Source organism: Opisthocomus hoazin, chromosome 36 (genome assembly GCF_030867145.1).
Source record: "Opisthocomus hoazin isolate bOpiHoa1 chromosome 36, bOpiHoa1.hap1, whole genome shotgun sequence".
Classification (NCBI taxonomy): domain Eukaryota; kingdom Metazoa; phylum Chordata; class Aves; order Opisthocomiformes; family Opisthocomidae; genus Opisthocomus; species Opisthocomus hoazin.
The window spans coordinates 702,263-768,940 of record NC_134449.1 but is presented as its reverse complement, the minus strand read 5'-3'; the positions used below and the strand labels follow the sequence as shown (position 1 = coordinate 768,940).

Sequence of the window (66,678 nt, the reverse complement as noted above, 5' to 3'; positions counted from 1 at the left end):
ATGTCTAAAATAGATGATTGCTAATCTGATGAATTTGTTTGTTTCCAAAACACTGTTCATGCTCCTTTAATAGGAACAGAAACACATCGGTTTTTTGGCTGCAATGAAATTTGAGAGAGGGAATGTAACAGCTTATGTTGTGGAAGGGTATAACGTATGTTATTAAAATAATCAGCTAGAGCGGCTTGCAGCGATAAGGATTCACTGTTTAAAGCCACAAAGTCATCTTTAGCCAGCAGCGGGCAAATAGTATCAACTTGCTGACAGTGATTCCAACCTTGTGCTATTAAGGACACTATGATGTGTACCTTTGAAGTCAATGTTTTCATGGGCGTATGAGACAAGAAGATTCATTCCAGAGTCTTCAACTTCTGTGTGTTAACACACCACTGATCGAAAAGAGGGTAAGGCTGTAAAACAAAACCTTCATAAATGATATACAAATTTGTTGGCAATTCGACATTAATTCTGAAGGTAAAGGCAATTGCAATTGTATCTGAAATCTTTTGTAAAACAGGTTTTGCTTTTGGCATTGATCTTCGGGAAAATAATAAATCTGAGTCCTTTTTGACAAAGTAAATAGAGGGGACAAATCTTCAGCTGTAAAGTCAATATTTTCACCTTTCAGCAGAGTGAATAACATCATCTAGGTAGACCATCTGAACCTTGGAAAGATAATACAGTCCAGCTGTTTGTTCACAAGGAATTCTACTGCAGTAATTGAATTATATACATATTTTGTAACCAAGTCCTTGAATGTCAGAAAAGATGGTTCTCGCCCCGCCGCTTCTGGGCTTGCCGGAACGGGCCGGCGCGCTGGGATCGAGGGAAGGGGGGGGGGAGGGGGAAAAGGGGTGTGGGGGGGAGAGAACTGTGCCGCCGGTTGCCTGGGGGAAGCCATATGCCCCACCAGGTGTAAGGTTTGCTGACCCGTTCGATGCGGTGACTGCTGGCGCGGCGGCTGTACAGCGTCTGAGGGACTGTGCAGTTTTATGTTGGAATTCACCTCGTTTTGATCTCAGGTCGGGTACGCCAATTGCTGTCGAGAGACCCTGTCGTGCACTTTCGGGATGCCGGATTTTTACACCCCACTTCCCATTTCTCTGGATTCAAAGGATCGTCACATTCTGGCAGATTTACTTCCCGCATTTCTCATGTTCGGTAGGAATTTTGTCGTATGTAGGGTTAAATTTCAACAGACTGCTGCTCTGTCCTTGCTTTTGAGATAAGGACAGAGGTATAGCAGCTGCTTCTAAGATAGTCTCTGTAAGTTTTAGAGCATTTAAAGCTGTATGCACTGATTTCCAAGTAATGATTTCCTCAGGTATTTTAAACTGCAAGACTTTGTTCTTTCAAACTTCACTGTAAAAAATTCTTTAATGGAGCCTTCGCTCCTTTTCTCAGTGACTGTCCCATTCTCCAGCGAGCCGGGGGGGGGCGGGGAAACAGACCTGATTCCTGCTCAGGGTCTGTTAGACCCAGCCCCTGCTCATGGCTTTCTTCAGGTGGTAACTTAGTGGCCACTCCTCCGGCCAAACACCTGTACTTACGATTGTCATCCATTAACCTGTTCCACAGGACAGGCTGAGGCTTGTGTACCTCTGATAATGGTGGCAACGTTCCACTGTCCATCTAGGATGGCATCTCTTGTAACACCGCTCCAGCGGGTAGGTGTGATCCGTGCCAGAGGCCCAGCTAAACATCTCGGAGAGGAAGCCTCATTTTCCCAGTGGGGGGATTGGTAATGATTGACATATGCTGGAACTGCGAGCTCTTGTCTTGAAGATGCTGCAAAACTGACTGCAACAGATCGCACGGTTTTTGGTTTTTGTTTGTTTGTTTGTTTGTTTGTTTGTTTGTTTTTGTTTTTTGTTTTTGTGAGTAATTCGTTCTGGCCGGCATCAGAGGGCGTCAGGAGTGGAGACGCCTCGCTGGAATGTGGCAGGGGTGGATAGAGAGGAGGGGCCGATGTTGCAGGCCGCGCCCCAGGAAGGGCCGATGTCGTAAGCCGCACCCCTTCCCCCTCCCCCTCTGGGGGTGGTACTAGCTGCTCCTCCCCTCTTCCGAAAGACAGTCGCACTTCTGCGCCCGACTCCTCCCCGCTCCCCGGGGGCGGTCGTACTACCGCGTCCGGCTCGCATTTCGAGTTGATGTCTCTGGCAACAACTTCCGGTGGGCCCCCCAGCTCTGTGCCGAGACCGGAACCGCACTCTGCACTCGCTCGAATCTCGGCAATTGTGTTACAAGTGATCCCAGTCATCCCTCTAACAGCAGGTAGCCCGAAAACCCGTGATAATGTCCCAGGTTTAGGCGCGTGATCTTTCCCGGGCTCCGGAGCCAGCATCTGAGCTGCAGCACACGCCACCTCTCGTTCAGCTTTCATGGCTTTTAAAGTGTGTAATACTGTTCGCCAGAGCTCGCGGACGGCTTTTATCTCCTTTTCCTCCTTGTCCTCCCCCGTTATTGTCCTTTCCCACATCATCTCTCCTAACTCTTGCCATTCCGAGATGGAAAACAGTAGCGGAGTATCCGCAAAGTGACCCCATCGTTGCCCCAGTTTAATCAACTTCATGAGTTGGTTTGCCATTGCGTCTATTCCTCTCTTAGAGAGAATACCGACTAGCAACGTTGCCGCAGTCCCTATCTCCGTGCTTGCGACCACGGCCTCCACGTTAAAATTTAGCTGCACCAGGCAGCCCCAGTGTGGCTCGAAAATTCCTGGGAGTCGGCCGTCCGTGTCTGCCCTGCGCGTTCGCACCCAGGCAGGACCCTCCCAGCCGTTACTCCCACGCCCCCTCTCTAGCTGCTCACCGCAGACTGAGGGACTCCTGCAGGGAAACCGTCCATCCTCTGCTACCAAATGTTGGCGTGGGTTACGGATCCGTTGTAACGATGTGACTCCAATATGAGTATGATCGTTCACCTTTATGAGTCAGCAAAAACAAGGTTTATATAGCAAAACTATTACAGCATCTGAATGGTTAAACCCCCAATCCATATATAGGCAAAACTACTGCAACTCGTTGTGATTGGTGCAGAGCTGCATCTCGAAGTGAAAACAGTACTGTGGCAGGAAACAAAAACGTGGCAGGAAGGAAGTGACAGTGTGGCAGGAAACGGTGACGTTCCCCTTGCTCCAGTGTCCCGAGCTCGTCGCACTGCCTTCCCAGCAGGGTTCTGTGTCAGCCGCTCCCAAGGCTCAATTCTGGATTGGAACCTGGGTTGCTCAACGCACCAAACTATGTCCACTCTCGTCCAACCAGGACTCCACAACGTCCACGCATTTTTTGACCACCCCCGGGGGTGGTGACTCCACCACTTCCCTGGGCAGCCGGTTCCAGTGCCTTCAGAAAGAAATTTTTCCTGATAACCCTTCTAAAGCTCCCCCTGACGCAACATCCTTCTTCCTCCTAGTTCCGGTTTTTCCCGGCTTTGGACCTCAGATGGCAGGGCTGGAGCTGGGCTGCCCGCGGGCTGCTGCTGTGCTGCTGCACTGGCTTTGGGACACCCTTCTTAGACCGTTTGCCTGTCCCAGGCAAAGCAGCTGCAACTTGGAGGACTGCATGGATCTAGATTTTGGGCCTGCTGCTCTCACTATCCAGTTCCTGATTGGCATCTTGGGAAACACGGAGGACAAAGGAAGGGCGCAACAAACCTCTCTCCATATCTTTCCTCAGGCACGTTCAGCCACGACCCCCTCGCTGTGCCCTGCTTGGTTTCCCCTGCGCTCGTCTCTGCTCTGCGTCACCTGCAGTCCCACCTCGTGCCTAACGGGAGGTGATGGGCGGCACAGGACTTTCTGCATTGCTGTGGGATGGTTTGTGTGGGCTGCTCTGTGCCTTTCCCTCTGCCCTTCTGCTGCCGCTTGCCTCTCGCCTGTTCTTTCTGCTCCAGCAGGACTCCTGCACACGCCGCAGGCTGTGGACTGCAGAGGAACCTCGCCCGTGCTGCCATGGAGCGCCTGCGGGCCAGAGCGCGTCCCCAGCAGTGTCCCCTTCCACAGGCCTCCTCGTGTGTCTTCTTCTGTGGCCCCTCCTGCGTCTGTCTCCCCATGCGTGACCCCCTGCCGTGCATCCCCACAGGTCTCCTCCTGCCCCAGCAGCTCCACACAGGCCGGAGCAGCAGTGACATGGGCTCCTCTGCTTGGTGGCAGCTCTGGTGCCAGCAGCTCCTCTGATGGGCAGCAGCTGTGGCGCGCAGCGTCGCGTGGTGAGGGGACTGGAAGTGGCTGTGCTTGGCCCGGGGCCACAGGGGGCCCCCCAGACCCAAAGCGCCGTGTGTGCCCGGTGCGTCCCTCAGCTTCCTCTTGTTGAGGACAGGGTGGGAGGCCACTGGAGCCAATCCTGAGGGGAAAAGAGGGTAAAGGCATTTGTGGGGCACAGAGAAAGGCAGAGGGAGGGCTCTGGGTGTCAGCCGAGGGCAGACGGAGGGCTGTGGGCTGCACCAAACGGCACCTGTAGAGCTGCAAGCCACACCAGAGGGCAAACAGAGCGGCCTGGAAAGCACAAAAGGAGAAATGGAGGCCCTTGGGAGGCACCAAAATACCCTTTTGCAGCTGCTCATTTGTCCCGAAAGGCCCACGCCAGTCCTTAGGGCACATGGAAAGGCAAACAGAGATGCCTTCAGGAGACAAGAGGAGAAGAGGAACCCCCTGTGATAGATGAAAAGCTGGAGGGTGGTCCATTGGAAGAACACCGAAGGGCCCAGTGAGGGCCCTGGGTGGCAACCCAAAGGCCCATCAGGAGGCCTTCAGGGGACGAGAGAATAAAGGCGCAGGACAAGGCGCAGCCTTCAACAGCAGCTGCAGACGGGGCTCCCGTAAGGCATGCGTGTGGCTTTACAGAGCTGCACCAGCCCCTGCAAGAGCCCGGCCACAAAGCTGTCTGAGCAAGGCAGGAACGTTGGCTGCTTTTCTGCCCTTTGAAACTGGCTCTTGGCCTGACCGAGCCTGCAGGAGGGAGACAACGAGGGAAAAGGTTGCCTGGAAAATACCCAGACACAGCGTGGCCTGGCACGAATAAATGAAGGCAGAGGCGAGGCGTTGGGAGCAAAGTCTTTATTCTGTGCCGGTGTTGCTGAAAACCAGGGAATAAAACCTCGCAACACCAATGTAGCGTTAAAAGGCAGCATTCTTTATTGCAGCGCTGGATGCACGGGGGATAATTCCACCCAACGTGCATACCCCATACCCCTTCCGTGCAGTTTACATAGATCAAAATATACATATTCATCTGATTACGCAAGCTCTTCCTTTCATAGTCAAATCAGTCCATTTCCATAGACTGCTCCCAGCTGCGCTTGCGCAGTGCCTCCTAGTGGTGGTCGTCGGGGGTCTCAAGATGAAGGCTCATCCTCTTCATCACAGTGTCCGCGGGTTGACCCCTCTTTCTGCACAAGCTCAGTCCTCTTCTGGCTCTTGTCCCTGCGGCACGGGTCGTCTTGCCCAGTTGTAGGCACCTGCTAGTTTTAATGAAAACTAACTTCTTTGGGGGGAGATGTATGACTTTTTGCTTCAGTTAATTCACACAATAGACAGGTCCCAGAAATGCACCTGCAACTCTTAGGTAACGCTATTTCTATTAAAAATCCCCCTCCACCATTATTGTTTAACATTAATGGTTACCTAGGGACTAAACCCTCTGTTCCCAGCCCTAATGAGCAGATGGGCAGGGCTGTACCAGGGACATAGCAGCATTGTTCGTGCTTTATGATTAACTAATTCCATCGCCTTGGTTACACCGCGGGGAGGTGCCCGGGGTGTCTGTGGCCCTGGAGCCGCACACCTCCTCAGGACACCCTCCACGAGGCTGCCAGCGACCGCCTATTTGCAGGACTTGGGCTGCCTGGGCTTCTGCTGGGAAACCTTCAAAGGCAGTGGTCTGCGCCGGGCTCCTGGCTGGGCAGGGGGCTTCCGACCCGCCGGAGGCACGGGCTGTCTTGGAATATGCGAGCCCGTGGAGGGGAGGGTGCCTGCAGTCCATCCTGGCCTGCGTACAGGCATGAAAGAAGTTGCTGCGGCTCCGGAGGTGTAATCGCGGGACCTGTGAAGGCGTGCTGTTGGCCGGCGAGCATCTTGCTCAGCGCCTCGGGCGAGAGGCGGGAGGACGGTGCGTGAGCTCTCCTTTCTGAGTTGTCCTGCTTCTGCTGAAGGCGTGGCTGTTGCAGGGAGGCTGAGAGGTGGCAAGACCTTCGGTGGTGGAAGCTTCTGTGATTTTTTCTTGGATTGCCTTTCTACCTCTATCTTCTTCTTCACTTTCTGCACGACTGCCAGTCTCTTTTTCCCCCGGCGATGCACAGGAGAAGTGTGCAAAGGCTCTACCACTGTGGCGTTGGCAACCAAGCTGCTGCTGACCTCGTGGGAAGCCCTCCTCAGGGCGCGGGCGGACTGATAGAGCCTCTTCACCCGCTCCAGTGCTTTTTGTGCCATGCTCTGAGACACCCGCTCCAGTGGCGGCTGTGCCACACTCTGAGACTCCTCTTCCAGCTCCTGGTCTTCTGCCAGCGTAGGCTGCAGCGGTGCAGGCTGCGCGCTCTTAGGCGCTTCTTCTCCAGCACACTTGGGAGACAAAAATGACGAGAGTAGTTGATGAGTGAATGGAGCTAGTACAGCCAAGGGGCTCGTTGGCTGGAGCCGAGGCCGGTGCTGAGCAGACTGAGAGGAAGAGCCCGGGTGCCAACGCGCTGCCGCACAGCAGAGGCGGCCCCCAGCACCCACGTGGCTCCTACTCACCGGACTCCCTTCCACAGCGGACTGTTGAAAGCTGCTGCGGGTGCCTGGCTGTCTGTGCTTCGCCAGCTGCTGCTGCTGCTGCTGTTGGCCCTCGGCCTGCTGGAGGAGGCGTTGCTGCTTTCCAAGAGACTCCCGTCTTTCTGTCCGCTGCTTGGTGACAGCGAGGTGCCTGTTGAGAGAAAAGAAGGCAGCTGAGAAGGAGCCGCTCTGTCCGTCTTGCCCAGGCCATTTTCTGCTCAGCTGCTCCCGTCCTCCTACTCCGGCTTGCTTTGTTCCAGCAGTCCCCACAGCAGCTTCCAGCTGCCTGTCGAAGGCTCCAAGCAGAGACAGCACCAAGGGGTTTGCAGCCGGTGCCGGCTCCTGCCACCACTGGGCTTCCTTTGTTTCCAGGAACAGGAGTCTCCAGGACTTCTCTCAGCGAGCACGGGCCCCCTTCAAGGGCAAGCGTTACTGGGCCTTTGCTTACCTCTGCCTCCTCTTCCTCTGTCCACCTGGCAAGCGCTTTCTTTCCTGCTGCAGCCGCCGCTCTAGCAGGGGAGGCACGTCAGTCCGTCCCGGCAGTGCGCAGCCACCATTTGATTTGTCCAGTTGTTCCTGAAACTTTTTCGGAAAGGCGACAGCGGGTTGTGGCTTGCTGTTGCCCAGACAGGCGCTCAGGCCCCTGCGTGCTGAGGCATCCCGCGGGCCAAGGACAGCGCTCGGCTTCTGCAACCCGACAAGGGCAGAAGAGAAGTGCGACCCACGGGACTCGCCATGCTTGCGCGGGACTTTCCCGCCCGTGCCCACCCCTGCACCCTGCGCTAGCTCAGCTAGCAGCAGCACCCGGCCCAGCAGCACAGCCCTCAAGCTCTTCTGCACCGACCGCCTGCCCAAGATGCTGTAAGTGAAGCCCCAGCCCTCGGCCCCGTGCTGCTGACAGGTGTCTACAGACACTGCGCTTTGCCTACCTGCTCTCGCATGGACATTTTCACTGCCTCCAGCTTCAGCGTGCTCAGATAGTGCCTGTAGTCATTGAACTCCTTCAAAGTGCAAACCACCTATGGAGAGACGAGGGGAGAAGTGCCCCAAGAACCGTCAAGCCAGCTACGTAGACTGCCTTCCCCAAAACAGCCCAAAGGCAGCGGGAGGGGAGCTGGTCCTCTGCACACCCTCCCCTGGCCTCCCCTGGCCTCCCCTGGCGTGCCCTCCGCGGTGGTGGGGCCCCTGACAGCCGCCAGGCAGGGCTGAGCGGTGCTCCTGAGCCCAGCGCCAGGCCTGGCACCGGCTGCCTCCTCAAGACCCGGGCAGCGCGGGGCAGCCTGAGAAGAGCAGGAGTGGCAAGTGGCAGACGGAGGCTGGCGCTACTTCTGCTGGCAGGGAAGCCAGCCCCACAGCCCTGGGCCCTCCGGCAGGAACAGGCGGCTGCCGCAAGCACTCTGGGAAGCCCGCTTGGTGAGGGCTGTTTGCATCAGCCCGCCGTCCAAACCTACTCACTCTGCTGTCCCCGGTGACGCGACCTTCTGTCTTCAGCCTGTGCAGGTGGTTCTTCCGTTGGTGGTAGGCCCGCAGATGCGGGTCATGCAGGCTGTTGTATTCCGTGCTCAGCAGGCGGCAGCATGGGTCTCCCAGATTGAAATAGCCAGAGGGCTGGTGAAGCTGTAAAAGAGATTTTCGAGAGCATGAAGGAGGCAGGAGAGAGCAGCAAAGAGGTGCCAAGCGGTTCTTGTGAAAAGGTCAAGGTAGTTGGAAGAGCAATACGCTTGTCCTTCCTTCTGAAAGCACAGAGACCACCACAGGCAGACTGCAGGGCCAGACCGGGTTGGGCTGCAGGAGAGAAGACAAACCCCACCAGCGAGCAGGCAGCTCAGGCCAGCGGGAGGAGCTGCAGACCTTGGCCCAAGAGAAATGAGCCTTCAGAGTGACAAGTTCAAGGCCGGCGGTTGAAACGCAGCAGAGGGATAATGCACTGACAGCAGTCTCCTCGGGGTTAGGCAGGCCCCAGGGCTGTGCCCACGAACCCTGCCTCCCGGAAGCGTCTGCCTTGGGAAAAACGCACTGCAAGCTGGAGTAGCAAGACGATGCTGCGTGCGTTCCCCGAGCGAAGAAGCCTCAGCTTTTGTGAACAGGCCGACAGGGCAAGCAGGAGAAGGTTGGAGTGTCCCTCAAGAGTACCCCAGAGCCTGGCTCAGCGTTGCTAGATGAGGCAGAAGGGCACATTGCCCGGCACCGGAACACACTGCTGCCGGCCACAGGCAGGGAGGGCCCCGGTCGCACGCTTGCGCGGTGCCCGAAAGCGGTCCAGAAAAAGGGCAAGTCCTCCTGCTTGTGCGCAGGCCAGGGAGCCAGGAGCTTCCCTCTGCTGCCCAGCGGTGCCATACTGAAGGGCTGCAGGGCCCGCTGTAGGGCAGCTGGCCACAGGGACTGCTCTGGATGACAGGGACTCCACTGCCGCGATTGAGAAACGGGACACCGCTTGATGCAAGCAGGATGATCGTTTTATTGTTCTTACACACATACATTTATACAGATCAGAAGGTAGCGTGTTTTAAACTGATTGGTTAAGTTTCAAACTAGGCACCTATTGATTGGTTAACACAGTTGCTAATACAGACACATTCTTTTCCTAAGCTCATCTAAACTAAGGCCATGCAGACACATTCTTTTCTTATCTTATCCAAGGCCTTGCTTCCTCCCTCAGGATGGCTCGGCACTATCTCTCTTCTTCTCAGGGTTTATGGCCCACAAGTTCCAACACATCCTCCCTCATCAATTGCACCGCACTGGGGGCCCTGCTGAGGCCCACATCTCCCCCTTCCTGTTGTACAGTAAGAATTCCTTTTACTGAGCGTGTTATTAGTTTTTGCAAACACTGCAACAGGCATGGAAGGAGTAATAACAGAAAAATAAAAACAGCTAAAGCATACACTGCTGTCTTTATAGCATGTACACAAAACCTATGGTTCGCAAGTGTTACAGAAAAGACACGAAACTTTCGTGACTGGTGTTTCTATATGCTGGTTCATACAGTCCTTCTATGTTTATGATTCAACCGTCCTGATTGTCCTGGACCTCTGGAGGAGGTTCACCAACTTGCTGCTCTGAAGGTTGGTCCCGGGTGCGATCCGATTCGTCCTCAGACGGTTGTGGTAACTATTCACGGAAAGGCCGCACACTTTTTGCTGGAATCCATCGGGGGCCTCTTTCTGTGGAAACACAAGCATAACCTCTGCCCCACGTGATAAGGGGGTACGGTCCCATGATCTTACCTGTTTCAGGATCTCGAATCAATACTGGGGCCTTGATTGTTGCTTCAAACGAAGCGTTTGTATTAAAATGACGAACTATCGGAGGGTTGCTGTCTAACAGAGAACAATTTAAAAAATTAAAAACATATAAGGCTTTCTGTAGACGCTCCTCAGGGGTAGCAGTCCCTACTCCCCCTTTTTGTTGTTGTAATAAACGTTTCAGAGATTGATGAGAGCGTTCAATTAAGGATTGGCCTGTAGGGGAGTGAGGAATGCCAGTAACGTGAGTAATCCCCCAGGAGTTAAAAAAGGTTTTTGTTGCAGCGGACACGTAGGCAGGGCCGTTGTCCGTCTTGATCTGAGAGGGTATACCTAAAGTGGCAAAGGCACGCATTAAATGTTTTTGAACATCACGTGTCTTTTCTCCTGTGTGGCAGGAGGCAAATAGGGCACCAGAAAAGGTATCAATGGAAGAGTGAATACATTTTAGATGACCAAATTCTGAAAAGTGGGTTACATCAGTTTGCCACAGTTGTAAGCTCTGCAGTCCCCTAGGATTAACCCCTCCCGCTACCGACGGAAAGGAGTGTTTTTGACAGTCAGGACACACGGTGATAATGTTAGTTGCTTGCTGGGTAGCGAGGTCAAATTGCCGTTTAAGACCTCCAGCATTCTGGTGAAAGAAAGAATGGCTGAGTTTAGCCTGTGCTATGCGATCCGGTAATACTTGCACTGGTAATGTAAGTATATCAGCTCGTCGATTCCCTTCTGCAATAAAACCAGGTAAAGCAGTATGTGCCCTGACGTGCATGACAAAATAGGGATGAGGGCGCTAGTCCAGGAGGAAAATAAGTTCCTGCAATAAAGCAAACAATTCAGAATGTGAGACATCACGTAACACAGATGCTTCAGCCCGTTCAACAATTCCTGCAACATAAGCTGAGTCAGTAATTATGTTAAGCGGTGTGGACCACTTTCGGAAAACTCGAACAACCGCGTTCAGTTCTACTATCTGAGGAGAACCAGGCACAGTCTCTATATCCGAGTCCCATTGTCCACGTTGGTCATCCCACCATAAGATGACCGATTTATGCGACTTTCCAGAGCCGTCCGTAAACACGGTGAGGGCCTGCAAGGGTTGGTCGCTTCTTTTTGGCCTGGACAGAAGATGAAAGTCAGCATTGAGTAGCTTATGAGATGGCGGGTGAGAAGTAAGTTGTCCTGTATAGCCAGCTATTGCTATACTGAAGGCATCGGATTGTTGGTGGAGCCACTGCAAGTAAGTACTTGCCACAGGCAAACAGATGCAGGCAAAGTCCATTCCTGATAGTGTCAGCAAACGTTGCTGGGCTCTAATGATTAAAGATGCAAACATCTCGTGCTGTGTTGAAATAGTCTTTGAAGACTGATTCGGTAAGAAAACCCATTCAATAATCAGCAGTGGGTCTGATTTTTGAGAATCCCACTGAAATATTAGCGCATAAGGTTGTCGAGCGGGGTTTAAAATAATCAGAAAAAAGGGTAGCTCGGGAGCCCATCGATGTGCTTGTCAAAGACTAATTGCTGTAGCAACCTTTTGCAGGGAAGTAGTGGCTTCAGGGTCAAGACTGCGGGGGGAGCGTAAGTCAGTGTCCCCTTTTAGCAGTCTAAATAAAGGACTTAAATCTGCATTAGAAATCCCCAACAGTGGTCGGACCCAATTGATTGTTCCCAACAATTTCTGTACATCATGTAAATTCTGTATGTCTGTCTGTATCTGCAGAGGTTAGGGAATTATAGTCTGGGCCCTGATGCGCCAACCTAAGTATTTCCATGGAGATATTTTTTGAATTTTTTCCGGCGCAATACAGAGGCCTGCCGAGTTAACGGCAGCCATGACAAGAGCTACGGCTTCCTCCATGACTCCATGGAGTTGTGCAGCCACCAGGATGTCATCCATATAGTGATACAACAAGACACTAGGCATTGTAGTTCTAACAGGGGTAAGTACTTTAGCTACGTACCACTGACAAATCGTAGGACTATTCTTCATTCCCTGTGGCAGCACAGCCCACTGGTATCTTTGCAATGGGGCTTGCATGTTGACACTTGGAACTGAAAAGGCAAATTTAGGAGCATCGTCTGGATGCAGTGGGATATTAAAAAAGCAGTCTTTGAGGTCAATAACAGTCAAGTGCCAATCTCGAGGGATCATAGTAGGGGACGGGAGTCCTGGTTGAAGGGCTCCCATGTCTTCCATAGCGTCATTAATTTTTCTAAGGTCATGGAGTAAGCGCCACTTGCCAGTTTGTTTCTTGATGACAAAGACAGGTGAATTCCAAGGGCTAGTGGAGGGCACGATGTGCCCTTTTGTTAACTGCTCCGTGACTAATTCCTGGAGGGCGCGAAGCTTTTCCAGAGGGAGGGGCCATTGATCTACCCAAATAGGGTCATTGGTTTTCCAAGTTAATTTCAGGGTGTCGCGCACTTCAATGGCCCCACCTAAAAATGGGTCCGAATGGACATTCCCCACTGAGACAGTACGTCGCGCCCCCACAGAACCATAGGAACAGGTAACACAAAAGGCTTAACAGAAGCTGTATGCCCTTCCGGACCTTGGATTTGGATTAATTCCACGCTTTGGTGACTTTTACCAGTTCCCCCAATTCCAGCCAATGTCTGGGAAACATTAGCCAGAGGCCATTGTGGAGGCCACTTGGCCTGGGATATTACTGTGACATCAGCTCCAGTATCAATAATCCCATTTAATATTACTTGCTGCCCCCCACGAATAAGGGTACATTGGTACACAGGTTGTTTTTGGGAAGTAGACTGTACCCATAAAATTTGTGGGTCCCCCGTAGATTTAAACCCTCTCTGCCTTTGTTGAGGCTGGTTAGGAACTGGGGAGTCCGTCACTGTGGGAATCAATATCAATTGTGCTATACGGCTGCCTTCTGGTACCGTGCAGGGAGGAAACGGGGTCCATGCCATGATTTTAATTTCATCAGTACTGTCAGAATCAATAACCTCTGGTAGTACAAAAAGTCCTGACAAGGTGGTAGATGATCTTCCTAACAAAAGCGCTTGAGTTTTTGGGGGTAGGGGCCCCGAAACATTTGTTAACAATAAGTGAACCGAGGAATCGAGCAACGTTACTGTGTGGGAGGTTGCCAGGTCCAATCCGGCGCTACCAGCTGCTGTTGGGTGGAGACTTGAGACACTGCTCGTTCCCTCCGTAGGGGTTGAAACGTCGGCTGCGGTACTTGTGTCTGCGCGCGTCGCTGCCCCGCCCTCCGCGATTGGTTTCCCTGTATCGGTTGACCCTGGAAATCATACTTAGACCGACATTGATTAGCATAATGACGCCCTTTTCGGCATCTAGGGCAGACCCCAAGGGCCTGGGGCCTGGCACCAGCATTGGTAGCCAAACAGTTCCTTTTCAAATGACCTGGTTTGCCGCAACCATAACAATTCCTGGGCCCCCCAGAGCTGTGCATGACCGCAAAAGCAGCAGCCATGGCTTCAAATTTATGATCCATAGTGCCAATTCTATTACAAGCCTCTACCATTTCCACCAGTGTGGGGTTTGGATTTGGGAGAGATTTCAGTAACTTTTTACAATCCACATTAGCATTTTCTACAGCCAATTTTAACAACAAAATCTCCCGCGCTTCCGTGTTGTCTATCTGACGCTCCAGAGCTTGCTTCAGCCTGTCAATAAACTGCATATAAGGTTCCCGGGGGTCCTGGGTAATCGTAGTGAAGGTTTTTAGCGGTTTTTGTGAGTCAGGGACCTTAAAAAGGGCTTTTTTAGCTTTTTCACGAATCGCTTCAAGAGCTTCCCGTGGGATATCCCGGGCTTGAGCCACCGGATCAGAATACTGACCCGTGCCAGTAAGGTGCTCGATAGTCAGCGCAGCTATAGCTGCATTGCCGTGACCCACGTAAGTCGTGACAGAGTGCCTGGAGTCCCCCCCTCCAGTGTGACTCCCACAGGGAGTACTGTGTCGGAGTCAGTAACAGTTGTGCTAAAGATTTTAAATCATGCGGAGTCATAACATAAGTGTCAAAAACAGAAGACAGCAAACTTGCAAAATACGGAGACAAAAGCTCGTGCTCAGTAACAGTACGACGCAGTTCCTTAATTACCGAGAAAGATAAAGCCTCCCACTGAGCCCCCCGACCCTGATAGATCACAGGGGCTACAATTGTTTTAGCGATTTCTAACTCCCCCTCCTTCAAGGCTTGGCGTTTTATATTAGCCCACACATCGCGCGGGTTAGGGGGGTAGAGATCTGGTTTTTTTCAGGATCCACCGGACCCGGGTCAAAAGGATCCCCCCCTGGGGGGTATCCTGCAGCACACACTCTTAAGGGTTTGTTCTCCGGCAGCACCGGAGGCGCCGTGGGAGAGTTATCCTCCTCCCCTGCTTTGTCTTTATGATTTTTCTCTTGCACTTTTAAAGTCTCAAAAACACTCCTCCACCAGGGGAGCATATGCTGCGCTTCGGCGTTCCCTGTTGTTGCCGCGTCCCATAGTTTCACCCCCACATCGTCCCAAAGTTCCCGCGTAAAGATAGGAGACGCAGTTCGGTGGGCATCTTCACTTGTACCCATTTAAGCATTAGTTTAAGATCATGCCCAGAAATATTCTTTCCATGTTTTTTAAGGAGAGCTTTCATAAGCTCATATACGTCTCTCTCTGGGGAAGATGTCTGACTTCCCATGTTTCCCACAGCTCACCTCTCAGCTCCAGAGGGATTGTTTAAGCCGGCTCCTGCTTCCTTTCAGCAGCTCATTCAACGTCCTGTGGGACTCGCAGCATGCCACGCAGATAGGTGGTTTTTCTCCGAATCACGTCGGGGTCACCAATTTGCCGCGATTGAGAGACGGGACACCGCTTGATGCAAGCAGGATGATCGTTTTATTGTTCTTACACACATACATTTATACAGATCAGAAGGTAGCGTGTTTTAAACTGATTGGTTAAGTTTCAAACTAGGCACCTATTGATTGGTTAACACAGTTGCTAATACAGACACATTCTTTTCCTAAGCTCATCTAAACTAAGGCCATGCAGACACATTCTTTTCTTATCTTATCCAAGGCCTTGCTTCCTCCCTCAGGATGGCTCGGCACTATCTCTCTTCTTCTCAGGGTTTATGGCCCACAAGTTCCAACACATCCTCCCTCATCAATTGCACCGCACTGGGGGCCCTGCTGAGGCCCACACTCCACAAATGAGGAGAGCTTTTCCAGCCCTTTCCCCTTCCTTTACCTTTTTCCCCAGCTTTGTCCTGCAGAAGACAAGCTTGGAGTTGGGCAGCACAGGGATCTTGAGCCCAAGGGGGAGGTCCAGCAGCCCAGTGCCTCCTTCCACCCACAGCTGTCTGCTGCTGCCGACCTGGAAAGAGACAGACAGTCCTGGGCACTGAGGCACTGTCTCCATCAGCCTCCCACACGGCAGTCGCTGGAAAGGCTCTCGGAAGACTCCAGCCGAGGAGAGTGCCAAGAGCAGCCCACTCAAAAGCTGCTCTCTGCTTCCTCGTCCGTGTGCCCACAACTCCCATCCCCCTCCTCAACCCAGATCCGCATCCCACGTAAGCCGGGCTGGGCAGAGAGGCAGGACTCCCCCCAAACTCTCCCCGGACCGACCGCCTTTGGATTCCTGCCAGCTCGCTGGGCACATCCCGAGGCCCCAGCGCAGACTGGCGTGTCCCGGACTCCTGAGCTCAGCCCTCTCCATCGGCCCGTTGCTCACCTCTTCCTTCTGCCACGCGACTCTCAGCAGTGCGTCCACGCCTCGGACGCCAGCAGTAAGACGGTGCTTCATGGCTCCTCGCTCCATGCTGCTCTCCTGAAGCTGCCACCCTTGCACTGGCACCTCGCTCCAGAGGCACCCAGCTGCGGCCACTGCAGCCGGTCTGCCAGCGAGCAGCTATTATATAGCAGTCGGCCATTGTTGCATCATCACGTTGCTGTGCCACGGCACTGTTGTGTCGTCACGTTGCCGGTTTGCATCGTCTTGTTGCAACAGCACCGCGTCCCAGCTGCCCTGTGGCCCACCTGGAGCCCCGTCTGGACACGCGGGTGGGCCACCTGCTCTCGCTAAGCCTGCTTTGAGGAGGGGGCCTTGACAAGGTGCTCACCGGCTGCCCCTTAGAGTCGTACAATCATAGAATTGTTAAGGTGGGAAAGGACCTCAAAGGTCATCAAGTCCAACCGTCAACCCAAAACCACCAGGCCTACTAAACCACGTCCCCGAGTGCCACGTCCACGCATTTTTTGACCACCCCCGGGGGTGGTGACTCCACCACTTCCCTGGGCAGCCTGTTCCAGTGCCTTCAGAAAGAAATTTTTCCTGATAACCCTTCTAAAGCTCCCCCTGACGCAACATCCTTCTTCCTCCTAGATCCGGTTTTTCCCGGCTTTGGACCTCAGATGGCAGGGCTGGAGCTGGGCTGCCTGCGGGCTGCTGCTGTGCTGCTGCACTGGCTTTGGGACACCCTTCTTAGACCGTTTGCCTGTCCCAGGCAAAGCAGCTGCAACTTGGAGGACTGCATGGATCTAGATTTTGGGCCTGCTGCTCTCACTATCCAGTTCCTGATTGGCATCTTGGGAAACACGGAGGACAAAGGAAGGGCGCAACAAACCTCTCTCCATATCTTTCCTCAGGCACGTTCAGCCACGACCCCCTCGCTGTGCCCTGCTTGGTTTCCCCTGCGCTCGTCTCTGCTCTGCGTCACCTGCAGTCCCACCTCGTGCCTAACGGGAGGTGACGGGCGGCACGGGACTTTCTGCATTGCTGTGGGATGGTTTGTGTGGGCTGCTCTGTGCCTTTCCGTCTGCCCTTCTGCTGCCGCTTGCCTCTCGCCTGTTCTTTCTGCTCCAGCAGGACTCCTGCACACGCCGCAGGCTGTGGACTGCAGAGGAACCTCGCCCGTGCTGCCATGGAGCGCCTGCGGGCCAGAGCGCGTCCCCAGCAGTGTCCCCTTCCACAGGCCTCCTCATGTGTCTTCTTCTGTGGCCCCTCCTGCGTCTGTCTCCCCATGCGTGACCCCCTGCCGTGCATCCCCACAGGTCTCCTCCTGCCCCAGCAGCTCCACGCAGGCCGGAGCAGCAGTGACATGGGCTCCTCTGCTTGGTGACAGCTCTGGTGCCAGCAGCTCCTCTGATGGGCAGCAGCTGTGGCGTGCAGCGTCGCGTGGTGAGGGGACTGGAACTGGCTGTGCTTGGCCCGGGGCGGCTCGCAGGCCGACCTCCACAGGGGGCCCCCCAGACCCAAAGCGCCGTGCGTGCCCGGTGCGTCCCTCAGCTTCCTCTTGTTGAGGACAGGGTGGGAGGCCACTGGAGCCAATCCTGAGGGGAGAAGAGGGTAAAGGTATTTGTGGGGCACAGAGAAAGGCAGAAGGAGGGTTCTGGGTGTCAGCCGAGGGCAGACGGAGGGCTGTGGGCTGCACCAAACGGCACCTGTAGAGCTGCAAGCCACACCAGAGGGCAAACAGAGCGGCCTGGAAAGCACAAAAGGAGAAATGGAGGCCCTTGGGAGGCACCAAAATACCCTTTTGCAGCTGCTCATTTGTCCCGAAAGGCCCACGCCAGTCCTTAGGGCACATGGAAAGGCAAACAGAGATGCCTTCAGGAGACAAGAGGAGAAGAGGAACCCCCTGTGATAGATGAAAAGCTGGAGGGTGGTCCCTTGGAAGGACACCGAAGGGCCCAGTGAGGGCCCTGGGTGGAAACCCAAAGGCCCATCAGGAGGCCTTCAGGGGACGAGAGAATAAAGGCGCAGGACAAGGCGCAGCCTTCAACAGCAGCTGCAGACGGGGCTCCCGTAAGGCATGCGTGTGGCTTTACAGAGCTGCACCAGCCCCTGCAAGAGCCCGGCCACAAAGCTGTCTGAGCAAGGCAGGAACGTTGGCTGCTTTTCTGCCCTTTGAAACTGGCTCTTGGCCAGATCGAGCCTGCAGGAGGGAGACAACGAGGGAAAAGGTTGCCTGGAAAATACCCAGACACAGCGTGGCCTGGCACGAATAAATGAAGGCAGAGGCGAGGCGTTGGGAGCAAAGTCTTTATTCTGTGCCGGTGTTGCTGAAAACCAGGGAATAAAACCTCGCAACACCAATGTAGCGTTAAAAGGCAGCATTCTTTATTGCAGCGCTGGATGCACGGGGGATAATTCCACCCAACGTGCATACTCCATACCCCTTCCGTGCAGTTTACATAGATCAAAATATACATATTCATCTGATTACGCAAGCTCTTCCTTTCATAGTCAAATCAGTCCATTTCCATAGACTGCTCCCAGCTGCGCTTGCGCAGTGCCTCCTAGTGGTGGTCGTCGGGGGTCTCAAGATGAAGGCTCATCCTCTTCATCACAGTGTCCGCGGGTTGACCCCTCTTTCTGCACAAGCTCAGTCCTCTTCTGGCTCTTGTCCCTGCGGCACGGGTCGTCTTGCCCAGTTGTAGGCACCTGCTAGTTTTAATGAAAACTAACTTCTTTGGGGGGAGATGTATGACTTTTTGCTTCAGTTAATTCACACAATAGACAGGTCCCAGAAATGCACCTGCAACTCTTAGGTAACGCTATTTCTATTAAAAATCCCCCTCCACCATTATTGTTTAACATTAATGGTTACCTAGGGACTAAACCCTCTGTTCCCAGCCCTAATGAGCAGATGGGCAGGGCTGTACCAGGGACATAGCAGCATTGTTCGTGCTTTATGATTAACTAATTCCATCGCCTTGGTTACACCGCGGGGAGGTGCCCGGGGTGTCTGTGGCCCTGGAGCCGCACACCTCCTCAGGACACCCTCCACGAGGCTGCCAGCGACCGCCTATTTGCAGGACTTGGGCTGCCTGGGCTTCTGCTGGGAAACCTTCAAAGGCAGTGGTCTGCGCCGGGCTCCTGGCTGGGCAGGGGGCTTCCGACCCGCCGGAGGCACGGGCTGTCTTGGAATATGCGAGCCCGTGGAGGGGAGGGTGCCTGCAGTCCATCCTGGCCTGCGTACAGGCATGAAAGAAGTTGCTGCGGCTCCGGAGGTGTAATCGCGGGACCTGTGAAGGCGTGCTGTTGGCCGGCGAGCATCTTGCTCAGCGCCTCGGGCGAGAGGCGGGAGGACGGTGCGTGAGCTCTCCTTTCTGAGTTGTCCTGCTTCTGCTGAAGGCGTGGCTGTTGCAGGGAGGCTGAGAGGTGGCAAGACCTTCGGTGGTGGAAGCTTCTGTGATTTTTTCTTGGATTGCCTTTCTACCTCTATCTTCTTCTTCACTTTCTGCACGACTGCCAGTCTCTTTTTCCCCCGGCGATGCACAGGAGAAGTGTGCAAAGGCTCTACCACTGTGGCGTTGGCAACCAAGCTGCTGCTGACCTCGTGGGAAGCCCTCCTCAGGGCGCGGGCGGACTGATAGAGCCTCTTCACCCGCTCCAGTGCTTTTTGTGCCATGCTCTGAGACACCCGCTCCAGTGGCGGCTGTGCCACGCTCTGAGACTCCTCTTCCAGCTCCTGGTCTTCTGCCAGCGTAGGCTGCAGCGGTGCAGGCTGCGCGCTCTTAGGCGCTTCTTCTCCAGCACACTTGGGAGACAAAAATGACGAGAGTAGTTGATGAGTGAATGGAGCTAGTACAGCCAAGGGGCTCGTTGGCTCGAGCCGAGGCCGGTGCTGAGCAGACTGAGAGGAAGAGCCCGGGTGCCAACGCGCTGCCGCACAGCAGAGGCGGCCCCCAGCACCCACGTGGCTCCTACTCACCGGACTCCCTTCCACAGCGGACTGTTGAAAGCTGCTGCGGGTGCCTGGCTGTCTGTGCTTCGCCAGCTGCTGCTGCTGCTGCTGTTGGCCCTCGGCCTGCTGGAGGAGGCGTTGCTGCTTTCCAAGAGACTCCCGTCTTTCTGTCCGCTGCTTGGTGACAGCGAGGTGCCTGTTGAGAGAAAAGAAGGCAGCTGAGAAGGAGCCGCTCTGTCCGTCTTGCCCAGGCCATTTTCTGCTCAGCTGCTCCCGTCCTCCTACTCCGGCTTGCTTTGTTCCAGCAGTCCCCACAGCAGCTTCCAGCTGCCTGTCGAAGGCTCCAAGCAGAGACAGCACCAAGGGGTTTGCAGCCGGTGCCGGCTCCTGCCACCACTGGGCTTCCTTTGTTTCCAGGAACAGGAGTCTCCAGGACTTCTCTCAGCGAGCACGGGCCCCCTTCAAGGGCAAGCGTTACTGGGCCTTTGCTTACCTCTGCCTCCTCTTCCTCTGTCCACCTGGCAAGCGCTTTCTTTCCTGCTGCAGCCGCCGCTCTAGCAGGGGAGGCACGTCAGTCCGTCCCGGCAGTGCGCAGCCACCATTTGATTTGTCCAGTTGTTCCTGAGACTTTTTCGGAAAGGCGACAGCGGGTTGTGGCTTGCTGTTGCCCAGACAGGCGCTCAGGCCCCTGCGTGCTGAGGCATCCCGCGGGCCAAGGACAGCGCTCGCGAGGCTTCTGCAGCCCGACAAGGGCAGAAGAGAAGTGCGACCCACGGGACTCGCCATGCTTGCGCAGGACTTTCCCGCCCGTGCCCACCCCTGCACCCTGTGCTAGCTCAGCTAGCAGCAGCACCCGGCCCAGCAGCACAGCCCTCAGCTCTTCTGCACCGACCGCCTGCCCAAGATGCTGCAAGTGAAGCCCCAGCCCTCGGCCCCGTGCCGCTGACAGGTGTCTACAGACACTGCGCTTTGCCTACCTGCTCTCGCATGGACATTTTCACTGCCCCCAGCTTCAGCGTGCTCAGATAGTGCCTGTAGTCATTGAACTCCTTCAAAGTGCAAACCACCTATGGAGAGACGAGGGGAGAAGTGCCCCAAGAACCGTCAAGCCAGCTACGTAGACTGCCTTCCCCAAAACAGCCCAAAGGCAGCGGGAGGGGAGCTGGTCCTCTGCACACCCTCCCCTGGCCTCCCCTGGCCTCCCCTGGCGTGCCCTCCGCGGTGGTGGGGCCCCTGACAGCCGCCAGGCAGGGCTGAGCGGTGCTCCTGAGCCCAGCGCCAGGCCTTGCACCGGCTGCCTCCTCAAGACCCGGGCAGCGCGGGGCAGCCTGAGAAGAGCAGGAGTGGCAAGTGGCAGACGGAGGCTGGCGCTACTTCTGCTGGCAGGGAAGCCAGCCCCACAGCCCTGGGCCCTCCGGCAGGAACAGGCGGCTGCCGCAAGCACTCTGGGAAGCCCGCTTGGTGAGGGCTGTTTGCATCAGCCCGCCGTCCAAAGCTACTCACTCTGCTGTCCCCGGTGACGCGACCTTCTGTCTTCAGCCTGTGCAGGTGGTTCTTCCGTTGGTGGTAGGCCCGCAGATGCGGGTCATGCAGGCTGTTGTATTCCGTGCTCAGCAGGCGGCAGCATGGGTCTCCCAGATTGAAATAGCCAGAGGGCTGGTGAAGCTGTAAAAGAGATTTTCGAGAGCATGAAGGAGGCAGGAGAGAGCAGCAAAGAGGTGCCAAGCGGTTCTTGTGAAAAGGTCAAGGTAGTTGGAAGAGCAATACGCTTGTCCTTCCTTCTGAAAGCACAGAGACCACCACAGGCAGACTGCAGGGCCAGACCGGGTTGGGCTGCAGGAGAGAAGACAAACCCCACCAGCGAGCAGGCAGCTCAGGCCAGCGGGAGGAGCTGCAGACCTTGGCCCAAGAGAAATGAGCCTTCAGAGTGACAAGTTCAAGGCCGGCGGTTGAAACGCAGCAGAGGGATAATGCACTGACAGCAGTCTCCTCGGGGTTAGGCAGGCCCCAGGGCTGTGCCCACGAACCCTGCCTCCCGGAAGCGTCTGCCTTGGGAAAAACGCACTGCAAGCTGGAGTAGCAAGACGATGCTGCGTGCGTTCCCCGAGCGAAGAAGCCTCAGCTTTTGTGAACAGGCCGACAGGGCAAGCAGGAGAAGGTTGGAGTGTCCCTCAAGAGTACCCCAGAGCATGGCTCAGTGTTGCTAGATAAGGCGGAAGGGCACATTGCCCGGCACCGGGACACACTGCTGCCGGCCACAGGCAGGGAGGGCCCCGGTCGCACGCTTGCGCGGTGCCCGAAAGCGGTCCAGAAAAAGGGCAAGTCCTCCTGCTTGTGCGCAGGCCAGGGAGCCAGGAGCTTCCCTCTGCTGCCCAGCGGTGCCATACTGAAGGGCTGCAGGGCCCGCTGTAGGGCAGCTGGCCACAGGGACTGCTCTGGATGACAGGGACTCCACAAATGAGGAGAGCTTTTCCAGCCCTTTCCCCTTCCTTTACCTTTTTCCCCAGCTTTGTCCTGCAGAAGACAAGCTTGGAGTTGGGCAGCACAGGGATCTTGAGCCCAAGGGGGAGGTCCAGCAGCCCAGTGCCTCCTTCCACCCACAGCTGTCTGCTGCTGCCGACCTGGAAAGAGACAGACAGTCCTGGGCACTGAGGCACTGTCTCCATCAGCCTCCCACACGGCAGTCGCTGGAAAGGCTCTCGGAAGACTCCAGCCGAGGAGAGTGCCAAGAGCAGCCCACTCAAAAGCTGCTCTCTGCTTCCTCGTCTGCGTGCCCACAACTCCCATCCCCCTCCTCAACCCAGATCCGCAATCCCACGTAAGCCGGGCTGGGCAGAGAGGCAGGACTCCCCCCAAACTCTCCCCGGACCGACCGCCTTTGGATTCCTGCCAGCTCGCTGGGCACATCCCGAGGCCCCAGCGCAGACTGGCGTGTCCCAGACTCCTGAGCTCAGCCCTCTCCATCGGCCCGTTGCTCACCTCTCCCTTCTGCCACGCGACTCTCAGCAGTGCGTCCACGCCTCGGACGCCAGCAGTAAGACGGTGCTTCATGGCTCCTCGCTCCATGCTGCTCTCCTGAAGCTGCCACCCTTGCACTGGCACCTCGCTCCAGAGGCACCCAGCTGCGGCCACTGCAGCCGGTCTGCCAGCGAGCAGCTATTATATAGCAGTCGGCCATTGTTGCATCATCACGTTGCTGTGCCACGGCACTGTTGTGTCGTCACGTTGCCGGTTTGCATCGTCTTGTTGCCACAGCACCGCGTCCCAGCTGCCTTGGGGCCCACCTGGAGCCCCGTCTGGACACGCGGGTGGGCCACCTGCTCTCGCTAAGCCTGCTTTGAGGAGGGGGCCTTGACAAGGTGCTGACCTGCTGCCCCTTAGAGTCGTACAATCATAGAATTGTTAAGGTGGGAAAGGACCTCAAAGGTCATCAAGTCCAACCGTCAATCCAAAACCACCAGGCCTACTAAACCACGTCCCCAAGTGCCACGTCCACGCATTTTTTGACCACCCCCGGGGGTGGTGACTCCACCACTTCCCTGGGCAGCCTGTTCCAGTGCCTTCAGAAAGAAATTTTTCCTGATAACCCTTCTAAAGCTCCCCCTGACGCAACATCCTTCTTCCTCCTAGATCCGGTTTTTCCCGGCTTTGGACCTCAGATGGCAGGGCTGGAGCTGGGCTGCCCGCGGGCTGCTGCTGTGCTGCTGCACTGGCTTTGGGACACCCTTCTTAGACCGTTTGCCTGTCCCAGGCAAAGCAGCTGCAACTTGGAGGACTGCATGGATCTAGATTTTGGGCCTGCTGCTCTCACTATCCAGTTCCTAATTGGCATCTTGGGAAACACAGAGGACAAAGGAAGGGCGCAAGAAACCTCTCTCCATATCTTTCCTCAGGCACGTTCAGCCACGACCCCCTCGCTGTGCCCTGCTCGGTTTCCCCTGCGCTCGTCTCTGCTCTGCGTCACCTGCAGTCCCACCTCGTGCCTAACGGGAGGTGACGGGCGGCACGGGACTTTCTGCATTGCTGTGGGATGGTTTGTGTGGGCTGCTCTGTGCCTTTCCCTCTGCCCTTCTGCTGCCGCTTGCCTCTCGCCTGTTCTTTCTGCTCCAGCAGGACTCCTGCACACGCCGCAGGCTGTGGACTGCAGAGGAACCTCGCCCGTGCTGCCATGGAGCGCCTGCGGGCCAGAGCGCGTCCCCAGCAGTGTCCCCTTCCACAGGCCTCCTCATGTGTCTTCTTCTGTGGCCCCTCCTGCGTCTGTCTCCCCATGCGTGACCCCCTGCCGTGCATCCCCACAGGTCTCCTCCTGCCCCAGCAGCTCCACGCAGGCCGGAGCAGCAGTGACATGGGCTCCTCTGCTTGGTGACAGCTCTGGTGCCAGCAGCTCCTCTGATGGGCAGCAGCTGTGGCGTGCAGCGTCGCGTGGTGAGGGGACTGGAAGTGGCTGTGCTTGGCCCGGGGCGGCTCGCAGGCCGACCTCCACAGGGGGCCCCCCAGACCCAAAGCGCCGTGTGTGCCCGGTGCGTCCCTCAGCTTCCTCTTGTTGAGGACAGGGTGGGAGGCCACTGGAGCCAGTCCTGAGGGGAGAAGAGGGTAAAGGTATTTGTGGGGCACAGAGAAAGGCAGAAGGAGGGTTCTGGGTGTCAGCCGAGGGCAGACGGAGGGCTGTGGGCTGCACCAAACGGCACCTGTAGAGCTGCAAGCCACACCAGAGGGCAAACAGAGCGGCCTGGAAAGCACAAAAGGAGAAATGGAGGCCCTTGGGAGGCACCAAAATACCCTTTTGCAGCTGCTCATTTGTCCCGAAAGGCCCACGCCAGTCCTTAGGGCACATGGAAAGGCAAACAGAGATGCCTTCAGGAGACAAGAGGAGAAGAGGAACCCCCTGTGATAGATGAAAAGCTGGAGGGTGGTCCCTTGGAAGGACACCGAAGGGCCCAGTGAGGGCCCTGGGTGGCAACCCAAAGGCCCATCAGGAGGCCTTCAGGGGACGAGAGAATAAAGGCGCAGGACAAGGCGCAGCCTTCAACAGCAGCTGCAGACGGGGCTCCCGTAAGGCATGCGTGTGGCTTTACAGAGCTGCACCAGCCCCTGCAAGAGCCCGGCCACAAAGCTGTCTGAGCAAGGCAGGAACGTTGGCTGCTTTTCTGCCCTTTGAAACTGGCTCTTGGCCAGATCGAGCCTGCAGGCGGGAGACAACGAGGGAAAAGGTTGCCTGGAAAATACCCAGACACAGCGTGGCCTGGCACGAATAAATGAAGGCAGAGGCGAGGCGTTGGGAGCAAAGTCTTTATTCTGTGCCGGTGTTGCTGAAAACCAGGGAATAAAACCTCGCAACACCAATGTAGCGTTAAAAGGCAGCATTCTTTATTGCAGCGCTGGATGCACGGGGGATAATTCCACCCAACGTGCATACCCCATACCCCTTCCGTGCAGTTTACATAGATCAAAATATACATATTCATCTGATTACGCAAGCTCTTCCTTTCATAGTCAAATCAGTCCATTTCCATAGACTGCTCCCAGCTGCGCTTGCGCAGTGCCTCCTAGTGGTGGTCGTCGGGGGTCTCAAGATGAAGGCTCATCCTCTTCATCACAGTGTCCGCGGGTTGACCCCTCTTTCTGCACAAGCTCAGTCCTCTTCTGGCTCTTGTCCCTGCGGCACGGGTCGTCTTGCCCAGTTGTAGGCACCTGCTAGTTTTAATGAAAACTAACTTCTTTGGGGGGAGATGTATGACTTTTTGCTTCAGTTAATTCACACAATAGACAGGTCCCAGAAATGCACCTGCAACTCTTAGGTAACGCTATTTCTATTAAAAATCCCCCTCCACCATTATTGTTTAACATTAATGGTTACCTAGGGACTAAACCCTCTGTTCCCAGCCCTAATGAGCAGATGGGCAGGGCTGTACCAGGGACATAGCAGCATTGTTCGTGCTTTATGATTAACTAATTCCATCGCCTTGGTTACACCGCGGGGAGGTGCCCGGGGTGTCTGTGGCCCTGGAGCCGCACACCTCCTCAGGACACCCTCCACGAGGCTGCCAGCGACCGCCTATTTGCAGGACTTGGGCTGCCTGGGCTTCTGCTGGGAAACCTTCAAAGGCAGTGGTCTGCGCCGGGCTCCTGGCTGGGCAGGGGGCTTCCGACCCACCGGAGGCACGGGCTGTCTTGGAATATGCGAGCCCGTGGAGGGGAGGGTGCCTGCAGTCCATCCTGGCCTGCGTACAGGCATGAAAGAAGTTGCTGCGGCTCCGGAGGTGTAATCGCGGGACCTGTGAAGGCGTGCTGTTGGCCGGCGAGCATCTTGCTCAGCGCCTCGGGCGAGAGGCGGGAGGACGGTGCGTGAGCTCTCCTTTCTGAGTTGTCCTGCTTCTGCTGAAGGCGTGGCTGTTGCAGGGAGGCTGAGAGGTGGCAAGACCTTCGGTGGTGGAAGCTTCTGTGATTTTTTCTTGGATTGCCTTTCTACCTCTATCTTCTTCTTCACTTTCTGCACGACTGCCAGTCTCTTTTTCCCCCGGCGATGCACAGGAGAAGTGTGCAAAGGCTCTACCACTGTGGCGTTGGCAACCAAGCTGCTGCTGACCTCGTGGGAAGCCCTCCTCAGGGCGCGGGCGGACTGATAGAGCCTCTTCACCCGCTCCAGTGCTTTTTGTGCCATGCTCTGAGACACCCGCTCCAGTGGTGGCTGTGCCACGCTCTGAGACTCCTCTTCCAGCTCCTGGTCTTCTGCCAGCGTAGGCTGCAGCGGTGCAGGCTGCGCGCTCTTAGGCGCTTCTTCTCCAGCACACTTGGGAGACAAAAATGACGAGAGGAGTTGATGAGTGAATGGAGCTGGTACAGCCAAGGGGCTCGTTGGCTCGAGCCGAGGCCGGTGCTGAGCAGACTGAGAGGAAGAGCCCGGGTGCCAACGCGCTGCCGCACAGCAGAGGCGGCCCCCAGCACCCACGTGGCTCCTACTCACCGGACTCCCTTCCACAGCGGACTGTTGAGAGCTGCTGCGGGTGCCTGGCTGTCTGTGCTTCGCCAGCTGCTGCTGCTGCTGCTGTTGGCCCTCGGCCTGCTGGAGGAGGCGTTGCTGCTTTCCAAGAGACTCCCGTCTTTCTGTCCGCTGCTTGGTGACAGCGAGGTGCCTGTTGAGAGAAAAGAAGGCAGCTGAGAAGGAGCCGCTCTGTCCGTCTTGCCCAGGCCATTTTCTGCTCAGCTGCTCCCGTCCTCCTACTCCGGCTTGCTTTGTTCCAGCAGTCCCCACAGCAGCTTCCAGCTGCCTGTCGAAGGCTCCAAGCAGAGACAGCACCAAGGGGTTTGCAGACGGTGCCGGCTCCTGCCACCGCTGGGCTTCCTTTGTTTCCTGGAAGAGGAGTCTCCAGGACTTCTCTCAGCGAGCACGGGCCCCCTTCAAGGGCAAGCGTTACTGGGCCTTTGCTTACCTCTGCCTCCTCTTCCTCTGTCCACCTGGCAAGCGCTTTCTTTCCTGCTGCAGCCGCCGCTCTAGCAGGGGAGGCACGTCAGTCCGTCCCGGCAGTGCGCAGCCACCATTTGATTTGTCCAGTTGTTCCTGAAACTTTTTCGGAAAGGCGACAGCGGGTTGTGGCTTGCTGTTGCCCAGACAGGCGCTCAGGCCCCTGCGTGCTGAGGCATCCCGCGGGCCAAGGACAGCGCTCGGCTTCTGCAACCCGACAAGGGCAGAAGAGAAGTGCGACCCACGGGACTCGCCATGCTTGCGCGGGACTTTCCCGCCCGTGCCCACCCCTGCACCCTGTGCTAGCTCAGCTAGCAGCAGCACCCGGCCCAGCAGCACAGCCCTCAGCTCTTCTGCACCGACCGCCTGCCCAAGATGCTGCAAGTGAAGCCCCAGCCCTCGGCCCCGTGCCGCTGACAGGTGTCTACAGACACTGCGCTTTGCCTACCTGCTCTCGCATGGACATTTTCACTGCCTCCAGCTTCAGCGTGCTCAGATAGTGCCTGTAGTCATTGAACTCCTTCAAAGTGCAAACCACCTATGGAGAGACGAGGGGAGAAGTGCCCCAAGAACCGTCAAGCCAGCTACGTAGACTGCCTTCCCCAAAACAGCCCAAAGGCAGCGGGAGGGGAGCTGGTCCTCTGCACACCCTCCCCTGGCCTCCCCTGGCCTCCCCTGGCGTGCCCTCCGCGGTGGTGGGGCCCCTGACAGCCGCCAGGCAGGGCTGAGCGGTGCTCCTGAGCCCAGCGCCAGGCCTCGCACCGGCTGCCTCCTCAAGACCCGGGCAGCGCGGGGCAGCCTGAGAAGAGCAGGAGTGGCAAGTGGCAGACGGAGGCTGGCGCTACTTCTGCTGGCAGGGAAGCCAGCCCCACAGCCCTGGGCCCTCCGGCAGGAACAGGCGGCTGCCGCAAGCACTCTGGGAAGCCCGCTTGGTGAGGGCTGTTTGCATCAGCCCGCCGTCCAAAGCTACTCACTCTGCTGTCCCCGGTGACGCGACCTTCTGTCTTCAGCCTGTGCAGGTGGTTCTTCCGTTGGTGGTAGGCCCGCAGATGCGGGTCATGCAGGCTGTTGTATTCCGTGCTCAGCAGGCGGCAGCATGGGTCTCCCAGATTGAAATAGCCAGAGGGCTGGTGAAGCTGTAAAAGAGATTTTCGAGAGCATGAAGGAGGCAGGAGAGAGCAGCAAAGAGGTGCCAAGCGGTTCTTGTGAAAAGGTCAAGGTAGTTGGAAGAGCAAGACGCTTGTCCTTCCTTCTGAAAGCACAGAGACCACCACAGGCAGACTGCAGGGCCAGACCGGGTTGGTCTGCAGGAGAGAAGACAAACCCCACCAGCGAGCAGGCAGCTCAGGCCAGCGGGAGGAGCTGCAGACCTTGGCCCAAGAGAAATGAGCCTTCAGAGTGACAAGTTCAAGGCCGGCGGTTGAAACGCAGCAGAGGGATAATGCACTGACAGCAGTCTCCTCGGGGTTAGGCAGGCCCCAGGGCTGTGCCCACGAACCCTGCCTCCCGGAAGCGTCTGCCTTGGGAAAAACGCACTGCAAGCTGGAGTAGCAAGACGATGCTGCGTGCGTTCCCCGAGCGAAGAAGCCTCAGCTTTTGTGAACAGGCCGACAGGGCAAGCAGGAGAAGGTTGGAGTGTCCCTCAAGAGTACCCCAGAGCATGGCTCAGTGTTGCTAGATGAGGCGGAAGGGCACATTGCCCGGCACCGGGACACACTGCTGCCGGCCACAGGCAGGGAGGGCCCCGGCCGCACGCTTGCGCGGTGCCCGAAAGCGGTCCAGAAAAAGGGCAAGTCCTCCTGCTTGTGCGCAGGCCAGGGAGCCAGGAGTTTCCCTCTGCTGCCCAGCGGTGCCAGACTGAAGGGCTGCAGGGCCCACTGTAGGGCAGCTGGCCACAGGGACTGCTCTGGATGACAGGGACTCCACAAATGAGGAGAGCTTTTCCAGCCCTTTCCCCTTCCTTTACCTTTTTCCCCAGCTTTGTCCTGCAGAAGACAAGCTTGGAGTTGGGCAGCACAGGGATCTTGAGCCCAAGGGGGAGGTCCAGCAGCCCAGTGCCTCCTTCCACCCACAGCTGTCTGCTGCTGCCGACCTGGAAAGAGACAGACAGTCCTGGGCACTGAGGCACTGTCTCCATCAGCCTCCTGCACGGCAGTCGCTGGAAAGGCTCTCGGAAGACTCCAGCCGAGGAGAGTGCCAAGAGCAGCCCACTCAAAAGCTGCTCTCTGCTTCCTCGTCCGCGTGCCCACAACTCCCATCCCCCTCCTCAACCCAGATCCGCGTCCCACGTAAGCCGGGCTGGGCAGAGAGGCAGGACTCCCCCCAAACTCTCCCCGGACCGACCGCCTTTGGATTCCTGCCAGCTCGCTGGGCACATCCCGAGGCCCCAGCGCAGACTGGCATGTCCCGGACTCCTGAGCTCAGCCCTCTCCATCGGCCCGTTGCTCACCTCTCCCTTCTGCCACGCGACTCTCAGCAGTGCGTCCACGTCTCGGACGCCAGCAGTAAGACGGTGCTTCATGGCTCCTCGCTCCATGCTGCTCTCCTGAAGCTGCCACCCTTGCACTGGCACCTCGCTCCAGAGGCACCCAGCTGCGGCCACTGCAGCCGGTCTGCCAGCGAGCAGCTATTATATAGCAGTCGGCCATTGTTGCATCATCACTTTGCTGTGCCACGGCACTGTTGTGTCGTCACGTTGCCGGTTTGCATCGTCTTGTTGCCACAGCACCGCGTCCCAGCTGCCCTGGGGCCCACCTGGAGCCCCGTCTGGACACGCGGGTGGGCCACCTGCTCTCGCTAAGCCTGCTTTGAGGAGGGGGCCTTGACAAGGTGCTCACCGGCTGCCCCTTAGAGTCGTACAATCATAGAATTGTTAAGGTGGGAAAGGACCTCAAAGGTCATCAAGTCCAACCGTCAACCCAAAACCACCAGGCCTACTAAACCACGTCCCCGAGTGCCACGTCCACGCATTTTTTGACCACCCCCGGGGGTGGTGACTCCACCACTTCCCTGGGCAGCCTGTTCCAGTGCCTTCAGAAAGAAATTTTTCCTGATAACCCTTCTAAAGCTCCCCCTGACGCAACATCCTTCTTCCTCCTAGTTCCGGTTTTTCCCGGCTTTGGACCTCAGATGGCAGGGCTGGAGCTGGGCTGCCCGCGGGCTGCTGCTGTGCTGCTGCACTGGCTTTGGGACACCCTTCTTAGACCGTTTGCCTGTCCCAGGCAAAGCAGCTGCAACTTGGAGGACTGCATGGATCTAGATTTTGGGCCTGCTGCTCTCACTATCCAGTTCCTGATTGGCATCTTGGGAAACACGGAGGACAAAGGAAGGGCACAAGAAACCTCTCTCCATATCTTTCCTCAGGCACGTTCAGCCACGACCCCCTCGCTGTGCCCTGCTTGGTTTCCCCTGCGCTCGTCTCTGCTCTGCGTCACCTGCAGTCCCACCTCGTGCCTAACGGGAGGTGACGGGCGGCACGGGACTTTCTGCATTGCTGTGGGATGGTTTGTGTGGGCTGCTCTGTGCCTTTCCCTCTGCCCTTCTGCTGCCGCTTGCCTCTCGCCTGTTCTTTCTGCTCCAGCAGGACTCCTGCACACGCCGCAGGCTGTGGACTGCAGAGGAACCTCGCCCGTGCTGCCATGGAGCGCCTGCGGGCCAGAGCGCGTCCCCAGCAGTGTCCCCTTCCACAGGCCTCCTCGTGTGTCTTCTTCTGTGGCCCCTCCTGCGTCTGTCTCCCCATGCGTGACCCCCTGCCGTGCATCCCCACAGGTCTCCTCCTGCCCCAGCAGCTCCACACAGGCCGGAGCAGCAGTGACATGGGCTCCTCTGCTTGGTGGCAGCTCTGGTGCCAGCAGCTCCTCTGATGGGCAGCAGCTGTGGCGCGCAGCGTCGCGTGGTGAGGGGACTGGAACTGGCTGTGCTTGGCCCGGGGCGGCTCGCAGGCCGACCTCCACAGGGGGCCCCCCAGACCCAAAGCGCCGTGTGTGCCCGGTGCGTCCCTCAGCTTCCTCTTGTTGAGGACAGGGTGGGAGGCCACTGGAGCCAGTCCTGAGGGGAGAAGAGGCTAAAGCTATTTGTGGGGCACAGAGAAAGGCAGAAGGAGGGTTCTGGGTGTCAGCCGAGGGCAGACGGAGGGCTGTGGGCTGCACCAAACGGCACCTGTAGAGCTGCAAGCCACACCAGAGGGCAAACAGAGCGGCCTGGAAAGCACAAAAGGAGAAATGGAGGCCCTTGGGAGGCACCAAAATACCCTTTTGCAGCTGCTCATTTGTCCCGAAAGGCCCACGCCAGTCCTTAGGGCACATGGAAAGGCAAACAGAGATGCCTTCAGGAGACAAGAGGAGAAGAGGAACCCCCTGTGATAGATGAAAAGCTGGAGGGTGGTCCCTTGGAAGGACACCGAAGGGCCCAGTGAGGGCCCTGGGTGGCAACCCAAAGGCCCATCAGGAGGCCTTCAGGGGACGAGAGAATAAAGGCGCAGGACAAGGCGCAGCCTTCAACAGCAGCTGCAGATGGGGCTCCCATAAGGCATGCGTGTGGCTTTACAGAGCTGCACCAGCCCCTGCAAGAGCCCGGCCACAAAGCTGTCTGAGCAAGGCAGGAACGTTGGCTGCTTTTCTGCCCTTTGAAACTGGCTCTTGGCCTGACCGAGCCTGCAGGAGGGAGACAATGAGGGAAAAGGTTGCCTGGAAAATACCCAGACACAGCGTGGCCTGGCACGAATAAATGAAGGCAGAGGCGAGGCGTTGGGAGCAAAGTCTTTATTCTGTGCCGGTGTTGCTGAAAACCAGGGAATAAAACCTCGCAACACTAATGTAGCGTTAAAAGGCAGCATTCTTTATTGCAGCGCTGGATGCACGGGGGATAATTCCACCCAACGTGCATACCCCATACCCCTTCCGTGCAGTTTACATAGATCAAAATATACATATTCATCTGATTACGCAAGCTCTTCCTTTCATAGTCAAATCAGTCCATTTCCATAGACTGCTCCCAGCTGCGCTTGCGCAGTGCCTCCTAGTGGTGGTCGTCGGGGGTCTCAAGATGAAGGCTCATCCTCTTCATCACAGTGTCCGCGGGTTGACCCCTCTTTCTGCACAAGCTCAGTCCTCTTCTGGCTCTTGTCCCTGCGGCACGGGTCGTCTTGCCCAGTTGTAGGCACCTGCTAGTTTTAATGAAAACTAACTTCTTTGGGGGGAGATGTATGACTTTTTGCTTCAGTTAATTCACACAATAGACAGGTCCCAGAAATGCACCTGCAACTCTTAGGTAACGCTATTTCTATTAAAAATCCCCCTCCACCATTATTGTTTAACATTAATGGTTACCTAGGGACTAAACCCTCTGTTCCCAGCCCTAATGAGCAGATGGGCAGGGCTGTACCAGGGACATAGCAGCATTGTTCGTGCTTTATGATTAACTAATTCCATCGCCTTGGTTACACCGCGGGGAGGTGCCCGGGGTGTCTGTGGCCCTGGAGCCGCACACCTCCTCAGGACACCCTCCACGAGGCTGCCAGCGACCGCCTATTTGCAGGACTTGGGCTGCCTGGGCTTCTGCTGGGAAACCTTCAAAGGCAGTGGTCTGCGCCGGGCTCCTGGCTGGGCAGGGGGCTTCCGACCCGCCGGAGGCACGGGCTGTCTTGGAATATGCGAGCCCGTGGAGGGGAGGGTGCCTGCAGTCCATCCTGGCCTGCGTACAGGCATGAAAGAAGTTGCTGCGGCTCCGGAGGTGTAATCGCGGGACCTGTGAAGGCGTGCTGTTGGCCAGCGAGCGTCTTGCTCAGCGCCTCGGGCGAGAGGCGGGAGGACGGTGCGTGAGCTCTCCTTTCTGAGTTGTCCTGCTTCTGCTGAAGGCGTGGCTGTTGCAGGGAGGCTGAGAGGTGGCAAGACCTTCGGTGGTGGAAGCTTCTGTGATTTTTTCTTGGATTGCCTTTCTACCTCTATCTTCTTCTTCACTTTCTGCACGACTGCCAGTCTCTTTTTCCCCCGGCGATGCACAGGAGAAGTGTGCAAAGGCTCTACCACTGTGGCGTTGGCAACCAAGCTGCTGCTGACCTCGTGGGAAGCCCTCCTCAGGGCGCGGGCGGACTGATAGAGCCTCTTCACCCGCTCCAGTGCTTTTTGTGCCATGCTCTGAGACACCCGCTCCAGTGGCGGCTGTGCCACGCTCTGAGACTCCTCTTCCAGCTCCTGGTCTTCTGCCAGCGTAGGCTGCAGCGGTGCAGGCTGCGCGCTCTTAGGCGCTTCTTCTCCAGCACACTTGGGAGACAAAAATGACGAGAGGAGTTGATGAGTGAATGGAGCTGGTACAGCCAAGGGGCTCGTTGGCTCGAGCCGAGGCCGGTGCTGAGCAGACTGAGAGGAAGAGCCCGGGTGCCAACGCGCTGCCGCACAGCAGAGGCGGCCCCCAGCACCCACGCGGCTCCTACTCACCGGACTCCCTTCCACAGCGGACTGTTGAGAGCTGCTGCGGGTGCCTGGCTGTCTGTGCTTCGCCAGCTGCTGCTGCTGCTGCTGTTGGCCCTCGGCCTGCTGGAGGAGGCGTTGCTGCTTTCCAAGAGACTCCCGTCTTTCTGTCCGCTGCTTGGTGACAGCGAGGTGCCTGTTGAGAGAAAAGAAGGCAGCTGAGAAGGAGCCGCTCTGTCCGTCTTGCCCAGGCCATTTTCTGCTCAGCTGCTCCCGTCCTCCTACTCCGGCTTGCTTTGTTCCAGCAGTCCCCACAGCAGCTTCCAGCTGCCTGTCGAAGGCTCCAAGCAGAGACAGCACCAAGGGGTTTGCAGCCGGTGCCGGCTCCTGCCACCGCTGGGCTTCCTTTGTTTCCTGGAAGAGGAGTCTCCAGGACTTCTCTCAGCGAGCACGGGCCCCCTTCAAGGGCAAGCGTTACTGGGCCTTTGCTTACCTCTGCCTCCTCTTCCTCTGTCCACCTGGCAAGCGCTTTCTTTCCTGCTGCAGCCGCCGCTCTAGCAGGGGAGGCACGTCAGTCCGTCCCGGCAGTGCGCAGCCACCATTTGATTTGTCCAGTTGTTCCTGAAACTTTTTCGGAAAGGCGACAGCGGGTTGTGGCTTGCTGTTGCCCAGACAGGCGCTCAGGCCCCTGCGTGCTGAGGCATCCCGCGGGCCAAGGACAGGGCTCGGCTTCTGCAACCCGACAAGGGCAGAAGAGAAGTGCGACCCACGGGACTCGCCATGCTTGCGCGGGACTTTCCCGCCCGTGCCCACCCCTGCACCCTGCGCTAGCTCAGCTAGCAGCAGCACCCGGCCCAGCAGCACAGCCCTCAGCTCTTCTGCACCGACCGCCTGCCCAAGATGCTGCAAGTGAAGCCCCAGCCCTCGGCCCCGTGCCGCTGACAGGTGTCTACAGACACTGCGCTTTGCCTACCTGCTCTCGCATGGACATTTTCACTGCCTCCAGCTTCAGCGTGCTCAGATAGTGCCTGTAGTCATTGAACTCCTTCAAAGTGCAAACCACCTATGGAGAGACAAGGGGAGAAGTGCCCCAAGAACCGTCAAGCCAGCTACGTAGACTGCCTTCCCCAAAACAGCCCAAAGGCAGCGGGAGGGGAGCTGGTCCTCAGCACACCCTCCCCTGGCCTCCCCTGGCCTCCCCTGGCGTGCCCTCCGCGGTGGTGGGGCCCCTGACAGCCGCCAGGCAGGGCTGAGCGGTGCTCCTGAGCCCAGCGCCAGGCCTCGCACCGGCTGCCTCCTCAAGACCCGGGCAGCGCGGGGCAGCCTGAGAAGAGCAGGAGTGGCAAGTGGCAGACGGAGGCTGGCGCTACTTCTGCTGGCAGGGAAGCCAGCCCCACAGCCCTGGGCCCTCCGGCAGGAACAGGCGGCTGCCGCAAGCACTCTGGGAAGCCCGCTTGGTGAGGGCTGTTTGCATCAGCCCGCCGTCCAAACCTACTCACTCTGCTGTCCCCGGTGACGCGACCTTCTGTCTTCAGCCTGTGCAGGTGGTTCTTCCGTTGGTGGTAGGCCCGCAGATGCGGGTCATGCAGGCTGTTGTATTCCGTGCTCAGCAGGCGGCAGCATGGGTCTCCCAGATTGAAATAGCCAGAGGGCTGGTGAAGCTGTAAAAGAGATTTTCGAGAGCATGAAGGAGGCAGGAGAGAGCAGCAAAGAGGTGCCAAGCGGTTCTTGTGAAAAGGTCAAGGTAGTTGGAAGAGCAAGACGCTTGTCCTTCCTTCTGAAAGCACAGAGACCACCACAGGCAGACTGCAGGGCCAGACCGGGTTGGGCTGCAGGAGAGAAGACAAACCCCACCAGCGAGCAGGCAGCTCAGGCCAGCGGGAGGAGCTGCAGACCTTGGCCCAAGAGAAATGAGCCTTCAGAGTGACAAGTTCAAGGCCGGCGGTTGAAACGCAGCAGAGGGATAATGCACTGACAGCAGTCTCCTCGGGGTTAGGCAGGCCCCAGGGCTGTGCCCACGAACCCTGCCTCCCGGAAGCGTCTGCCTTGGGAAAAACGCACTGCAAGCTGGAGTAGCAAGACGATGCTGCGTGCGTTCCCCGAGCGAAGAAGCCTCAGCTTTTGTGAACAGGCCGACAGGGCAAGCAGGAGAAGGTTGGAGTGTCCCTCAAGAGTACCCCAGAGCATGGCTCAGTGTTGCTAGATGAGGCAGAAGGGCACATTGCCCGGCACCGGGACACACTGCTGCCGGCCACAGGCAGGGAGGGCCCCGGCCGCACGCTTGCGCGGTGCCCGGAAGCGGTCCAGAAAAAGGGCAAGTCCTCCTGCTTGTGCGCAGGCCAGGGAGCCAGGAGTTTCCCTCTGCTGCCCAGCGGTGCCAGACTGAAGGGCTGCAGGGCCCACTGTAGGGCAGCTGGCCACAGGGACTGCTCTGGATGACAGGGACTCCACAAATGAGGAGAGCTTTTCCAGCCCTTTCCCCTTCCTTTACCTTTTTCCCCAGCTTTGTCCTGCAGAAGACAAGCTTGGAGTTGGGCAGCACAGGGATCTTGAGCCCAAGGGGGAGGTCCAGCAGCCCAGTGCCTCCTTCCACCCACAGCTGTCTGCTGCTGCCGACCTGGAAAGAGACAGACAGTCCTGGGCACTGAGGCACTGTCTCCATCAGCCTCCCGCACGGCAGTCGCTGGAAAGGCTCTCGGAAGACTCCAGCCGAGGAGAGTGCCAAGAGCAGCCCACTCAAAAGCTGCTCTCTGCTTCCTCGTCCGCGTGCCCACAACTCCCATCCCCCTCCTCAACCCAGATCCGCGTCCCACGTAAGCCGGGCTGGGCAGAGAGGCAGGACTCCCCCCAAACTCTCCCCGGACCGACCGCCTTTGGATTCCTGCCAGCTTGCTGGGCACATCCCGAGGCCCCAGCGCAGACTGGCGTGTCCCGGACTCCTGAGCTCAGCCCTCTCCATCGGCCCGTTGCTCACCTCTTCCTTCTGCCACGCGACTCTCAGCAGTGCGTCCACGCCTCGGACGCCAGCAGTAAGACGGTGCTTCATGGCTCCTCGCTCCATGCTGCTCTCCTGAAGCTGCCACCCTTGCACTGGCACCTCGCTCCAGAGGCACCCAGCTGCGGCCACTGCAGCCGGTCTGCCAGCGAGCAGCTATTATATAGCAGTCGGCCATTGTTGCATCATCACGTTGCTGTGCCACGGCACTGTTGTGTCGTCACGTTGCCGGTTTGCATCGTCTTGTTGCCACAGCACCGCGTCCCAGCTGCCCTGGGGCCCACCTGGAGCCCCGTCTGGACACGCGGGTGGGCCACCTGCTCTCGCTAAGCCTGCTTTGAGGAGGGGGCCTTGACAAGGTGCTCACCGGCTGCCCCTTAGAGTCGTACAATCATAGAATTGTTAAGGTGGGAAAGGACCTCAAAGGTCATCAAGTCCAACCGTCAACCCAAAACCACCAGGCCTACTAAACCACGTCCCCGAGTGCCACGTCCACGCATTTTTTGACCACCCCCGGTGGTGGTGACTCCACCACTTCCCTGGGCAGCCTGTTCCAGTGCCTTCAGAAAGAAATTTTTCCTGATAACCCTTCTAAAGCTCCCCCTGACGCAACATCCTTCTTCCTCCTAGTTCCGGTTTTTCCCGGCTTTGGACCTCAGATGGCAGGGCTGGAGCTGGGCTGCCTGCGGGCTGCTGCTGTGCTGCTGCACTGGCTTTGGGACACCCTTCTTAGACCGTTTGCCTGTCCCAGGCAAAGCAGCTGCAACTTGGAGGACTGCATGGATCTAGATTTTGGGCCTGCTGCTCTCACTATCCAGTTCCTGATTGGCATCTTGGGAAACACGGAGGACAAAGGAAGGGCGCAAGAAACCTCTCTCCATATCTTTCCTCAGGCACGTTCAGCCACGACCCCCTCGCTGTGCCCTGCTTGGTTTCCCCTGCGCTCGTCTCTGCTCTGCGTCACCTGCAGTCCCACCTCGTGCCTAACGGGAGGTGACGGGCGGCACGGGACTTTCTGCATTGCTGTGGGATGGTTTGTGTGGGCTGCTCTGTGCCTTTCCGTCTGCCCTTCTGCTGCCGCTTGCCTCTCGCCTGTTCTTTCTGCTCCAGCAGGACTCCTGCACACGCCGCAGGCTGTGGACTGCAGAGGAACCTCGCCCGTGCTGCCATGGAGCGCCTGCGGGCCAGAGCGCGTCCCCAGCAGTGTCCCCTTCCACAGGCCTCCTCGTGTGTCTTCTTCTGTGGCCCCTCCTGCGTCTGTCTCCCCATGCGTGACCCCCTGCCGTGCATCCCCACAGGTCTCCTCCTGCCCCAGCAGCTCCACACAGGCCGGAGCAGCAGTGACATGGGCTCCTCTGCTTGGTGGCAGCTCTGGTGCCAGCAGCTCCTCTGATGGGCAGCAGCTGTGGCGCGCAGCGTCGCGTGGTGAGGGGACTGGAAGTGGCTGTGCTTGGCCCGGGGCGGCTCGCAGGCCGACCTCCACAGGGGGCCCCCCAGACCCAAAGCGCCGTGTGTGCCCGGTGCGTCCCTCAGCTTCCTCTTGTTGAGGACAGGGTGGGAGGCCACTGGAGCCAGTCCTGAGGGGAGAAGAGGCTAAAGCTATTTGTGGGGCACAGAGAAAGGCAGAAGGAGGGTTCTGGGTGTCAGCCGAGGGCAGACGGAGGGCTGTGGGCTGCACCAAACGGCACCTGTAGAGCTGCAAGCCACACCAGAGGGCAAACAGAGCGGCCTGGAAAGCACAAAAGGAGAAATGGAGGCCCTTGGGAGGCACCAAAATACCCTTTTGCAGCTGCTCATTTGTCCCGAAAGGCCCACGCCAGTCCTTAGGGCACATGGAAAGGCAAACAGAGATGCCTTCAGGAGACAAGAGGAGAAGAGGAGAAGAGGAGAAGGGTTCCCCTGTGATAGATGAAAAGCTGGAGGGTGGTCCCTTGGCAGGACACCGAAGGGCCCAGTGAGGGCCCTGGGTGGCAACCCAAAGGCCCATCAGGAGGCCTTCAGGGGACGAGAGAATAAAGGCGCAGGACAAGGCGCAGCCTTCAACAGCAGCTGCAGATGGGGCTCCCATAAGGCATGCGTGTGGCTTTACAGAGCTGCACCAGCCCCTGCAAGAGCCCGGCCACAAAGCTGTCTGAGCAAGGCAGGAACGTTGGCTGCTTTTCTGCCCTTTGAAACTGGCTCTTGGCCTGACCGAGCCTGCAGGAGGGAGACAATGAGGGAAAAGGTTGCCTGGAAAATACCCAGACACAGCGTGGCCTGGCACGAATAAATGAAGGCAGAGGCGAGGCGTTGGGAGCAAAGTCTTTATTCTGTGCCGGTGTTGCTGAAAACCAGGGAATAAAACCTCGCAACACTAATGTAGCGTTAAAAGGCAGCATTCTTTATTGCAGCGCTGGATGCACGGGGGATAATTCCACCCAACGTGCATACCCCATACCCCTTCCGTGCAGTTTACATAGATCAAAATATACATATTCATCTGATTACGCAAGCTCTTCCTTTCATAGTCAAATCAGTCCATTTCCATAGACTGCTCCCAGCTGCGCTTGCGCAGTGCCTCCTAGTGGTGGTCGTCGGGGGTCTCAAGATGAAGGCTCATCCTCTTCATCACAGTGTCCGCGGGTTGACCCCTCTTTCTGCACAAGCTCAGTCCTCTTCTGGCTCTTGTCCCTGCGGCACGGGTCGTCTTGCCCAGTTGTAGGCACCTGCTAGTTTTAATGAAAACTAACTTCTTTGGGGGGAGATGTATGACTTTTTGCTTCAGTTAATTCACACAATAGACAGGTCCCAGAAATGCACCTGCAACTCTTAGGTAACGCTATTTCTATTAAAAATCCCCCTCCACCATTATTGTTTAACATTAATGGTTACCTAGGGACTAAACCCTCTGTTCCCAGCCCTAATGAGCAGATGGGCAGGGCTGTACCAGGGACATAGCAGCATTGTTCGTGCTTTATGATTAACTAATTCCATCGCCTTGGTTACACCGCGGGCAGGTGCCCGGGGTGTCTGTGGCCCTGGAGCCGCACACCTCCTCAGGACACCCTCCACGAGGCTGCCAGCGACCGCCTATTTGCAGGACTTGGGCTGCCTGGGCTTCTGCTGGGAAACCTTCAAAGGCAGTGGTCTGCGCCGGGCTCCTGGCTGGGCAGGGGGCTTCCGACCCGCCGGAGGCACGGGCTGTCTTGGAATATGCGAGCCCGTGGAGGGGAGGGTGCCTGCAGTCCATCCTGGCCTGCGTACAGGCATGAAAGAAGTTGCTGCGGCTCCGGAGGTGTAATCGCGGGACCTGTGAAGGCGTGCTGTTGGCTGGCGAGCATCTTGCTCAGCGCCTCGGGCGAGAGGCGGGAGGACGGTGCGTGAGCTCTCCTTTCTGAGTTGTCCTGCTTCTGCTGAAGGCGTGGCTGTTGCAGGGAGGCTGAGAGGTGGCAAGACCTTCGGTGGTGGAAGCTTCTGTGATTTTTTCTTGGATTGCCTTTCTACCTCTATCTTCTTCTTCACTTTCTGCACGACTGCCAGTCTCTTTTTCCCCCGGCGATGCACAGGAGAAGTGTGCAAAGGCTCTACCACTGTGGCGTTGGCAACCAAGCTGCTGCTGACCTCGTGGGAAGCCCTCCTCAGGGCGCGGGCGGACTGATAGAGCCTCTTCACCCGCTCCAGTGCTTTTTGTGCCATGCTCTGAGACACCCGCTCCAGTGGCGGCTGTGCCACGCTCTGAGACTCCTCTTCCAGCTCCTGGTCTTCTGCCAGCGTAGGCTGCAGCGGTGCAGGCTGCGCGCTCTTAGGCGCTTCTTCTCCAGCACACTTGGGAGACAAAAATGACGAGAGGAGTTGATGAGTGAATGGAGCTGGTACAGCCAAGGGGCTCGTTGGCTCGAGCCGAGGCCGGTGCTGAGCAGACTGAGAGGAAGAGCCCGGGTGCCAACGCGCTGCCGCACAGCAGAGGCGGCCCCCAGCACCCACGTGGCTCCTACTCACCGGACTCCCTTCCACAGCGGACTGTTGAGAGCTGCTGCGGGTGCCTGGCTGTCTGTGCTTCGCCAGCTGCTGCTGCTGCTGCTGTTGGCCCTCGGCCTGCTGGAGGAGGCGTTGCTGCTTTCCAAGAGACTCCCGTCTTTCTGTCCGCTGCTTGGTGACAGCGAGGTGCCTGTTGAGAGAAAAGAAGGCAGCTGAGAAGGAGCCGCTCTGTCCGTCTTGCCCAGGCCATTTTCTGCTCAGCTGCTCCCGTCCTCCTACTCCGGCTTGCTTTGTTCCAGCAGTCCCCACAGCAGCTTCCAGCTGCCTGTCGAAGGCTCCAAGCAGAGACAGCACCAAGGGGTTTGCAGCCGGTGCCGGCTCCTGCCACCGCTGGGCTTCCTTTGTTTCCTGGAACAGGAGTCTCCAGGACTTCTCTCAGCGAGCACGGGCCCCCTTCAAGGGCAAGCGTTACTGGGCCTTTGCTTACCTCTGCCTCCTCTTCCTCTGTCCACCTGGCAAGCGCTTTCTTTCCTGCTGCAGCCGCCGCTCTAGCAGGGGAGGCACGTCAGTCCGTCCCGGCAGTGCGCAGCCACCATTTGATTTGTCCAGTTGTTCCTGAAACTTTTTCGGAAAGGCGACAGCGGGTTGTGGCTTGCTGTTGCCCAGACAGGCGCTCAGGCCCCTGCGTGCTGAGGCATCCCGCGGGCCAAGGACAGCGCTCGGCTTCTGCAACCCGACAAGGGCAGAAGAGAAGTGCGACCCACGGGACTCGCCATGCTTGCGCGGGACTTTCCCGCCCGTGCCCACCCCTGCACCCTGCGCTAGCTCAGCTAGCAGCAGCACCCGGCCCAGCAGCACAGCCCTCAGCTCTTCTGCACCGACCGCCTGCCCAAGATGCTGCAAGTGAAGCCCCAGCCCTCGGCCCCGTGCCGCTGACAGGTGTCTACAGACACTGCGCTTTGCCTACCTGCTCTCGCATGGACATTTTCACTGCCTCCAGCTTCAGCGTGCTCAGATAGTGCCTGTAGTCATTGAACTCCTTCAAAGTGCAAACCACCTATGGAGAGACAAGGGGAGAAGTGCCCCAAGAACCGTCAGGCCAGCTACGTAGACTGCCTTCCCCAAAACAGCCCAAAGGCAGCGGGAGGGGAGCTGGTCCTCTGCACACCCTCCCCTGGCCTCCCCTGGCCTCCCCTGGCGTGCCCTCCGCGGTGGTGGGGCCCCTGACAGCCGCCAGGCAGGGCTGAGCGGTGCTCCTGAGCCCAGCGCCAGGCCTCGCACCGGCTGCCTCCTCAAGACCCGGGCAGCGCGGGGCAGCCTGAGAAGAGCAGGAGTGGCAAGTGGCAGACGGAGGCTGGCGCTACTTCTGCTGGCAGGGAAGCCAGCCCCACAGCCCTGGGCCCTCCGGCAGGAACAGGCGGCTGCCGCAAGCACTCTGGGAAGCCCGCTTGGTGAGGGCTGTTTGCATCAGCCCGCCGTCCAAACCTACTCACTCTGCTGTCCCCGGTGACGCGACCTTCTGTCTTCAGCCTGTGCAGGTGGTTCTTCCGTTGGTGGTAGGCCCGCAGATGCGGGTCATGCAGGCTGTTGTATTCCGTGCTCAGCAGGCGGCAGCATGGGTCTCCCAGATTGAAATAGCCAGAGGGCTGGTGAAGCTGTAAAAGAGATTTTCGAGAGCATGAAGGAGGCAGGAGAGAGCAGCAAAGAGGTGCCAAGCGGTTCTTGTGAAAAGGTCAAGGTAGTTGGAAGAGCAAGACGCTTGTCCTTCCTTCTGAAAGCACAGAGACCACCACAGGCAGACTGCAGGGCCAGACCGGGTTGGTCTGCAGGAGAGAAGACAAACCCCACCAGCGAGCAGGCAGCTCAGGCCAGCGGGAGGAGCTGCAGACCTTGGCCCAAGAGAAATGAGCCTTCAGAGTGACAAGTTCAAGGCCGGCGGTTGAAACGCAGCAGAGGGATAATGCACTGACAGCAGTCTCCTCGGGGTTAGGCAGGCCCCAGGGCTGTGCCCACGAACCCTGCCTCCCGGAAGCGTCTGCCTTGGGAAAAACGCACTGCAAGCTGGAGTAGCAAGACGATGCTGCGTGCGTTCCCCGAGCGAAGAAGCCTCAGCTTTTGTGAACAGGCCGACAGGGCAAGCAGGAGAAGGTTGGAGTGTCCCTCAAGAGTACCCCAGAGCCTGGCTCAGCGTTGCTAGATGAGGCGGAAGGGCACATTGCCCGGCACCGGGACACACTGCTGCCGGCCACAGGCAGGGAGGGCCCCGGCCGCACGCTTGCGCGGTGCCCGGAAGCGGTCCAGAAAAAGGGCAAGTCCTCCTGCTTGTGCGCAGGCCAGGGAGCCAGGAGTTTCCCTCTGCTGCCCAGCGGCGCCAGACTGAAGGGCTGCAGGGCCCACTGTAGGGCAGCTGGCCACAGGGACTGCTCTGGATGACAGGGACTCCACAAATGAGGAGAGCTTTTCCAGCCCTTTCCCCTTCCTTTACCTTTTTCCCCAGCTTTGTCCTGCAGAAGACAAGCTTGGAGTTGGGCAGCACAGGGATCTTGAGCCCAAGGGGGAGGTCCAGCAGCCCAGTGCCTCCTTCCACCCACAGCTGTCTGCTGCTGCCGACCTGGAAAGAGACAGACAGTCCTGGGCACTGAGGCACTGTCTCCATCAGCCTCCCGCACGGCAGTCGCTGGAAAGGCTCTCGGAAGACTCCAGCCGAGGAGAGTGCCAAGAGCAGCCCACTCAAAAGCTGCTCTCTGCTTCCTCGTCTGCGTGCCCACAACTCCCATCCCCCTCCTCAACCCAGATCCACGTCCCACGTAAGCCGGGCTGGGCAGAGAGGCAGGACTCCCCCCAAACTCTCCCTGGACCGACCGCCTTTGGATTCCTGCCAGCTCGCTGGGCACATCCCGAGGCCCCAGCGCAGACTGGCGTGTCCCGGACTCCTGAGCTCAGCCCTCTCCATCGGCCCGTTGCTCACCTCTCCCTTCTGCCACGCGACTCTCAGCAGTGCGTCCACGTCTCGGACGCCAGCAGTAAGACGGTGCTTCATGGCTCCTCGCTCCATGCTGCTCTCCTGAAGCTGCCACCCTTGCACTGGCACCTCGCTCCAGAGGCACCCAGCTGCGGCCACTGCAGCCGGTCTGCCAGCGAGCAGCTATTATATAGCAGTCGGCCATTGTTGCATCATCACTTTGCTGTGCCACGGCACTGTTGTGTCGTCACGTTGCCGGTTTGCATCGTCTTGTTGCCACAGCACCGCGTCCCAGCTGCCCTGGGGCCCACCTGGAGCCCCGTCTGGACACGCGGGTGGGCCACCTGCTCTCGCTAAGCCTGCTTTGAGGAGGGGGCCTTGACAAGGTGCTCACCGGCTGCCCCTTAGAGTCGTACAATCATAGAATTGTTAAGGTGGGAAAGGACCTCAAAGGTCATCAAGTCCAACCGTCAACCCAAAACCACCAGGCCTACTAAACCACGTCCCCGAGTGCCACGTCCACGCATTTTTTGACCACCCCCGGTGGTGGTGACTCCACCACTTCCCTGGGCAGCCTGTTCCAGTGCCTTCAGAAAGAAATTTTTCCTGATAACCCTTCTAAAGCTCCCCCTGACGCAACATCCTTCTTCCTCCTAGTTCCGGTTTTTCCCGGCTTTGGACCTCAGATGGCAGGGCTGGAGCTGGGCTGCCCGCGGGCTGCTGCTCTGCTGCTGCACTGGCTTTGGGACACCCTTCTTAGACCGTTTGCCTGTCCCAGGCAAAGAAGCTGCAACTTGGAGGACTGCATGGATCTAGATTTTGGGCCTGCTGCTCTCACTATCCAGTTCCTGATTGGCATCTTGGGAAACACGGAGGACAAAGGAAGGGCGCAAGAAACCTCTCTCCATATCTTTCCTCAGGCACGTTCAGCCACGACCCCCTCGCTGTGCCCTGCTTGGTTTCCCCTGCGCTCGTCTCTGCTCTGCGTCACCTGCAGTCCCACCTCGTGCCTAACGGGAGGTGACGGGCGGCACGGGACTTTCTGCATTGCTGTGGGATGGTTTGTGTGGGCTGCTCTGTGCCTTTCCGTCTGCCCTTCTGCTGCCGCTTGCCTCTCGCCTGTTCTTTCTGCTCCAGCAGGACTCCTGCACACGCCGCAGGCTGTGGACTGCAGAGGAACCTCGCCCGTGCTGCCATGGAGCGCCTGCGGGCCAGAGCGCGTCCCCAGCAGTGTCCCCTTCCACAGGCCTCCTCGTGTGTCTTCTTCTGTGGCCCCTCCTGCGTCTGTCTCCCCATGCGTGACCCCCTGCCGTGCATCCCCACAGGTCTCCTCCTGCCCCAGCAGCTCCACACAGGCCGGAGCAGCAGTGACATGGGCTCCTCTGCTTGGTGGCAGCTCTGGTGCCAGCAGCTCCTCTGATGGGCAGCAGCTGTGGCGCGCAGCGTCGCGTGGTGAGGGGACTGGAACTGGCTGTGCTTGGCCCGGGGCGGCTCGCAGGCCGACCTCCACAGGGGGCCCCCCAGACCCAAAGCGCCGTGTGTGCCCGGTGCGTCCCTCAGCTTCCTCTTGTTGAGGACAGGGTGGGAGGCCACTGGAGCCAGTCCTGAGGGGAGAAGAGGGTAAAGGTATTTGTGGGGCACAGAGAAAGGCAGAAGGAGGGTTCTGGGTGTCAGCCGAGGGCAGACGGAGGGCTGTGGGCTGCACCAAACGGCACCTGTAGAGCTGCAAGCCACACCAGAGGGCAAACAGAGCGGCCTGGAAAGCACAAAAGGAGAAATGGAGGCCCTTGGGAGGCACCAAAATACCCTTTTGCAGCTGCTCATTTGTCCCGAAAGGCCCACGCCAGTCCTTAGGGCACATGGAAAGGCAAACAGAGATGCCTTCAGGAGACAAGAGGAGAAGAGGAGAAGAGGAGAAGGGTTCCCCTGTGATAGATGAAAAGCTGGAGGGTGGTCCCTTGGAAGGACACCGAAGGGCCCAGTGAGGGCCCTGGGTGGCAACCCAAAGGCCCATCAGGAGGCCTTCAGGGGACGAGAGAATAAAGGCGCAGGACAAGGCGCAGCCTTCAACAGCAGCTGCAGATGGGGCTCCCATAAGGCATGCGTGTGGCTTTACAGAGCTGCACCAGCCCCTGCAAGAGCCCGGCCACAAAGCTGTCTGAGCAAGGCAGGAACGTTGGCTGCTTTTCTGCCCTTTGAAACTGGCTCTTGGCCTGACCGAGCCTGCAGGAGGGAGACAATGAGGGAAAAGGTTGCCTGGAAAATACCCAGACACAGCGTGGCCTGGCACGAATAAATGAAGGCAGAGGCGAGGCGTTGGGAGCAAAGTCTTTATTCTGTGCCGGTGTTGCTGAAAACCAGGGAATAAAACCTCGCAACACTAATGTAGCGTTAAAAGGCAGCATTCTTTATTGCAGCGCTGGATGCACGGGGGATAATTCCACCCAACGTGCATACCCCATACCCCTTCCGTGCAGTTTACATAGATCAAAATATACATATTCATCTGATTACGCAAGCTCTTCCTTTCATAGTCAAATCAGTCCATTTCCATAGACTGCTCCCAGCTGCGCTTGCGCAGTGCCTCCTAGTGGTGGTCGTCGGGGGTCTCAAGATGAAGGCTCATCCTCTTCATCACAGTGTCCGCGGGTTGACCCCTCTTTCTGCACAAGCTCAGTCCTCTTCTGGCTCTTGTCCCTGCGGCACGGGTCGTCTTGCCCAGTTGTAGGCACCTGCTAGTTTTAATGAAAACTAACTTCTTTGGGGGGAGATGTATGACTTTTTGCTTCAGTTAATTCACACAATAGACAGGTCCCAGAAATGCACCTGCAACTCTTAGGTAACGCTATTTCTATTAAAAATCCCCCTCCACCATTATTGTTTAACATTAATGGTTACCTAGGGACTAAACCCTCTGTTCCCAGCCCTAATGAGCAGATGGGCAGGGCTGTACCAGGGACATAGCAGCATTGTTCGTGCTTTATGATTAACTAATTCCATCGCCTTGGTTACACCGCGGGGAGGTGCCCGGGGTGTCTGTGGCCCTGGAGCCGCACACCTCCTCAGGACACCCTCCACGAGGCTGCCAGCGACCGCCTATTTGCAGGACTTGGGCTGCCTGGGCTTCTGCTGGGAAACCTTCAAAGGCAGTGGTCTGCGCCGGGCTCCTGGCTGGGCAGGGGGCTTCCGACCCGCCGGAGGCACGGGCTGTCTTGGAATATGCGAGCCCGTGGAGGGGAGGGTGCCTGCAGTCCATCCTGGCCTGCATACAGGCATGAAAGAAGTTGCTGCGGCTCCGGAGGTGTAATCGCGGGACCTGTGAAGGCGTGCTGTTGGCCGGCGAGCGTCTTGCTCAGCGCCTCGGGCGAGAGGCGGGAGGACGGTGCGTGAGCTCTCCTTTCTGAGTTGTCCTGCTTCTGCTGAAGGCGTGGCTGTTGCAGGGAGGCTGAGAGGTGGCAAGACCTTCGGTGGTGGAAGCTTCTGTGATTTTTTCTTGGATTGCCTTTCTACCTCTATCTTCTTCTTCACTTTCTGCACGACTGCCAGTCTCTTTTTCCCCCGGCGATGCACAGGAGAAGTGTGCAAAGGCTCTACCACTGTGGCGTTGGCAACCAAGCTGCTGCTGACCTCGTGGGAAGCCCTCCTCAGGGCGCGGGCGGACTGATAGAGCCTCTTCACCCGCTCCAGTGCTTTTTGTGCCATGCTCTGAGACACCCGCTCCAGTGGCGGCTGTGCCACGCTCTGAGACTCCTCTTCCAGCTCCTGGTCTTCTGCCAGCGTAGGCTGCAGCGGTGCAGGCTGCGCGCTCTTAGGCGCTTCTTCTCCAGCACACTTGGGAGACAAAAATGACGAGAGGAGTTGATGAGTGAATGGAGCTGGTACAGCCAAGGGGCTCGTTGGCTCGAGCCGAGGCCGGTGCTGAGCAGACTGAGAGGAAGAGCCCGGGTGCCAACGCGCTGCCGCACAGCAGAGGCGGCCCCCAGCACCCACGCGGCTCCTACTCACCGGACTCCCTTCCACAGCGGACTGTTGAGAGCTGCTGCGGGTGCCTGGCTGTCTGTGCTTCGCCAGCTGCTGCTGCTGCTGCTGTTGGCCCTCGGCCTGCTGGAGGAGGCGTTGCTGCTTTCCAAGAGACTCCCGTCTTTCTGTCCGCTGCTTGGTGACAGCGAGGTGCCTGTTGAGAGAAAAGAAGGCAGCTGAGAAGGAGCCGCTCTGTCCGTCTTGCCCAGGCCATTTTCTGCTCAGCTGCTCCCGTCCTCCTACTCCGGCTTGCTTTGTTCCAGCAGTCCCCACAGCAGCTTCCAGCTGCCTGTCGAAGGCTCCAAGCAGAGACAGCACCAAGGGGTTTGCAGCCGGTGCCGGCTCCTGCCACCGCTGGGCTTCCTTTGTTTCCTGGAACAGGAGTCTCCAGGACTTCTCTCAGCGAGCACGGGCCCCCTTCAAGGGCAAGCGTTACTGGGCCTTTGCTTACCTCTGCCTCCTCTTCCTCTGTCCACCTGGCAAGCGCTTTCTTTCCTGCTGCAGCCGCCGCTCTAGCAGGGGAGGCACGTCAGTCCGTCCCGGCAGTGCGCAGCCACCATTCGATTTGTCCAGTTGTTCCTGAAACTTTTTCGGGAAGGCGACAGCGGGTTGTGGCTTGCTGTTGCCCAGACAGGCGCTCAGGCCCCTGCGTGCTGAGGCATCCCGCGGGCCAAGGACAGCGCTCGGCTTCTGCAACCCGACAAGGGCAGAAGAGAAGTGCGACCCACGGGACTCGCCATGCTTGCGCGGGACTTTCCCGCCCGTGCCCACCCCTGCACCCTGTGCTAGCTCAGCTAGCAGCAGCACCCGGCCCAGCAGCACAGCCCTCAGCTCTTCTGCACCGACCGCCTGCCCAAGATGCTGCAAGTGAAGCCCCAGCCCTCGGCCCCGTGCCGCTGACAGGTGTCTACAGACACTGCGCTTTGCCTACCTGCTCTCGCATGGACATTTTCACTGCCTCCAGCTTCAGCGTGCTCAGATAGTGCCTGTAGTCATTGAACTCCTTCAAAGTGCAAACCACCTATGGAGAGACGAGGGGAGAAGTGCCCCAAGAACCGTCAAGCCAGCTACGTAGACTGCCTTCCCCAAAACAGCCCAAAGGCAGCGGGAGGGGAGCTGGTCCTCTGCACACCCTCCCCTCCCCTCCCCTGGCCTCCCCTGGCGTGCCCTCCGCGGTGGTGGGGCCCCTGACAGCCGCCAGGCAGGGCTGAGCGGTGCTCCTGAGCCCAGCGCCAGGCCTGGCACCGGCTGCCTCCTCAAGACCCGGGCAGCGCGGGGCAGCCTGAGAAGAGCAGGAGTGGCAAGTGGCAGACGGAGGCTGGCGCTACTTCTGCTGGCAGGGAAGCCAGCCCCACAGCCCTGGGCCCTCCGGCAGGAACAGGCGGCTGCCGCAAGCACTCTGGGAAGCCCGCTTGGTGAGGGCTGTTTGCATCAGCCCGCCGTCCAAACCTACTCACTCTGCTGTCCCCGGTGACGCGACCTTCTGTCTTCAGCCTGTGCAGGTGGTTCTTCCGTTGGTGGTAGGCCCGCAGATGCGGGTCATGCAGGCTGTTGTATTCCGTGCTCAGCAGGCGGCAGCATGGGTCTCCCAGATTGAAATAGCCAGAGGGCTGGTGAAGCTGTAAAAGAGATTTTCGAGAGCATGAAGGAGGCAGGAGAGAGCAGCAAAGAGGTGCCAAGCGGTTCTTGTGAAAAGGTCAAGGTAGTTGGAAGAGCAAGACGCTTGTCCTTCCTTCTGAAAGCACAGAGACCACCACAGGCAGACTGCAGGGCCAGACCGGGTTGGGCTGCAGGAGAGAAGACAAACCCCACCAGCGAGCAGGCAGCTCAGGCCAGCGGGAGGAGCTGCAGACCTTGGCCCAAGAGAAATGAGCCTTCAGAGTGACAAGTTCAAGGCCGGCGGTTGAAACGCAGCAGAGGGATAATGCACTGACAGCAGTCTCCTCGGGGTTAGGCAGGCCCCAGGGCTGTGCCCACGAACCCTGCCTCCCGGAAGCGTCTGCCTTGGGAAAAACGCACTGCAAGCTGGAGTAGCAAGACGATGCTGCGTGCGTTCCCCGAGCGAAGAAGCCTCAGCTTTTGTGAACAGGCCGACAGGGCAAGCAGGAGAAGGTTGGAGTGTCCCTCAAGAGTACCCCAGAGCATGGCTCAGTGTTGCTAGATGAGGCAGAAGGGCACATTGCCCGGCACCGGGACACACTGCTGCCGGCCACAGGCAGGGAGGGCCCCGGCCGCACGCTTGCGCGGTGCCCGGAAGCGGTCCAGAAAAAGGGCAAGTCCTCCTGCTTGTGCGCAGGCCAGGGAGCCAGGAGTTTCCCTCTGCTGCCCAGCGGTGCCAGACTGAAGGGCTGCAGGGCCCACTGTAGGGCAGCTGGCCACAGGGACTGCTCTGGATGACAGGGACTCCACAAATGAGGAGAGCTTTTCCAGCCCTTTCCCCTTCCTTTACCTTTTTCCCCAGCTTTGTCCTGCAGAAGACAAGCTTGGAGTTGGGCAGCACAGGGATCTTGAGCCCAAGGGGGAGGTCCAGCAGCCCAGTGCCTCCTTCCACCCACAGCTGTCTGCTGCTGCCGACCTGGAAAGAGACAGACAGTCCTGGGCACTGAGGCACTGTCTCCATCAGCCTCCCGCACGGCAGTCGCTGGAAAGGCTCTCGGAAGACTCCAGCCGAGGAGAGTGCCAAGAGCAGCCCACTCAAAAGCTGCTCTCTGCTTCCTCGTCCGCGTGCCCACAACTCCCATCCCCCTCCTCAACCCAGATCCGCGTCCCACGTAAGCCGGGCTGGGCAGAGAGGCAGGACTCCCCCCAAACTCTCCCTGGACCGACCGCCTTTGGATTCCTGCCAGCTCGCTGGGCACATCCCGAGGCCCCAGCGCAGACTGGCGTGTCCCGGACTCCTGAGCTCAGCCCTCTCCATCGGCCCGTTGCTCACCTCTCCCTTCTGCCACGCGACTCTCAGCAGTGCGTCCACGTCTCGGACGCCAGCAGTAAGACGGTGCTTCATGGCTCCTCGCTCCATGCTGCTCTCCTGAAGCTGCCACCCTTGCACTGGCACCTCGCTCCAGAGGCACCCAGCTGCGGCCACTGCAGCCGGTCTGCCAGCGAGCAGCTATTATATAGCAGTCGGCCATTGTTGCATCATCACTTTGCTGTGCCAGGGCACTGTTGTGTCGTCACGTTGCCGGTTTGCATCGTCTTGTTGCCACAGCACCGCGTCCCAGCTGCCCTGGGGCCCACCTGGAGCCCCGTCTGGACACGCGGGTGGGCCACCTGCTCTCGCTAAGCCTGCTTTGAGGAGGGGGCCTTGACAAGGTGCTCACCGGCTGCCCCTTAGAGTCGTACAATCATAGAATTGTTAAGGTGGGAAAGGACCTCAAAGGTCATCAAGTCCAACCATCAACCCAAAACCACCAGGCCTACTAAACCACGTCCCCGAGTGCCACGTCCACGCATTTTTTGACCACCCCCGGGGGTGGTGACTCCACCACTTCCCTGGGCAGCCTGTTCCAGTGCCTTCAGAAAGAAATTTTTCCTGATAACCCTTCTAAAGCTCCCCCTGACGCAACATCCTTCTTCCTCCTAGTTCCGGTTTTTCCCGGCTTTGGACCTCAGATGGCAGGGCTGGAGCTGGGCTGCCCGCGGGCTGCTGCTGTGCTGCTGCACTGGCTTTGGGACACCCTTCTTAGACCGTTTGCCTGTCCCAGGCAAAGCAGCTGCAACTTGGAGGACTGCATGGATCTAGATTTTGGGCCTGCTGCTCTCACTATCCAGTTCCTGATTGGCATCTTGGGAAACACGGAGGACAAAGGAAGGGCGCAAGAAACCTCTCTCCATATCTTTCCTCAGGCACGTTCAGCCACGACCCCCTCGCTGTGCCCTGCTTGGTTTCCCCTGCGCTCGTCTCTGCTCTGCGTCACCTGCAGTCCCACCTCGTGCCTAACGGGAGGTGACGGGCGGCACGGGACTTTCTGCATTGCTGTGGGATGGTTTGTGTGGGCTGCTCTGTGCCTTTCCGTCTGCCCTTCTGCTGCCGCTTGCCTCTCGCCTGTTCTTTCTGCTCCAGCAGGACTCCTGCACACGCCGCAGGCTGTGGACTGCAGAGGAACCTCGCCCGTGCTGCCATGGAGCGCCTGCGGGCCAGAGCGCGTCCCCAGCAGTGTCCCCTTCCACAGGCCTCCTCGTGTGTCTTCTTCTGTGGCCCCTCCTGCGTCTGTCTCCCCATGCGTGACCCCCTGCCGTGCATCCCCACAGGTCTCCTCCTGCCCCAGCAGCTCCACACAGGCCGGAGCAGCAGTGACATGGGCTCCTCTGCTTGGTGGCAGCTCTGGTGCCAGCAGCTCCTCTGATGGGCAGCAGCTGTGGCGCGCAGCGTCGCGTGGTGAGGGGACTGGAACTGGCTGTGCTTGGCCCGGGGCGGCTCGCAGGCCGACCTCCACAGGGGGCCCCCCAGACCCAAAGCGCCGTGTGTGCCCGGTGCGTCCCTCAGCTTCCTCTTGTTGAGGACAGGGTGGGAGGCCACTGGAGCCAGTCCTGAGGGGAGAAGAGGGTAAAGGTATTTGTGGGGCACAGAGAAAGGCAGAAGGAGGGTTCTGGGTGTCAGCCGAGGGCAGACGGAGGGCTGTGGGCTGCACCAAACGGCACCTGTAGAGCTGCAAGCCACACCAGAGGGCAAACAGAGCGGCCTGGAAAGCACAAAAGGAGAAATGGAGGCCCTTGGGAGGCACCAAAATACCCTTTTGCAGCTGCTCATTTGTCCCGAAAGGCCCACGCCAGTCCTTAGGGCACATGGAAAGGCAAACAGAGATGCCTTCAGGAGACAAGAGGAGAAGAGGAGAAGAGGAGAAGGGTTCCCCTGTGATAGATGAAAAGCTGGAGGGTGGTCCCTTGGCAGGACACCGAAGGGCCCAGTGAGGGCCCTGGGTGGCAACCCAAAGGCCCATCAGGAGGCCTTCAGGGGACGAGAGAATAAAGGCGCAGGACAAGGCGCAGCCTTCAACAGCAGCTGCAGATGGGGCTCCCATAAGGCATGCGTGTGGCTTTACAGAGCTGCACCAGCCCCTGCAAGAGCCCGGCCACAAAGCTGTCTGAGCAAGGCAGGAACGTTGGCTGCTTTTCTGCCCTTTGAAACTGGCTCTTGGCCTGACCGAGCCTGCAGGAGGGAGACAATGAGGGAAAAGGTTGCCTGGAAAATACCCAGACACAGCGTGGCCTGGCACGAATAAATGAAGGCAGAGGCGAGGCGTTGGGAGCAAAGTCTTTATTCTGTGCCGGTGTTGCTGAAAACCAGGGAATAAAACCTCGCAACACTAATGTAGCGTTAAAAGGCAGCATTCTTTATTGCAGCGCTGGATGCACGGGGGATAATTCCACCCAACGTGCATACCCCATACCCCTTCCGTGCAGTTTACATAGATCAAAATATACATATTCATCTGATTACGCAAGCTCTTCCTTTCATAGTCAAATCAGTCCATTTCCATAGACTGCTCCCAGCTGCGCTTGCGCAGTGCCTCCTAGTGGTGGTCGTCGGGGGTCTCAAGATGAAGGCTCATCCTCTTCATCACAGTGTCCGCGGGTTGACCCCTCTTTCTGCACAAGCTCAGTCCTCTTCTGGCTCTTGTCCCTGCGGCACGGGTCGTCTTGCCCAGTTGTAGGCACCTGCTAGTTTTAATGAAAACTAACTTCTTTGGGGGGAGATGTATGACTTTTTGCTTCAGTTAATTCACACAATAGACAGGTCCCAGAAATGCACCTGCAACTCTTAGGTAACGCTATTTCTATTAAAAATCCCCCTCCACCATTATTGTTTAACATTAATGGTTACCTAGGGACTAAACCCTCTGTTCCCAGCCCTAATGAGCAGATGGGCAGGGCTGTACCAGGGACATAGCAGCATTGTTCGTGCTTTATGATTAACTAATTCCATCGCCTTGGTTACACCGCGGGGAGGTGCCCGGGGTGTCTGTGGCCCTGGAGCCGCACACCTCCTCAGGACACCCTCCACGAGGCTGCCAGCGACCGCCTATTTGCAGGACTTGGGCTGCCTGGGCTTCTGCTGGGAAACCTTCAAAGGCAGTGGTCTGCGCCGGGCTCCTGGCTGGGCAGGGGGCTTCCGACCCGCCGGAGGCACGGGCTGTCTTGGAATATGCGAGCCCGTGGAGGGGAGGGTGCCTGCAGTCCATCCTGGCCTGCGTACAGGCATGAAAGAAGTTGCTGCGGCTCCGGAGGTGTAATCGCGGGACCTGTGAAGGCGTGCTGTTGGCCGGCGAGCGTCTTGCTCAGCGCCTCGGGCGAGAGGCGGGAGGACGGTGCGTGAGCTCTCCTTTCTGAGTTGTCCTGCTTCTGCTGAAGGCGTGGCTGTTGCAGGGAGGCTGAGAGGTGGCAAGACCTTCGGTGGTGGAAGCTTCTGTGATTTTTTCTTGGATTGCCTTTCTACCTCTATCTTCTTCTTCACTTTCTGCACGACTGCCAGTCTCTTTTTCCCCCGGCGATGCACAGGAGAAGTGTGCAAAGGCTCTACCACTGTGGCGTTGGCAACCAAGCTGCTGCTGACCTCATGGGAAGCCCTCCTCAGGGCGCGGGCGGACTGATAGAGCCTCTTCACCCGCTCCAGTGCTTTTTGTGCCATGCTCTGAGACACCCGCTCCAGTGGCGGCTGTGCCACGCTCTGAGACTCCTCTTCCAGCTCCTGGTCTTCTGCCAGCGTAGGCTGCAGCGGTGCAGGCTGCGCGCTCTTAGGCGCTTCTTCTCCAGCACACTTGGGAGACAAAAATGACGAGAGTAGTTGATGAGTGAATGGAGCTGGTACAGCCAAGGGGCTCGTTGGCTCGAGCCGAGGCCGGTGCTGAGCAGACTGAGAGGAAGAGCCCGGGTGCCAACGCGCTGCCGCACAGCAGAGGCGGCCCCCAGCACCCACGCGGCTCCTACTCACCGGACTCCCTTCCACAGCGGACTGTTGAGAGCTGCTGCGGGTGCCTGGCTGTCTGTGCTTCGCCAGCTGCTGCTGCTGCTGCTGTTGGCCCTCGGCCTGCTGGAGGAGGCGTTGCTGCTTTCCAAGAGACTCCCGTCTTTCTGTCCGCTGCTTGGTGACAGCGAGGTGCCTGTTGAGAGAAAAGAAGGCAGCTGAGAAGGAGCCGCTCTGTCCGTCTTGCCCAGGCCAATTTCTGCTCAGCTGCTCCCGTCCTCCTACTCCGGCTTGCTTTGTTCCAGCAGTCCCCACAGCAGCTTCCAGCTGCCTGTCGAAGGCTCCAAGCAGAGACAGCACCAAGGGGTTTGCAGCCGGTGCCGGCTCCTGCCACCGCTGGGCTTCCTTTGTTTCCTGGAAGAGGAGTCTCCAGGACTTCTCTCAGCGAGCACGGGACCCCTTCAAGGGCAAGCGTTACTGGGCCTTTGCTTACCTCTGCCTCCTCTTCCTCTGTCCACCTGGCAAGCGCTTTCTTTCCTGCTGCAGCCGCCGCTCTAGCAGGGGAGGCACGTCAGTCCGTCCCGGCAGTGCGCAGCCACCATTTGATTTGTCCAGTTGTTCCTGAAACTTTTTCGGAAAGGCGACAGCGGGTTGTGGCTTGCTGTTGCCCAGACAGGCGCTCAGGCCCCTGCGTGCTGAGGCATCCCGCGGGCCAAGGACAGCGCTCGGCTTCTGCAACCCGACAAGGGCAGAAGAGAAGTGCGACCCACGGGACTCGCCATGCTTGCGCGGGACTTTCCCGCCCGTGCCCACCCCTGCACCCTGTGCTAGCTCAGCTAGCAGCAGCACCCGGCCCAGCAGCACAGCCCTCAGCTCTTCTGCACCGACCGCCTGCCCAAGATGCTGCAAGTGAAGCCCCAGCCCTCGGCCCCGTGCCGCTGACAGGTGTCTACAGACACTGCGCTTTGCCTACCTGCTCTCGCATGGACATTTTCACTGCCTCCAGCTTCAGCGTGCTCAGATAGTGCCTGTAGTCATTGAACTCCTTCAAAGTGCAAACCACCTATGGAGAGACGAGGGGAGAAGTGCCCCAAGAACCGTCAAGCCAGCTACGTAGACTGCCTTCCCCAAAACAGCCCAAAGGCAGCGGGAGGGGAGCTGGTCCTCAGCACACCCTCCCCTGGCCTCCCCTGGCCTCCCCTGGCGTGCCCTCCGCGGTGCTGGGGCCCCTGACAGCCGCCAGGCAGGGCTGAGCGGTGCTCCTGAGCCCAGCGCCAGGCCTGGCACCGGCTGCCTCCTCAAGACCCGGGCAGCGCGGGGCAGCCTGAGAAGAGCAGGAGTGGCAAGTGGCAGACGGAGGCTGGCGCTACTTCTGCTGGCAGGGAAGCCAGCCCCACAGCCCTGGGCCCTCCGGCAGGAACAGGCGGCTGCCGCAAGCACTCTGGGAAGCCCGCTTGGTGAGGGCTGTTTGCATCAGCCCGCCGTCCAAACCTACTCACTCTGCTGTCCCCGGTGACGCGACCTTCTGTCTTCAGCCTGTGCAGGTGGTTCTTCCGTTGGTGGTAGGCCCGCAGATGCGGGTCATGCAGGCTGTTGTATTCCGTGCTCAGCAGGCGGCAGCATGGGTCTCCCAGATTGAAATAGCCAGAGGGCTGGTGAAGCTGTAAAAGAGATTTTCGAGAGCATGAAGGAGGCAGGAGAGAGCAGCAAAGAGGTGCCAAGCGGTTCTTGTGAAAAGGTCAAGGTAGTTGGAAGAGCAATACGCTTGTCCTTCCTTCTGAAAGCACAGAGACCACCACAGGCAGACTGCAGGGCCAGACCGGGTTGGGCTGCAGGAGAGAAGACAAACCCCACCAGCGAGCAGGCAGCTCAGGCCAGCGGAAGGAGCTGCAGACCTTGGCCCAAGAGAAATGAGCCTTCAGAGTGACAAGTTCAAGGCCGGCGGTTGAAACGCAGCAGAGGGATAATGCACTGACAGCAGTCTCCTCGGGGTTAGGCAGGCCCCAGGGCTGTGCCCACGAACCCTGCCTCCCGGAAGCGTCTGCCTTGGGAAAAACGCACTGCAAGCTGGAGTAGCAAGACGATGCTGCGTGCGTTCCCCGAGCGAAGAAGCCTCAGCTTTTGTGAACAGGCCGACAGGGCAAGCAGGAGAAGGTTGGAGTGTCCCTCAAGAGTACCCCAGAGCCTGGCTCAGCGTTGCTAGATGAGGCGGAAGGGCACATTGCCCGGCACCGGGACACACTGCTGCCGGCCACAGGCAGGGAGGGCCCCGGCCGCACGCTTGCGCGGTGCCCGAAAGCGGTCCAGAAAAAGGGCAAGTCCTCCTGCTTGTGCGCAGGCCAGGGAGCCAGGAGTTTCCCTCTGCTGCCCAGCGGTGCCAGACTGAAGGGCTGCAGGGCCCACTGTAGGGCAGCTGGCCACAGGGACTGCTCTGGATGACAGGGACTCCACAAATGAGGAGAGCTTTTCCAGCCCTTTCCCCTTCCTTTACCTTTTTCCCCAGCTTTGTCCTGCAGAAGACAAGCTTGGAGTTGGGCAGCACAGGGATCTTGAGCCCAAGGGGGAGGTCCAGCAGCCCAGTGCCTCCTTCCACCCACAGCTGTCTGCTGCTGCCGACCTGGAAAGAGACAGACAGTCCTGGGCACTGAGGCACTGTCTCCATCAGCCTCCTGCACGGCAGTCGCTGGAAAGGCTCTCGGAAGACTCCAGCCGAGGAGAGTGCCAAGAGCAGCCCACTCAAAAGCTGCTCTCTGCTTCCTCGTCCGCGTGCCCACAACTCCCATCCCCCTCCTCAACCCAGATCCGCGTCCCACGTAAGCCGGGCTGGGCAGAGAGACAGGACTCCCCCCAAACTCTCCCTGGACCGACCGCCTTTGGATTCCTGCCAGCTCGCTGGGCACATCCCGAGGCCCCAGCGCAGACTGGCGTGTCCCGGACTCCTGAGCTCAGCCCTCTCCATCGGCCCGTTGCTCACCTCTCCCTTCTGCCACGCGACTCTCGGCAGTGCGTCCACGTCTCGGACGCCAGCAGTAAGACGGTGCTTCATGGCTCCTCGCTCCATGCTGCTCTCCTGAAGCTGCCACCCTTGCACTGGCACCTCGCTCCAGAGGCACCCAGCTGCGGCCACTGCAGCCGGTCTGCCAGCGAGCAGCTATTATATAGCAGTCGGCCATTGTTGCATCATCACGTTGCTGTGCCACGGCACTGTTGTGTCGTCACGTTGCCGGTTTGCATCGTCTTGTTGCCACAGCACCGCGTCCCAGCTGCCCTGGGGCCCACCTGGAGCCCCGTCTGGACACGCGGGTGGGCCACCTGCTCTCGCTAAGCCTGCTTTGAGGAGGGGGCCTTGACAAGGTGCTCACCGGCTGCCCCTTAGAGTCGTACAATCATAGAATTGTTAAGGTGGGAAAGGACCTCAAAGGTCATCAAGTCCAACCGTCAACCCAAAACCACCAGGCCTACTAAACCACGTCCCCGAGTGCCACGTCCACGCATTTTTTGACCACCCCCGGGGGTGGTGACTCCACCACTTCCCTGGGCAGCCTGTTCCAGTGCCTTCAGAAAGAAATTTTTCCTGATAACCCTTCTAAAGCTCCCCCTGACGCAACATCCTTCTTCCTCCTAGTTCCGGTTTTTCCCGGCTTTGGACCTCAGATGGCAGGGCTGGAGCTGGGCTGCCCGCGGGCTGCTGCTGTGCTGCTGCACTGGCTTTGGGACACCCTTCTTAGACCATTTGCCTGTCCCAGGCAAAGCAGCTGCAACTTGGAGGACTGCATGGATCTAGATTTTGGGCCTGCTGCTCTCACTATCCAGTTCCTGATTGGCATCTTGGGAAACACGGAGGACAAAGGAAGGGCACAAGAAACCTCTCTCCATATCTTTCCTCAGGCACGTTCAGCCACGACCCCCTCGCTGTGCCCTGCTTGGTTTCCCCTGCGCTCGTCTCTGCTCTGCGTCACCTGCAGTCCCACCTCGTGCCTAACGGGAGGTGACGGGCGGCACGGGACTTTCTGCATTGCTGTGGGATGGTTTGTGTGGGCTGCTCTGTGCCTTTCCCTCTGCCCTTCTGCTGCCGCTTGCCTCTCGCCTGTTCTTTCTGCTCCAGCAGGACTCCTGCACACGCCGCAGGCTGTGGACTGCAGAGGAACCTCGCCCGTGCTGCCATGGAGCGCCTGCGGGCCAGAGCGCGTCCCCAGCAGTGTCCCCTTCCACAGGCCTCCTCGTGTGTCTTCTTCTGTGGCCCCTCCTGCGTCTGTCTCCCCATGCGTGACCCCCTGCCGTGCATCCCCACAGGTCTCCTCCTGCCCCAGCAGCTCCACACAGGCCGGAGCAGCAGTGACATGGGCTCCTCTGCTTGGTGGCAGCTCTGGTGCCAGCAGCTCCTCTGATGGGCAGCAGCTGTGGCGCGCAGCGTCGCGTGGTGAGGGGACTGGAAGTGGCTGTGCTTGGCCCGGGGCGGCTCGCAGGCCGACCTCCACAGGGGGCCCCCCAGACCCAAAGCGCCGTGTGTGCCCGGTGCGTCCCTCAGCTTCCTCTTGTTGAGGACAGGGTGGGAGGCCACTGGAGCCAGTCCTGAGGGGAGAAGAGGGTAAAGGTATTTGTGGGGCACAGAGAAAGGCAGAAGGAGGGTTCTGGGTGTCAGCCGAGGGCAGACGGAGGGCTGTGGGCTGCACCAAACGGCACCTGTAGAGCTGCAAGCCACACCAGAGGGCAAACAGAGCGGCCTGGAAAGCACAAAAGGAGAAATGGAGGCCCTTGGGAGGCACCAAAATACCCTTTTGCAGCTGCTCATTTGTCCCGAAAGGCCCACGCCAGTCCTTAGGGCACATGGAAAGGCAAACAGAGATGCCTTCAGGAGACAAGAGGAGAAGAGGAGAAGAGGAGAAGAGGAGAAGGGTTCCCCTGTGATAGATGAAAAGCTGGAGGGTGGTCCCTTGGAAGGACACCGAAGGGCCCAGTGAGGGCCCTGGGTGGCAACCCAAAGGCCCATCAGGAGGCCTTCAGGGGACGAGAGAATAAAGGCGCAGGACAAGGCGCAGCCTTCAACAGCAGCTGCAGATGGGGCTCCCATAAGGCATGCGTGTGGCTTTACAGAGCTGCACCAGCCCCTGCAAGAGCCCGGCCACAAAGCTGTCTGAGCAAGGCAGGAACGTTGGCTGCTTTTCTGCCCTTTGAAACTGGCTCTTGGCCTGACCGAGCCTGCAGGAGGGAGACAATGAGGGAAAAGGTTGCCTGGAAAATACCCAGACACAGCGTGGCCTGGCACGAATAAATGAAGGCAGAGGCGAGGCGTTGGGAGCAAAGTCTTTATTCTGTGCCGGTGTTGCTGAAAACCAGGGAATAAAACCTCGCAACACTAATGTAGCGTTAAAAGGCAGCATTCTTTATTGCAGCGCTGGATGCACGGGGGATAATTCCACCCAACGTGCATACCCCATACCCCTTCCGTGCAGTTTACATAGATCAAAATATACATATTCATCTGATTACGCAAGCTCTTCCTTTCATAGTCAAATCAGTCCATTTCCATAGACTGCTCCCAGCTGCGCTTGCGCAGTGCCTCCTAGTGGTGGTCGTCGGGGGTCTCAAGATGAAGGCTCATCCTCTTCATCACAGTGTCCGCGGGTTGACCCCTCTTTCTGCACAAGCTCAGTCCTCTTCTGGCTCTTGTCCCTGCGGCACGGGTCGTCTTGCCCAGTTGTAGGCACCTGCTAGTTTTAATGAAAACTAACTTCTTTGGGGGGAGATGTATGACTTTTTGCTTCAGTTAATTCACACAATAGACAGGTCCCAGAAATGCACCTGCAACTCTTAGGTAACGCTATTTCTATTAAAAATCCCCCTCCACCATTATTGTTTAACATTAATGGTTACCTAGGGACTAAACCCTCTGTTCCCAGCCCTAATGAGCAGATGGGCAGGGCTGTACCAGGGACATAGCAGCATTGTTCGTGCTTTATGATTAACTAATTCCATCACCTTGGTTACACCGCGGGGAGGTGCCCGGGGTGTCTGTGGCCCTGGAGCCGCACACCTCCTCAGGACACCCTCCACGAGGCTGCCAGCGACCGCCTATTTGCAGGACTTGGGCTGCCTGGGCTTCTGCTGGGAAACCTTCAAAGGCAGTGGTCTGCGCCGGGCTCCTGGCTGGGCAGGGGGCTTCCGACCCGCCGGAGGCACGGGCTGTCTTGGAATATGCGAGCCCGTGGAGGGGAGGGTGCCTGCAGTCCATCCTGGCCTGCGTACAGGCATGAAAGAAGTTGCTGCGGCTCCGGAGGTGTAATCGCGGGCCCTGTGAAGGCGTGCTGTTGGCCGGCGAGCGTCTTGCTCAGCGCCTCGGGCGAGAGGCGGGAGGACGGTGCGTGAGCTCTCCTTTCTGAGTTGTCCTGCTTCTGCTGAAGGCGTGGCTGTTGCAGGGAGGCTGAGAGGTGGCAAGACCTTCGGTGGTGGAAGCTTCTGTGATTTTTTCTTGGATTGCCTTTCTACCTCTATCTTCTTCTTCACTTTCTGCACGACTGCCAGTCTCTTTTTCCCCCGGCGATGCACAGGAGAAGTGTGCAAAGGCTCTACCACTGTGGCGTTGGCAACCAAGCTGCTGCTGACCTCATGGGAAGCCCTCCTCAGGGCGCGGGCGGACTGATAGAGCCTCTTCACCCGCTCCAGTGCTTTTTGTGCCATGCTCTGAGACACCCGCTCCAGTGGCGGCTGTGCCACGCTCTGAGACTCCTCTTCCAGCTCCTGGTCTTCTGCCAGCGTAGGCTGCAGCGGTGCAGGCTGCGCGCTCTTAGGCGCTTCTTCTCCAGCACACTTGGGAGACAAAAATGACGAGAGTAGTTGATGAGTGAATGGAGCTAGTACAGCCAAGGGGCTCGTTGGCTCGAGCCGAGGCCGGTGCTGAGCAGACTGAGAGGAAGAGCCCGGGTGCCAACGCGCTGCCGCACAGCAGAGGCGGCCCCCAGCACCCACGTGGCTCCTACTCACCGGACTCCCTTCCACAGCGGACTGTTGAGAGCTGCTGCGGGTGCCTGGCTGTCTGTGCTTCGCCAGCTGCTGCTGCTGCTGCTGTTGGCCCTCGGCCTGCTGGAGGAGGCGTTGCTGCTTTCCAAGAGACTCCCGTCTTTCTGTCCGCTGCTTGGTGACAGCGAGGTGCCTGTTGAGAGAAAAGAAGGCAGCTGAGAAGGAGCCGCTCTGTCCGTCTTGCCCAGGCCATTTTCTGCTCAGCTGCTCCCGTCCTCCTACTCCGGCTTGCTTTGTTCCAGCAGTCCCCACAGCAGCTTCCAGCTGCCTGTCGAAGGCTCCAAGCAGAGACAGCACCAAGGGGTTTGCAGCCGGTGCCGGCTCCTGCCACCGCTGGGCTTCCTTTGTTTCCTGGAACAGGAGTCTCCAGGACTTCTCTCAGCGAGCACGGGCCCCCTTCAAGGGCAAGCGTTACTGGGCCTTTGCTTACCTCTGCCTCCTCTTCCTCTGTCCACCTGGCAAGCGCTTTCTTTCCTGCTGCAGCCGCCGCTCTAGCAGGGGAGGCACGTCAGTCCGTCCCGGCAGTGCGCAGCCACCATTTGATTTGTCCAGTTGTTCCTGAAACTTTTTCGGAAAGGCGACAGCGGGTTGTGGCTTGCTGTTGCCCAGACAGGCGCTCAGGCCCCTGCGTGCTGAGGCATCCCGCGGGCCAAGGACAGCGCTCGGCTTCTGCAACCCGACAAGGGCAGAAGAGAAGTGCGACCCACGGGACTCGCCATGCTTGCGCGGGACTTTCCCGCCCGTGCCCACCCCTGCACCCTGCGTTAGCTCAGCTAGCAGCAGCACCCGGCCCAGCAGCACAGCCCTCAGCTCTTCTGCACCGACCGCCTGCCCAAGATGCTGCAAGTGAAGCCCCAGCCCTCGGCCCCGTGCCGCTGACAGGTGTCTACAGACACTGCGCTTTGCCTACCTGCTCTCGCATGGACATTTTCACTGCCTCCAGCTTCAGCGTGCTCAGATAGTGCCTGTAGTCATTGAACTCCTTCAAAGTGCAAACCACCTATGGAGAGACGAGGGGAGAAGTGCCCCAAGAACCGTCAAGCCAGCTACGTAGACTGCCTTCCCCAAAACAGCCCAAAGGCAGCGGGAGGGGAGCTGGTCCTCTGCACACCCTCCCCTGGCCTCCCCTGGCCTCCCCTGGCGTGCCCTCCGCGGTGCTGGGGCCCCTGACAGCCGCCAGGCAGGGCTGAGCGGTGCTCCTGAGCCCAGCGCCAGGCCTGGCACCGGCTGCCTCCTCAAGACCCGGGCAGCGCGGGGCAGCCTGAGAAGAGCAGGAGTGGCAAGTGGCAGACGGAGGCTGGCGCTACTTCTGCTGGCAGGGAAGCCAGCCCCACAGCCCTGGGCCCTCCGGCAGGAACAGGCGGCTGCCGCAAGCACTCTGGGAAGCCCGCTTGGTGAGGGCTGTTTGCATCAGCCCGCCGTCCAAACCTACTCACTCTGCTGTCCCCGGTGACGCGACCTTCTGTCTTCAGCCTGTGCAGGTGGTTCTTCCGTTGGTGGTAGGCCCGCAGATGCGGGTCATGCAGGCTGTTGTATTCCGTGCTCAGCAGGCGGCAGCATGGGTCTCCCAGATTGAAATAGCCAGAGGGCTGGTGAAGCTGTAAAAGAGATTTTCGAGAGCATGAAGGAGGCAGGAGAGAGCAGCAAAGAGGTGCCAAGCGGTTCTTGTGAAAAGGTCAAGGTAGTTGGAAGAGCAAGACGCTTGTCCTTCCTTCTGAAAGCACAGAGACCACCACAGGCAGACTGCAGGGCCAGACCGGGTTGGGCTGCAGGAGAGAAGACAAACCCCACCAGCGAGCAGGCAGCTCAGGCCAGCGGGAGGAGCTGCAGACCTTGGCCCAAGAGAAATGAGCCTTCAGAGTGACAAGTTCAAGGCCGGCGGTTGAAAAGCAGCAGAGGGATAATGCACTGACAGCAGTCTCCTCGGGGTTAGGCAGGCCCCAGGGCTGTGCCCACGAACCCTGCCTCCCGGAAGCGTCTGCCTTGGGAAAAACGCACTGCAAGCTGGAGTAGCAAGACGATGCTGCGTGCGTTCCCCGAGCGAAGAAGCCTCAGCTTTTGTGAACAGGCCGACAGGGCAAGCAGGAGAAGGTTGGAGTGTCCCTCAAGAGTACCCCAGAGCATGGCTCAGTGTTGCTAGATGAGGCAGAAGGGCACATTGCCCGGCACCGGGACACACTGCTGCCGGCCACAGGCAGGGAGGGCCCCGGCCGCACGCTTGCGCGGTGCCCGGAAGCGGTCCAGAAAAAGGGCAAGTCCTCCTGCTTGTGCGCAGGCCAGGGAGCCAGGAGTTTCCCTCTGCTGCCCAGCGGTGCCAGACTGAAGGGCTGCAGGGCCCACTGTAGGGCAGCTGGCCACAGGGACTGCTCTGGATGACAGGGACTCCACAAATGAAGAGAGCTTTTCCAGCCCTTTCCCCTTCCTTTACCTTTTTCCCCAGCTTTGTCCTGCAGAAGACAAGCTTGGAGTTGGGCAGCACAGGGATCTTGAGCCCAAGGGGGAGGTCCAGCAGCCCAGTGCCTCCTTCCACCCACAGCTGTCTGCTGCTGCCGACCTGGAAAGAGACAGACAGTCCTGGGCACTGAGGCACTGTCTCCATCAGCCTCCCGCACGGCAGTCGCTGGAAAGGCTCTCGGAAGACTCCAGCCGAGGAGAGTGCCAAGAGCAGCCCACTCAAAAGCTGCTCTCTGCTTCCTCGTCCGCGTGCCCACAACTCCCATCCCCCTCCTCAACCCAGATCCGCGTCCCACGTAAGCCGGGCTGGGCAGAGAGGCAGGACTCCCCCCAAACTCTCCCTGGACCGACCGCCTTTGGATTCCTGCCAGCTCGCTGGGCACATCCCGAGGCCCCAGCGCAGACTGGCGTGTCCCGGACTCCTGAGCTCAGCCCTCTCCATCGGCCCGTTGCTCACCTCTCCCTTCTGCCACGCGACTCTCAGCAGTGCGTCCACGTCTCGGACGCCAGCAGTAAGACGGTGCTTCATGGCTCCTCGCTCCATGCTGCTCTCCTGAAGCTGCCACCCTTGCACTGGCACCTCGCTCCAGAGGCACCCAGCTGCGGCCACTGCAGCCGGTCTGCCAGCGAGCAGCTATTATATAGCAGTCGGCCATTGTTGCATCATCACGTTGCTGTGCCACGGCACTGTTGTGTCGTCACGTTGCCGGTTTGCATCGTCTTGTTGCCACAGCACCGCGTCCCAGCTGCCCTGGGGCCCACCTGGAGCCCCGTCTGGACACGCGGGTGGGCCACCTGCTCTCGCTAAGCCTGCTTTGAGGAGGGGGCCTTGACAAGGTGCTCACCGGCTGCCCCTTAGAGTCGTACAATCATAGAATTGTTAAGGTGGGAAAGGACCTCAAAGGTCATCAAGTCCAACCGTCAACCCAAAACCACCAGGCCTACTAAACCACGTCCCCGAGTGCCACGTCCACGCATTTTTTGACCACCCCGGTGGTGGTGACTCCACCACTTCCCTGGGCAGCCTGTTCCAGTGCCTTCAGAAAGAAATTTTTCCTGATAACCCTTCTAAAGCTCCCCCTGACGCAACATCCTTCTTCCTCCTAGTTCCGGTTTTTCCCGGCTTTGGACCTCAGATGGCAGGGCTGGAGCTGGGCTGCCCGCGGGCTGCTGCTGTGCTGCTGCACTGGCTTTGGGACACCCTTCTTAGACCGTTTGCCTGTCCCAGGCAAAGCAGCTGCAACTTGGAGGACTGCATGGATCTAGATTTTGGGCCTGCTGCTCTCACTATCCAGTTCCTGATTGGCATCTTGGGAAACACGGAGGACAAAGGAAGGGCACAAGAAACCTCTCTCCATATCTTTCCTCAGGCACGTTCAGCCACGACCCCCTCGCTGTGCCCTGCTTGGTTTCCCCTGCGCTCGTCTCTGCTCTGCGTCACTTGCAGTCCCACCTCGTGCCTAACAGGAGGTGATGGGCGGCACGGGACTTTCTGCATTGCTGTGGGATGGTTTGTGTGGGCTGCTCTGTGCCTTTCCCTCTGCCCTTCTGCTGCCGCTTGCCTCTCGCCTGTTCTTTCTGCTCCAGCAGGACTCCTGCACACGCCGCAGGCTGTGGACTGCAGAGGAACCTCGCCCGTGCTGCCATGGAGCGCCTGCGGGCCAGAGCGCGTCCCCAGCAGTGTCCCCTTCCACAGGCCTCCTCGTGTGTCTTCTTCTGTGGCCCCTCCTGCGTCTGTCTCCCCATGCGTGACCCCCTGCCGTGCATCCCCACAGGTCTCCTCCTGCCCCAGCAGCTCCACACAGGCCGGAGCAGCAGTGACATGGGCTCCTCTGCTTGGTGGCAGCTCTGGTGCCAGCAGCTCCTCTGATGGGCAGCAGCTGTGGCGCGCAGCGTCGCGTGGTGAGGGGACTGGAACTGGCTGTGCTTGGCCCGGGGCGGCTCGCAGGCCGACCTCCACAGGGGGCCCCCCAGACCCAAAGCGCCGTGTGTGCCCGGTGCGTCCCTCAGCTTCCTCTTGTTGAGGACAGGGTGGGAGGCCACTGGAGCCAGTCCTGAGGGGAGAAGAGGGTAAAGGTATTTGTGGGGCACAGAGAAAGGCAGAAGGAGGGTTCTGGGTGTCAGCCGAGGGCAGACGGAGGGCTGTGGGCTGCACCAAACGGCACCTGTAGAGCTGCAAGCCACACCAGAGGGCAAACAGAGCGGCCTGGAAAGCACAAAAGGAGAAATGGAGGCCCTTGGGAGGCACCAAAATACCCTTTTGCAGCTGCTCATTTGTCCCGAAAGGCCCACGCCAGTCCTTAGGGCACATGGAAATGCAAACAGAGATGCCTTCAGGAGACAAGAGGAGAAGAGGAGAAGAGGAGAAGAGGAGAAGGGTTCCCCTGTGATAGATGAAAAGCTGGAGGGTGGTCCCTTGGCAGGACACCGAAGGGCCCAGTGAGGGCCCTGGGTGGCAACCCAAAGGCCCATCAGGAGGCCTTCAGGGGACGAGAGAATAAAGGCGCAGGACAAGGCGCAGCCTTCAACAGCAGCTGCAGATGGGGCTCCCGTAAGGCATGCGTGTGGCTTTACAGAGCTGCACCAGCCCCTGCAAGAGCCCGGCCACAAAGCTGTCTGAGCAAGGCAGGAACGTTGGCTGCTTTTCTGCCCTTTGAAACTGGCTCTTGGCCTGACCGAGCCTGCAGGAGGGAGACAATGAGGGAAAAGGTTGCCTGGAAAATACCCAGACACAGCGTGGCCTGGCACGAATAAATGAAGGCAGAGGCGAGGCGTTGGGAGCAAAGTCTTTATTCTGTGCCGGTGTTGCTGAAAACCAGGGAATAAAACCTCGCAACACTAATGTA

General features: G+C 58.5%; 5 protein-coding genes across 5 annotated transcripts; all 5 read right to left on the bottom strand.

Moving 5' to 3' along the window:
• Positions 1-27,028: 27,028 nt before the first annotated feature.
• Positions 27,029-29,825, bottom strand: LOC142365330 (fibrous sheath-interacting protein 2-like). Its single transcript, XM_075446061.1, has 4 exons — positions 29,811-29,825; positions 28,091-28,252; positions 27,565-27,654; positions 27,029-27,218 (listed from the first exon to the last, which is right to left on the bottom strand). The coding sequence occupies exons 1-4, from the start codon at positions 29,823-29,825 to the stop codon at positions 27,081-27,083; spliced, it is 405 nt and encodes a 134-aa protein (XP_075302176.1). The 3' UTR covers positions 27,029-27,080.
• Positions 29,826-33,960: 4,135 nt separating this feature from the next.
• LOC142365329 (fibrous sheath-interacting protein 2-like) lies at positions 33,961-35,745 on the bottom strand. Its single transcript, XM_075446059.1, has 4 exons — positions 35,701-35,745; positions 35,023-35,184; positions 34,497-34,586; positions 33,961-34,150 (listed from the first exon to the last, which is right to left on the bottom strand). The coding sequence occupies exons 1-4, from the start codon at positions 35,743-35,745 to the stop codon at positions 34,013-34,015; spliced, it is 435 nt and encodes a 144-aa protein (XP_075302174.1). The 3' UTR covers positions 33,961-34,012.
• Positions 35,746-40,502: 4,757 nt separating this feature from the next.
• Positions 40,503-43,703, bottom strand: LOC142365328 (fibrous sheath-interacting protein 2-like). The gene is made up of 4 exons (XM_075446058.1): positions 43,689-43,703; positions 41,969-42,130; positions 41,443-41,532; positions 40,503-41,096 (listed from the first exon to the last, which is right to left on the bottom strand). The coding sequence occupies exons 1-4, from the start codon at positions 43,701-43,703 to the stop codon at positions 40,959-40,961; spliced, it is 405 nt and encodes a 134-aa protein (XP_075302173.1). The 3' UTR covers positions 40,503-40,958.
• An 11,126-nt stretch (positions 43,704-54,829) lies between these two features.
• Positions 54,830-57,422, bottom strand: LOC142365327 (fibrous sheath-interacting protein 2-like). The gene is made up of 4 exons (XM_075446057.1): positions 57,336-57,422; positions 55,861-56,022; positions 55,335-55,424; positions 54,830-54,988 (listed from the first exon to the last, which is right to left on the bottom strand). The coding sequence occupies exons 1-4, from the start codon at positions 57,420-57,422 to the stop codon at positions 54,851-54,853; spliced, it is 477 nt and encodes a 158-aa protein (XP_075302172.1). The 3' UTR covers positions 54,830-54,850.
• A 3,736-nt stretch (positions 57,423-61,158) lies between these two features.
• Positions 61,159-65,330, bottom strand: LOC142365325 (fibrous sheath-interacting protein 2-like). Its single transcript, XM_075446056.1, has 5 exons — positions 65,274-65,330; positions 62,815-62,976; positions 62,289-62,378; positions 61,343-61,942; positions 61,159-61,168 (listed from the first exon to the last, which is right to left on the bottom strand). Exons 1-4 carry the CDS (start codon positions 65,328-65,330, stop codon positions 61,805-61,807), a joined length of 447 nt encoding a protein of 148 aa, XP_075302171.1. The 3' UTR covers positions 61,159-61,168; positions 61,343-61,804.
• Positions 65,331-66,678: the final 1,348 nt, after the last annotated feature.

Excerpts from the sequence above, each read along its gene's own strand:
- LOC142365330 (XM_075446061.1), bottom strand. Across the intron at positions 27,655-28,090 it reads GCGTCACCGGGGACAGCAGA|GTGGTTTGCACTTTGAAGGA; the intron begins GTGAGTAGCTTT and ends GTCTCTCCATAG. Across the intron at positions 27,219-27,564 it reads AAATGTCCATGCGAGAGCAG|TTTCAGGAACAACTGGACAA; the intron begins GTAGGCAAAGCG and ends TTTCCGAAAAAG.
- LOC142365329 (XM_075446059.1), bottom strand. The coding sequence starts at position 35,745 with ATGTGCCCTTCTGCCTCATCTAGCAACACTGAGCCATGCTCTGGG. Across the intron at positions 35,185-35,700 it reads ACACTGAGCCATGCTCTGGG|CTTCACCAGCCCTCTGGCTA; the intron begins GTACTCTTGAGG and ends TCTCTTTTACAG. Across the intron at positions 34,587-35,022 it reads GCGTCACCGGGGACAGCAGA|GTGGTTTGCACTTTGAAGGA; the intron begins GTGAGTAGGTTT and ends GTCTCTCCATAG.
- LOC142365328 (XM_075446058.1), bottom strand. Across the intron at positions 41,533-41,968 it reads GCGTCACCGGGGACAGCAGA|GTGGTTTGCACTTTGAAGGA; the intron begins GTGAGTAGGTTT and ends GTCTCTCCATAG. Across the intron at positions 41,097-41,442 it reads AAATGTCCATGCGAGAGCAG|TTTCAGGAACAACTGGACAA; the intron begins GTAGGCAAAGCG and ends TTTCCGAAAAAG.
- LOC142365327 (XM_075446057.1), bottom strand. The coding sequence starts at position 57,422 with ATGGAGCGAGGAGCCATGAAGCACCGTCTTACTGCTGGCGTCCGAGAC. Across the intron at positions 56,023-57,335 it reads TCGCGTGGCAGAAGGGAGAG|CTTCACCAGCCCTCTGGCTA; the intron begins GTGAGCAACGGG and ends TCTCTTTTACAG. Across the intron at positions 55,425-55,860 it reads GCGTCACCGGGGACAGCAGA|GTGGTTTGCACTTTGAAGGA; the intron begins GTGAGTAGGTTT and ends GTCTCTCCATAG.
- LOC142365325 (XM_075446056.1), bottom strand. The coding sequence starts at position 65,330 with ATGCAGAAAGTCCCGTGCCGCCCATCACCTCCTGTTAGGCACGAGGTG. Across the intron at positions 62,977-65,273 it reads GGCACGAGGTGGGACTGCAA|CTTCACCAGCCCTCTGGCTA; the intron begins GTGACGCAGAGC and ends TCTCTTTTACAG. Across the intron at positions 62,379-62,814 it reads GCGTCACCGGGGACAGCAGA|GTGGTTTGCACTTTGAAGGA; the intron begins GTGAGTAGGTTT and ends GTCTCTCCATAG.